At 35.4% G+C, this 72,089-nt stretch overlaps 1 protein-coding gene across 1 annotated transcript; it reads right to left on the bottom strand.

The window, feature by feature from the left end:
• Positions 1–44,194: 44,194 nt before the first annotated feature.
• Positions 44,195–70,723, bottom strand: LOC147068925 (cryptochrome-1-like). The gene is made up of 9 exons (XM_085951563.1): positions 70,551–70,723; positions 65,926–66,177; positions 64,517–64,701; positions 62,676–62,847; positions 61,204–61,429; positions 58,776–58,916; positions 51,060–51,211; positions 49,730–49,932; positions 44,195–45,360 (listed from the first exon to the last, which is right to left on the bottom strand). The coding sequence occupies exons 1-9, from the start codon at positions 70,721–70,723 to the stop codon at positions 44,195–44,197; spliced, it is 2,670 nt and encodes an 889-aa protein (XP_085807689.1).
• Positions 70,724–72,089: the final 1,366 nt, after the last annotated feature.

Below are 72,089 nucleotides of genomic sequence, written 5' to 3'. Positions count from 1 at the left end.
TTCAATTTCATACATTTAGGCTCCATTTATATGGAATAAGAAGAAGTTTTGTTTTAACATATTTTCGTTGTATTTCTACTAAACACTTCAGACACTTTTGATAACGCAAACTGCTACAACGGCCATGTTGATTTTTGCAAATGCTCGATGCTAATTGGCTGTCTACAAGGCAGCATGGACTCATCGGCCTTTGGGACAAACCGCACCGTGGACTTATCGTCGATAGGAATTCATCGTGATTTTGAAACTCTCTTTTCTTATGAATTTATCGCCGTTAAGGACTGATCAACATTTTATTAGTGTGTAGCGCTGCCGGTAGAAAAAAATGTCATCAGTATCTCAATTGTTACTAAAAGTGGACTTATCGTATATAGGAACTATACGACTCATATAGGCGGTTCACAATAATTATGGATCAAGTCCAATTTTCATGAAATTTATTTTTTCTAGTTCAGTAGCTATATAAAACAGATTTCTATATTGTGTGTTAATATCACAATCGTATCTCTACAATTTTCGGCATACATGGCAATACTTGTATTGATAAGACATCAAATTGAATGTGAATCATGTCCATTTTGACAGTTCTTCAGCAGTATAAAGAGGTATTTGCTAACATTGATTTGCTAATATTAATAAAGCCTGAATATACTTACTTTATGTTTCGACTATTTATTTATATCGATCCATATAGTATAAAAATATGGTAAGTATATACAGTGAAAACATTCCTCAATTTTACAAAAGGTTTTCAACTTTAGGTTCAAATATCTCAGGATTCATTTTGATGGACTTGATCCATAATAATTATTGTGAGCCATATTTAAATGCACCAGTATTGCGATGGTTGGTAGACACAAAACGAGTGACCCCTTGAACCTTCGCGCGCCCCCCAGTTTGAGTACCACGGACCGAGACGATAAAACCCAGTTAATGGTGTAATGCGCAAAACTGCTACGCCATAAAACAAAGCGACCTGCATCCATACTTGCGGAGCGGGCGAAATTTAAATTGAATCCGAGTAGGCGCAAGAATGGTGATACGGTGGTGTGGGGGGTGACCCCGACGAACCGAAGACACCTGCAACAACCGGCCACCACCGTAGGGGACCTCAATTATAATGCGCAAAACGGGGTAGCGGAAACAGGCTCCACTGAAACGCAAAGATACGGAGATTCGAGACATATTTATATTCAGTAAAACAAAATATTGTGTTTTACATAATATTTAAGGGCGGACATGCTCAGCGTAGGTCAAAATGGAGCTTTTATTGCATTTTCCGTTTAAAAAAAATCGGTTAGGTACGTGTTCAAACACGCGCGTTAACATCATTTTACTCCCTACTTCAATTATAGTTTGTCAATTTATGGCTACGGCCGTATGTTGTAGCCATTTGCCAAAACAAATGGCGTATTTCAAAAAAACACTACCTTATTCTTAGGTCAATAATTATTATAAAGCAATCATTATTCGTAAGATGTTTATCACACTTGAATGGTCAAAGATATAGCTTATAATTACCATCTTTAAAATTATCTTCAAATGTGTTAATCTTGCCCATTTTTTGAATAATAAAATGCCCAATTCTTGTCAAATTTGGGAACACAGAGATTATCAATATAATTTTTTATCGTGAATATTTTACAAAAATTATCTCGTAATAAATTATACTAATGGTTTTATAAATGCGTTTAAAAATTAATAAATGTAAAAAATCTTAACACCACTGCACATGCATGTACTGAAATATGACTTTATTCTAAAACATTAGAGCGAGAGGTTTAAAAGAATACTATTTTATGTAATAGAAATACTTTGTGCAGTCATCAAATGTTTAAAATAAATATAAAGGATAATAAGGCTTCAAAATTATATAAATAGATTATCTACAACGTTTAAGGAATGTCCAGGATCATGCTGAGCATGATCCCCCTTTATATTTTATATCAATTTCATTTAATAAAATTGGTTGTGCCAAATATGGTTACCGTCATTCCTTCTTTCCCCACCTACCTCACATACTTATTTATTATTGTCACAAGACTAGGCAACCAGCAATTACCGACCATGAGACGACCGTGATTGTGAATAACATTCAGTTAGCTCAAGACAACGGGTGTGTGTAAACCTGTTACCGCTAAACCACCGTTTATTGATTAATTCAATTATACAGAGACTGATTCAAGAGTTAGCTTGAGTGATATCAAGAAAGCGGTCATGTGCGAGCTAGTTATAGCTTTACCGTCGTATCTGTTTGACCTTCGTTGCGCTATATCTGATACGGTTTGAGTAAACGTCGCGTCTATTATCCATCCTGAACTTTTCATCATCATTCATCCCAAAACCAAGTGAAACCGTGAGAGTGACATTCCGAACCGTCTGTTTACCAGTGCGTGAGTGCGTGAACACCGAACCGGCTCTAGCGCGCGCCAGCCCTCTCAACATAATATATATCAGTTTCTGGCATCCTGTGTACCCCTCCCCCTCTAGATCCATAATCTACCAGCATATTCAAATTACAGTCCACTGCAAAAGCGCCACCAATAATGATTTGTTATGAATGTACATTCATAGTTATCTACGCAGGGGTGTCAATAAGGTCGATCGCGAAATGATTTTTGGTCAATCGCCAAAATTATTTATTTATTTTTTCTATAGATACTATTTTAAGCTACATAGATGGTTTAGTTTTATTTATGAATTTTCCATTTGACAACAAAAACGAAGCAGAAGTAATTGCAGGAAACCTTTTCATGCTTTTTCATATGGATATGTTGAAATTTGAAGATGAAATAATTGCTCTGCAAAATGATATTTACATTAAAACAAGAACTTCAGAAAATAAATTTTGGAAATATTTACCAGCAGCTTTAAATCTATTAAAATATGCAGAAAATTTGTACGCCTGTTGAAAATGCAAATGAAAATCATAAAATCTTAGTACAGAACAACTTTAACGGACAAACATTTGAGATCATATTTGAGAAACGGTTTGACTAATTAATACACCCAATTATAAAAAAATTGTAGATACCTTCCAATGCAGGATAAGTAATTCCCGGGTCGATAATACTGCTCCCTGACGGCAAAATTATGCGGGTCATGATCCTCAACCATGAGATTGGCCAAAATCCATTGACATATACATATCATTATATTATATACAATTTGACATATAAGTAATAAATTGTACGTATTCTTTATAAGATTTTAACCACTTATATAGTCTTGCAGCTCTCGTGGTGCAGTGCGTAAGGTGCTGGCATATAATCCGGGAGTTCTGGTTTCGATTCTCGGTGAGATCACAATATAGTTATATGATTTTCTCAAAGCTTGAGTGTTTGTAATTCTTTCACTAATTATTATTAAATACACTACTGTCATTTGGCCTCTTGGCCTGTTGTAGTGTTCTAAATAATATTTAGACATATATATATATATTATTTCTTTATGTAATTCCAGATATTAATTAATATTAAATTAATATCTGGAAATAAACTCTACATTATGTAGAGCAAGTAAACTTGTATGAAATTTCCTAAATAATCAAAATCTTCTTTTTCTTATTAGGACATGTCCACCCCTTAGCTGGAGTAAATGGACACCACACGACGCTTTCAAAAATCCCTATCGTTTACTGTATTCTTGCGTCGTTTCAGATCATACCAGCATCAGGACGTTAGCTTAAAGAACTGGCAAGCCAGATCCAACGACGTCTCACTCCCAGCGTGAGCGTTCGGTTCGCTCTCATATCTCTTGGTTACTCATAAATAGGGAATCCAATCCCGAGCAAAAATTCTGATCCCGGGATTTCGGGATTACAATTTGACAATCCTGGGATCCCGGAACTGGTCCCGGGATTGGCATTTTTTTCCATTGTTAATATAAAAATTTTATATTTACAAATAACATTGATAAAATCGGTCAAAAATAAATCTAGTATAATTTATACTATTTAAGACATTTATTGTTAATATTGTATACGTTCAATCTTGGAAATACACAAGTTTAATGGAGTAAATAATATTGTAATATAAATAATAATGTGAATTTAACATGAGATTGCTGTTTCTGATAGTAAAGACATAATGAATGGATTAGCGAGATTTCAAATAGTAAAGCAAATAATCATGGCGTACTATATCATAAATCTAATTAGTCAGCCAAATATGAAACTGCCGTAAAACGTATGATATCATGGTAGAATTACTTTGTTAAAAGTGCGAAGCATTGTTTTTTCCCAATATTTCTCATTTTTAATAATTCATGTGAAAAAATAAAATGAATCGGCAACCTACACATGGGTATAAATCAAACTTCATTCAAACTCAGTTTATTTCTAATGTAGTTATTTTTTATTAAAAGTATTTTTTCTGTTTTATTTTCGCTTTTATTTTATTTTCCATAAAATTTAAAAAAAAAATCAATCCCGAAATCCCGGGATTATGTTTATCAATCCCGGGATTTATAGGCATCGAAAATAGCTCGGGATCCCTACTCATAAAGCAACACCACCACATATGCAATATCCATCGCAAACATGTGTTCTCTGAGTTTAGTATACAGTTGCTTATAAGTCAATTTATAATAACAATTATTTTTTGTAGTGCATATGATTAATAAGTCATTGTCAGGTCATTCTTATATACATCTTATAGACACACGGTTTTTTTGTATATAGCAGGGATGGCCAGTGCGTCGATCGCGGACATGATAGTATATTGTACTATTTCTTGTTCAAACGAATCAAAACTACCCTCCAGCAATCAAAACAAAGCATCGCTCACGATTGCCTAACGATAATTGACTGCATGCTTACAATACCTACGACAAATTGCTGAAAATATGCAATGTCAAGTTTCGGATGAAAATAAAAAATTAAATTTAAGATTGCTACTATTCGATATATAGGTAAATTATTGTATAACTATGTTGAAATTGCAGTTAATGTGTAGGTGCTTAATTTTTTTTAGAAGTGAAATACATAATAATAATTTTATTGTCGTTAATTTGATTTTTTCGTATCGTTATTTTTTATGTAACAAAATCTCACCCCAAAAGTACACTGGCGTAAGTATGAATTTGGCTGTTTTGTGTTATGAATGCAGTGCAATTAAATTTTTCTTTCTCTATATTAGGAGAACACTGGCGTATTTCCAAAAAAAATATTTAATAAGATATACGCCTAACTTTGGTATTATTTTAAATAAATTGAGTCAAACATCGAGAAGAACACTCCAGTAACTCAGATATTCCATTGTCTTTTCTATAATATCTTTATAGCAAAAGTCCCTAGCCGAAAACTAAGTGTACGTCCTGAGTGGCAGCGTTCGGCGCAGCGTTGAGCGTTTTGCGCAACTCAAACGTATAACCGTGTGTGAAAATGTTCGTAGACAATGTCTTTTTTTGGTTATACATCTATGCGGTTATACGTTTGAGTTGCGCAGAACGTTCAACGCTGCGCCGAACGCTGGCACTGAGGCCTCACACTTAGGTAACTGAGTTGCTCCAGTGTCCTTCTGGGAATTCATTTTTCAGTAAGTGGCAGCACTGAGTTACAATACTGATTTTGACAGTTGAGCGCAGAGTTTATTTTAATTTCATAGAAGAACAAGGAAGTAACTCAAAAATAAATACAAAAAATACTGTCTTTTTAATCTTTAAATTAATGCCAATAGAAAGATATATTTTTTCCCAATTCTAGAAAGAAAATGGATATTGTAAAGCCATTAAACAATAAATAAAGTACTATAAACATGGTTCAAAAAGTTTGTTTCGGCTCTCCTGGAAAATGGCTGATTTTGACATACCTACGACAGTGTATTTCTGGGGGTGCGAAATATCTTTTTCCAAAATACATAGATACATTTTTTAATAATAAAAATTGGGTTTTTATTGTTCTCGCATGATATAATTACAAGCGATATCAGTCGATCGCCATCAATAATTTTATCAACTAGTCGATCCTAGAAAAAAAATGTGTTCACCCCTGGATATAGCTTGTCTCAATTATCAAAAATATACCACGTCTTGATTTGGTTCTATAGTTACGTAAAATTTTACACATCCGGGGAATTCTAACACAAACCAATTAATCACCCGTCCAATGATTTATTGTCTTATATACCTGTCTAAAATACGAATCAAAAATTAAATCACTGTCAGTTTCAAACTATCACCTGTGCAATTCAAATAAAGCAATTGGTGTAAACTAGTCATTATGCAAAGGGCGGCGATAGAGTTGGCAGGCGGATTAGTCGGCAAACGAAAGGGCAGATCCGCCCTTCAGTTGACACCTGGCGCTACATAATTGTTAATTCGAACTTCGTCAAAGGATATCCAGGGCAATTCGATTAGTTTCAATCAAACGCCGTGCGATCGCTGTTGGTTCAAATATTATCAGTTAATCATTTAATATTAATACTATCGACCAGGGTACTTGATGGAATTTAAATTTTAATTATAATTGATTTAAGTTTTGTACCACTTATTCCATTTGAGTCGTTTTTGCAACCCGGGTACTTCATGCAATATGCCCACTTATCAACGATAAATAAATGCACACTGACATTGAAGTTAATCCCTCTAAACCAAAACCCGCCACGCACCACACCCGGTCTTAATCGAGCGTATCACGTGGCCCTACATTGGCGATGTGAAGCATCTAGTTCAGTTTTAGGCCGGGAAAGCCCTAAGAGAAGATACCCAGGACTAAGGTTGCTACGCTCAAAGTGAACTCTGACTGAGTTTAAAGTTACTTTCTAATGCAAAGTGTTGGGGAGAGAAAAGCACAGGGAAATTATAAAAATAAAAATGATTCTAGTGTATATTATATAACAAAAATAATGAAGCCAATCATATGGACAGCAAAAGTTATGTGAAGAGATCTTCACGCCCGCAGTAAGACGCTGCATATTCTATATTCTAAAACATTAGATCGAGAGGTTTAAAAGAATACTATTTTATGTAATAAAAATACTTTATGCAGTCATCAAATCTTTAAAATAAATATAAAAGATAATAAGGCTTCAAAATTATGTAAATAGATTATCTACAACGTTTAAGGAATGTACAGGAGCATGCTTTGAAAATAGCATAAAAGCTCCATTTTGACGTACGCTGAGCATGTACCCCCTTAAATCAGAGTTGAAATTCAAATTCCATCAAATACCGTCAGTCGATAGTATTAATATTATAATTATATTTTAATTTTGGTGCTAAGAACATTTATTAAGATGTGCGAAATAATATAAACAAACATATAATATTATAAAACATTGATAAAACCGCATCAAGTCACATCTGAGGTTTTAACAGCTCAATGACAAAAATTGTTCCACTTGCAACTTGCACGATAATACATGTTTACACAAGCATGACGGTGATAATACGTATCATCAGCAGTAAATTTATGGACGTGTAAATGGGGTATCATGTTTATTATATTGTTTGTTTGATAGGTAAATTTTAATGTAAAATAATTACAAGATAAAAAGTACTTTTTATAATATACAACATTTTTAAATTTACTAGGTTTAAGTAGCTATTTCTATATATACCAAATGATTCCCCTCGATTAGCCGCCCTACAATTCAATTCAATTTCAGTGTATTTCTTAACATATTGTGTTTCTTAACAATATGACCTGAGACATTATAAGAAAGAAGAAAAGTAATAAAAATGAAAATATAAAAAGAGAACATAATATAAACATCCAAAAGCAGTGAAAAAACAATTTTCAACAACAAATTCTCGTGCAAACCTCGTATAAGTCGAAAAAAATTCGTAGCTAAATAAAGATCTCTTCTAAATTGCAGACTGCAGTATGTAAGCATACCTAAGTGCTCGGCCGTAGTGATTTGGTGGGCGCGGCGCGGCGGCGTCTTGCGAAACTCAAACGTATAACCGTGTGTATTATGCCCCAAAAAAGACACTGTCTACGAACATTTTACACACGGTTATACGTTTGAATTTCGCAAGACGCCGCCGCGCGACCACTACGTTCTTGCACTAAGAGAAAGTTCGAGTAACTGCCGCCCCCAAGCGACGCTCAATCTGCCTACCCATACGAGACGTCACTGCATTTAATATACAATTATTTATAAGACTACCTTCTAATCTATTACAACGTCTTATCATGCCATCCGCTAACGGATGTCGGCTACCAGCTACACTCGTACCAATCACAAAGGTTCTCAAGCCACAAAATACGGCGTCGTCCTCTGCTAAGCTTAGGGTTGATCTTGGTTGGATGAAAAATTAAGGAATGCTCTAATTTTCTCCTCTCATAATGTGGCCGATGTACTGCAGTTTCCTGATTTTGATACTACGCATAATTTTTCAATCATTCCCCATTACATTAGAACTTTAAGATATTTTGTCACCCGGCTAGTCCAAGGAATATTTTGAGAATGCGTGTATACAGCCTATATACAGTCTCGAAAGCCTTAACTCTCCGTGGTATTTTATGATTTCCATTAATTCTGGACATCCATTCGATAGGGAATGAGACAATTGGGCGCCAGGACAATTGTACGCCGAACTGTCGAATGAAATAAATATACGTTTATACAGAAGATAGACGAGGAATTGTATACAGTTTCTATCTACTACTTAGTAGTTTTAATATTTTTAATTAACATAATGTTTTTTATTGCGGACCACGCCTGAGGGTTTATATAAAAAAAAGAGCTCTCTTCTCGTTGGAACTTAAATATATGTACAATTAAATGATTATTTACGTGTACATATAAATAATTCTTCTTCTTTCGACCATTTCATGTGTGGAGGTTTGTATTAACAGGTTTTTTTTACGAGGAATGGATGTCAGCCACTTACTCAACATATTAGGTCCATACTCTGGCTCATACACAAATTGAAAAACCATAATGTGTATTAAATTGCCAGACCGAGGATATTGAAAGTGTCAATAGCTTTAAATACCTTGGGGTACACATCACGGAAGATGGCATTTTGCAAATAGAGCTCGCTATCCGAGTGAGAATGAAGACATTCAACTCAATGCGGAGAGTTCTACTCTGTACTCGCGACTACTCTGTAAAACCAAATGCCGCCTATTTGACGTTTGCATTCTAGCGGTGCTCCTTTACTATAGTGAATTATGGCACCTTACGAATCAACCGTATACTGAGATTCAAGAATAGATGTTTGCGACGGAATTATATAATTTAAATATAAACAATAATATTACATATACATTTTAAAAGTACCTATAATACACGAGATAGTATTTCTGTAAGATGCTCGGCTTTTCCAATATATAGTGAGCTTGGAATCCGCATGGGTGTGGCGGGCTCTGCGTTCAACCAACTCGGAGGTTCAACCAACCCGAGTTCGTGAGCAGACAACAGCCTTCGGTGATTGAAGTAATCACGAAGAGACGCTTTACGTGGCTGGGACACGTATTCCGGATGCCACCAAAGAGTGCGGCACTTCGTACCCTTGTGGCACAGCCTCAAGGGTTCCGTAGCCGTGGCCGGCCCTCCCTCACCCTGCAGCTGTGCTACAAGAGCGACCTACGTGCTGCAGGTCTGACATGGCGGGAGGCGCAAGAGTAGGCGATGGACCGAGGGAAGTGACGCCAACTTGTGCTTTCCCTATGCCCCAATGTTGCGACGTGACAGGGTGGAAGAAGAAGAAGATAATTCATGAACGTCTATTTATTTTCGAATATCATTTAATTGCGTGGCGCCCAGTTGTCCCAGCGCCGAATCGTTCTAGACCCCATTCGATAACCCATCTCAACACACGTAAGTATTGACTTATAAAATTATCATCAATTAGATTCAAGCCCACTATTTGATATTTTCACAATCATAATGTAATAATGATGTTAAACACGAACAAATTACGTGTAACTGTCATTTTTGTCAAAATAAAGTTACAGTTATTAAATACAAAAATATTTTATATTGTGTAGCAGTCGAAACCGGTCTTGGTCAATTATTCTTTCTCATTTCCCTTCGACCATGTCCAATCCTAATAGGATCATATGGGCCTCCACAGAGTGGAGGTTTCTATTCACAGATTTTGTTTTTACGACCTCAACCTATCCTATCCTAGTCCATACTTGAAAAATTCTAACCAATTTGAATTTAGGGATTTGGAATTATACCTGGGACCCACGCAGCGCTCGGAATGGAGCGGAACGCACTGGAGCACCGTTCCTTCTCGTGGAATCCTAGAAGATATCAAGACGTCTCATAAAATTCTCGAGCCTCATCAGAATATTTCATGTGGCGTTCCGGTTCAAAATATTTTGAAAACATAATAAAATAATTATCTTTCTTTTAAACAATGATTTTACTGGTCGAAAATCCCTGATTATTGTTCCTACATAATAAATATGTCGATACAAATGGGTGCCACAATTAGCCAAGCTAAAATTTTGTTCTTAGAAATGCATCGAGCTAGGTATATTTTTTTGCCAACAATGCATTTCTAGACAGCCGATGTGCTAATAATAAAAAATAAAAGTTTTTATTGAAGAAACCACCTTTAGATTTATTCCTATCTTCCGTTTACTTAATAAAACGGTATGAGATAATAGTATATCATTAAAACAATGTCTTTTGCGTGCAGAAAAAATCACAAAATACATCATTTATTTAGGGTACCTGGTATTATGGGTATAGATCAGTGCTCCGCAACCGGTGTGCCGTGGCACACTGGTGTGCCGTGGAGCATTGGTTCCAAAAAAACACAAATAATTTTGTATATTGTATAATAGGTACTTGTATATTGTTCAATGACGAAATTCTATAGAAAAGCTTATGCTATTTTCTGGATTTTGGTTAATAAAGAATATCCTCGTATTTCTGACAAGGCTACTAAACTAAGGCTTAAAACTTTTACATTCATTGAAACAAGCTCAGGTATCATATTAATTAGTTATTTTATTGAAAATACAATACATGGGAATATGTACATTCAAACACCATTTGAAAAACGTTATTTTAAAATATCACACTGTCTTTAGCCGTAGCGATAGGTAGGGAGGGCGCCGAAGATTCTGGGCTGGGTCGATGTTTTGGGCTATAAATTGTTTTACGTGTAGTGTGCCGCAGAATTCTGGGAAGACCTTTAACGTGCCGTGGGTGAGAAAAGGTTGTGGAGCACTGGTATAGATTGTAGAAGGACGTAAGGTAGATGATTTGTGAAATACAAGAGTATCATGATGCAATCAACCGACTTTTAGAATATTCACGTCATTCTTATAATCATGATAATATACAATGGAAAATGTATTAGACACTCATAAAACAATTTCAGGTAGGTGTATATTGGTATATTATATTATAATCAATTAATGAAAATAGTTTTTTATAAATTATCATGCCTTCTAAAATTTTCACGTTTTTAATACTAAGCTTAAAATTATATTTCGGGCACTGGACCCACGACGCTATAGGCCGACGCTCATTACGCTCATACAAATCGAAAACTACCCCTACAGGCTTACTGAACGATGATGATTCATCCCAACTTTGAATATACTTACGCAAATATTAACTTAATCTAGGATGCATCCATACAATTGCGGCAAAAACTATTGCATATTTTAAAATAAGGCTGGAAAAAGTTGAATCATTGTCAATACCAAGTATCATAGAAACGTAGCCTTATTCATTTATTTACTTAAATATGAGTATTTTTTATATCAAAACGTTAATATCGATAATCTTATAATCGCCTAAAATATTACACGATTTAAAAAGAACCTATTTCCATAAAATATCATTTTATGCAAACAAAACAGGTACCTACATATTAATTATTGAAAAAATGAATTACCTATAGGTACTACTAGTATATTGTATCACTGCATTAATTCATTAATTATTGCAGTTAAAATATGGCATCTTATTACAACGTTTTTCTTAGCTCGTATTCTTATTATTTATCCGGTACAAATCTTGCAATCAATTTTTAACTAACTTCCCGACTAGCTAGACATTTGAAACTTTTAGAATATATCATAACACGATGCCAATGCATTTTTAAATACTTTTAGCCATCTTTAAGTAGAATTTAATTCATTTTCAGTTAATTCTGTTTTGTACGAAAAGTTATTTCGACACCAATATTGGTTGCTAGGGCTCTGGGGTCCTAGCAACTAAATTATTGATATATACGTGCGTTACTATGGAAATCAATATGACATGTCAAGTAAAAAAAAAATTGATCTTAAGCTAGTCAATATATATGTTATATTGTTCAACAGAAAATTTAAAAACGTTGTGTATACAAAGCTCTTTTTATCTTGTAATTATTTATAATATGTAAAACTTTAGAGATAGTATTTTAATTAACCACTTAACACGTAGCTTAGAAGCGATCTGTTTTAATATAGTAATGTAATAGATTGGGACTACTTTATTTTAATGATAATATCTGTGTTTATTAATAATTTACCGTAATCTTGAGTTGATACTTTCAAAAGTGTACATATAGTTTTACTAACTTTCCTAAAATTTTCCATTCGGTAAAAACAAGATATTCAAAGTATCATAGTATTTGACATATTATTCTATATAATTTATCAGTTTACTGGGAGAATTTAAACAGTTTTTTTACTTAGCATAAATTGACTTGTTTTAAATATATTTATATATATATATATTATATATAGTATAAGCATGCTGTGCGGAAAACTATTATAAAATAATGTACTAACCTTTTTCACTATACCGCAGTAGTAGCAGTCGTTGCAACTCTATAATATAGTATCTACATATATGCAATATATGTAAAATTGGTAATTTTCGTATTGTACTATCTATATTATGTACAATACAATGTTATATGTCACGTTTAATAATATATTTTCATATATGATTATATATTATTATGTATGCATCACAAGCACAAATTTATGATCTATTATTAGGCCTTATGTTAATTAGAGAGTAATTTTTTTAAAAGGATTCGTCTTAATTCATATTATGAAAGCTCGTCACTAACGGTCCCTCGCCACAGTTTTCCGGTATTTTTTTTTTGTTTTTCGTCCGTGATTGTTTCTGTGTTTTAATTCGATATGTGATTTTAAAATCTGTAGGCTCTCCTCCGCTGCGGGGTCTAGGACGAGAGGTTGCGACAAAATCGGCGATTGTTTTAAAAAAATCAGTGTTTTCCCGTTGGCGAACCGACTGACAGTTAGTTGGTGACGTACGACCGACCCGGCCGGCGGCTAACCACGCACTGCCGGGCCTCTGGCGGCGGGCGGCGGAAGCATCTCTCGGATTGGTCGCGGGCTGAGTATTTTCGCGTGTCCGCAATCCGCAGTCGCCGCAATAAACGGGGGAGCGCTGCGCTCACACCACTACGACAGACGCTCCGCTGGTCGCGACCGACGTAGCGGTTCGACGTTGCGACAAGATATCTGTCATCATCATCTATCTTATATCTCAACGTCTGCATCTAAAATTCAAATGTATTTATTAACATAATATAGTGAACTTTACAGACCCATGATGGCCGAGCGATTTACGCGTCGGTTTCCCGACCATGTCCAATCCTAATAGGATCATATGGGCCTCCACAGAGTGGAGGTTCGTATTGACAGATTTTGTTTTTACGAGAAATGAATGTCAGCCACTTGCTCAACCTATTAGGTCCATACTCATACACAAATTGAAAAACAATATGTGTAATTGTCAGACCCAGGATTCGAACCCGAGACCCACGACTCAATAGGCCAACGCTTAAGCCACGCGGCCATCGTGGGTTTAGAGTGGGTGGGGTTTATCGTCCCCATAATAAATACTCCTTCCCTGTGTGGTTTAATTCATTTTCTCAGATACTTAATCTAAAATTATATCAGTGACAGATCTATTATATTATAATATGATACCAGCAATACAGTAATATCTAGGAAATCCGCAATGGGGTGTCCCCAGGGATCAGTTCTTGGACCCAATCTATGGAATATTATCCTCTTTGATGACCTTCTGTCGATCCCGCTTCCAAACGACTGCAGTATTATTGCCTATGCGGATAACGCGCTTCTCCTTGTGAGTATGAACAGCCTCGATGGTCTTGAGCTAGCTGCTAATGAGGCTTTGTAAACCATAATGACCTGGGGTTTTACTAACAAACTTACTTTTGCTCAGCATAAAACAGACTCCATACTCCTCAAAGGTGTACATTAGAAGTACAAATTATCATGTCTGCTCCACGCAGCCTACCATCGTGTCTCCTGGCTTACTGGAAGTAATTGGGGTCTTTAGTTCAGATGTCTTAAAATAGCTTACGATGCAATCTTTATGAGTATCGCTGGATATGCCCCATGTGGTATCATAGATGTATATAAGTTATTGTCCATCCGTAAAACTCTTTTCAGCGGTCAACGCCCAGCATTACTCGCCCTCACTAAGGCTTTTAAGATAACTTCTACCGACGTGTTGCCTGTTCTTGCTGGAGTGCTTCCGTTAGACCGTCAAGTCCGTGGTGTTATGGCCGCCTTGCTGGGGGCGGAGGTTGGCGGTATCTTTATATCGCCGCCTTCAGGTCTTGGATCCATGAGCCGGTGTGCTCGAAAAGTTATTGTACGCAACCTAGCGTATGACACCGCGCTGCGTGCGTGGCAGGGGCGATGGACCACTTCTTCCAAAGGTAGACAGACGCGTTTATTTTTTTCTAATATAAAGTGGCGCATGGAGATAACGAGATTGACTCCAGACCATTAGACTTCTCAGTTCTTAACCGGACACGGCGGTTTTACCTCCAAGCTCTGTCAGCTTGGTCTAATGGAATCTCCGACTTGCTTATGTGGCGAATCGCAGGATGACGACCACATCCTCTGGGAGTGTCCCCATATGTCGGTTAAAAGAGAAAAGCCTCTCAAGTCGGTCCGACCCTCAGTTGGACCGGTTGGCCATTGCAACTTGGTATCTACAAGGGAAAAATTCTCAGATTTTAAAAATTTTGCGCCATTTTACGGCGAGCGAGAAGGTCTTTTCTCAACGAGAATTGACCGTAAGACATTATATTATCATCGAAGTAGGGATTACGCACACTCTAGTGCACGCCAACCAAGATCTTGGGAAGTTGCTCCTGGGACACTTTCGGCAGAAATTTGAAGAGCGTCTAACGTTTGTTACGCCATGGTACACGCCTGCATAACGAGTGTGGTAACGTGGCGGGTGGTAGAGGGAAAAGCAAGTCGTAGACACTTATCATGAAAATGAATAATCATATTTTTTCATACTTAATATATTTATTATTTAATATAAAAATCGTGAATTTTTCCATGTTTTTCTCACACAGGAATAATCCTATAGGCATCTTGTTTTACACGTTGAATCATATATGAACACGGCGTGTTTGAGGAAGCGTCTGCTCATGAAAACCCACAGTTGTCATTTTTTTTATTTTTTCTGGTCCACAGTTCTAATTTTCCGTCGAAATCTTTAAAGTTTCTTCAAATAATATTTTCTATTGCTCTTTGCTTGCTCAAATTGAAAACGTTCAACTTCTCAAAAGTATCATTGAGAAATGTCACTTCTCTCCACCAACAAAAAGGGTGTAAATACACAAAATGGACAAATTCCTGTGGCGAATGGTGGAGGTAGGCTATTAAGATCCGACATAAATAATGTACACTAATGTCAATCAAATGTATTTGTTTTCAATATTAATACTATCGACCGAAGGTACTTGATAGAATTTGAGTTTAAATTCTAATGGATTCAAGCTCTGTACTATTCCTCTTAAATGGAATAGTACAGAGCTTTTCTCTTTCTCTATAAAATATAATATAAAATTATGTCATTAAACCATACATAATTTTAGATATTTTATAGATAAAAGAATATTTTTTATCGATTATGGTTTGATTTAAATAGGGCTTAATGAATTTTAAAAAAACTAACTAATACCATCTGTAACATTCTGTATTCTTAATTCAAAAAAAGACAAATAAGTATGATTAAAAAGTGTAACTAATATAATGTATGGTTTAATAGCATAATTTTAGATATTTTATAGATAAATACATATTTTTATTATCCGCTATATATATCCAATTAATAAAATTGAATCCCAAAAACTAACAAGCATTATATTATACACATTGTAGTCTTAGTTCAATGAAAACAAATTCGTTTGATTGACAAAGTTTAGTGTGCACTACTTATGTCGGATCTTCACAGCCTACCTTCACCCTTCGCCACTGATATGGACGCCACACAACGTCTTCAAGAACTCATATAGCTCGCTTATGTATAATGTTGCGTTCTTGATGAACGAGTTGCGACCTAGCGACTGAATTAAAAATGACTCTCAATTAACTATATCAGCCCAAGATCGCTCTAGATGTAAGAAAAATGATGGATCATCGATCAGCCAAATGAAATGAAGATAATATGTTTACATACTCCATACTGTTGACAGTAAGAAAATGTACGGGTAAACAATAAATGACATTTACTTTGTATTATCCTGCAGTTGGCAAGATTGCGTGCATGAATGAAAAAAGTTTGGAAATTTTCATGCGGCAGTAGAATTTTTCGATCTGCGCCTGCGCAGTAGAACGATTGTGACGAATATAATGTTTGAGGCTTTCACGGTTGTTTTTTTATCGTAGTATATTCTTGGGTTTTCACCGTGTCTCCTTCTTCCTTCTTTACTCGAGGTTTCGGGCTCGTTGCAGAGGCCATTATCAAGAGATATGTTTTATGATGAAATGTAGTGTAGGTATGTGAATGTAAACGTTGCTCTAAGAATGTCAAAATGAATCCGATTATCTAAGAGCAAACGTTGCTCAGAGTAATCTGTCAATCATTACGACCGGGGATACTGGCTCGAATATTAGATTTTCTCGAAGAAGAAGGAGACACGGTGAAAACCCAAAAATATACTACGATTGTGACGAACCTGCCGGAAAAAAAATTAACTACGAAAGAATTTTCAGGTTCGCCGATTTTCACTACCTGTTCAATAGTACCATAAAAAGACAAAATCGCGTCTCGCCCACTCTTATAGAATGAGTTGGAGAGACAGTCAGCACTTTTAAGTGTAAACAGTTATTGTCACGATAGTTTAAAATACGCACTATTGCTGCCAGTAAATCCACGCACGTGAACAGGCGCTATAACCCATTACGTGACAACAGACACCGTCTCGCATAATAAATAAAAAAAACTACAGTATGTATTTGACTACTGTGCCACCACCATGGCTCCCACAAGTGGAGGGCTGACAGGGCTCCAGCCTGGGGGCGCGGCCTTAGTGGGGCCTAGCGTAACGGGTGTCAATATAACTGAGAAAACAAACATGACAATTTCACTGTAATTACAAGATAAAAATCTTTTTTTATATACAACGTTTTTAGATTTTCTATTGAATTATTATGCTCAATATGCTCAAACTTGTACTCGATATGAAGTAAATAAGAAACAAACAAACAAACAAATAATATAGAATACTGAAATGTCATTTTGATTTCCATAGTAACGCGCGTATATATTAATAATTTAGTTGCTAGGATCACCCACTTAGCAACCAATAATATAGTGGATTGGATTACGGATTTCTTCCGAAATAACTTTTCATACAAAACAGAATTAACTGAAAATGAATTAAACTCTACTGAAAGATGGCTAAAAGTATTAAAAGAATGCATTGGCATTGGCAAAGATTTGTACAGGGTAAACAACCACCGGACAAATAAGAATACGAGCTAATAAAAACGTTGTAAAAAAAGTTGCCTGCAGTGCTGCCTTCCTTCAATAACATTAAAATTTTAAAATATTAGATTGTCCAATGCTTTTTTTATTTTTGTGTGTCATTATGTAATACCAACTCAACTTCATAATTTAAGTGTAACATATGTATTAAAATATACAACAAATTACACTGAATAAGTACGCTTAATTTGACCTTGAACACCCTTTGAAAAACGCTAGCGAAGGGTGGAGGTAAGCTGTGGGGATTCGACAAGTGTGCGATATGTTTGTCGGGTTTTCACGACCCACTTCCATTGTTATCTTTTAGTCTCAGCAGGTTTTAATTAAATTTTAAAAACTAACCAATTCAATTTGTATTTTTAGTTCAGTGAAAAACAAATAACAGTGTAGTGTGCTATATTTATATCGAATCTCGACAGCCTACCTACATAACTGCTTTTAACTTTAGTTACAGATAGGGGACCCGTCAAAGGTCCTGGTCTGGGGCCCGCTTTAGGATGTGTTGGCCATGGCTACGACCCAAGAATGGAGCAAACATGAATTAATTAATAATAAAATATATTATTGTGACAGAGAGTAAAAAAGAAAAGCCAATCGCAACGCTGTGGCCTTAGACCTCCCCAACAAAACGAGGTGCGCGGACAGCGTACAATTTTGACAGTTCGCGAGTGGATCTCGTATACTCCGACAACACACAACTTCAGCTATACATTATTACGACATGATAATATTATTATTTATACCTTATACCTTTTCGCCGGCTGCCGTAGACGAGGGGCAGAGTTACGCAATAGCACATAATCCACGGAAGGTCGCGGGTTCAAATCTGATATTTTACAAACATTGAAACATGTTCTTCTTAATACAATATGTCAGTAGCGAAGGATGGTTGTATGCTGTTAAGCATGGCTCCCACAAAGGGGGGGCTGACAGGGCTCTAATCTGGGGGCCCGGCGTGGCAGGTTAACCAGTTAAGCGAGATAAACACATCGTAAATTTATAAGCTCTAATAGTAAAAAAAAAATCGCCTGCGGTGCTATAAGACGAGTGGAATTTTATTTTATAATAATTATTCTTAGTGTGTTTCCTGACTAATAAAAATGACTATTTATCCAACATGGCGAAGGGTCACATGTAACTTGGCTATCACAAAAAAGGGTCGCGATCAGTGCTTCATAATATGGTGCTGAGTGCTGACAATTATTCAAGCTGATTTATTTAAAATACAAAAAATCGCTAAAAAAACATACACGGAATACCCTTTATTTTTATTTTCACATTAAAAAATACACGGAGCTCCGCGGAATATCATTTGGGAGACGCTACTATAGAACATTACACTGCCCTTAACCTTAGCGATAGGTTAAGGAGGCCGTCAAATATCGTGGCATGGGGGCCCGCTTCAGGATGTGGGGGCATGCTGTTAAGATCTGCCATAAATACTGCACATTAAACTTTGTTGGTCATAAGTAGATAGCGGATTATATGCAACATAAAAAGCTTGAAGTATGCATGAAAAGTGTCAAAATATGCAAAAAATGGTAATTTTTAGTTTTTTTATTTCAAAATCAGCATACCTATCAACAATTAGTAAGTAGGTATTGACAATGATTATTTATTAACAATAATTATTATTTAACATTTTGTTACTCTTATAAACATTAACAATCAGGTATCTACTGTTCCAAATGTTCTGTACTAAGATTGTGTCTTTGATCACTCTAAATATTTTTGGGAAATGACGTTCAACATACACTAAGGTAACTGGGCAGTATTTGAATTTGGGTGCATTTGGTGGATTTTAATCATTAACGCAATCACTGCTGAAGTGTTAATTACATTTTAATTACCACATTTAAATAACACGTTAATTATATCTAATGGCCAACTGCTCCAAATGCGCCAGTGGTGGTGTTAGCACTGAATGAGTAAACTGTATAGATTCAGTCTAAAATATAGCGAAAATATGCATCATCACTAGATTTTAGGTAAAATAATATGCAATAACCGGTGAGAATGGGCTAAATATGCAAGTGCATATTATGCCAATATATGTCTACTATTCTAACTCCTTCGAATATTATATACCACCTGTATTTTTAATTTATTTTAATTATTTAAAAAAAACACACATTATGGACATATCAAATGAGATTTCAGGACGTTCACAATAGGAGATTTAAATTTTAAAAAAATCTGATTCTAATCAAACAAATTAAATAAAATACATATTTGTCTAATATATCTAAGAGAAAGTCAGTTGGATAAAGCTACGGATAGTATCCATACAGTCTCAAGAATTCCTTTTAACCCTCTCCACTATACGGCCGTACTTCAACTGATGCGATACCCAAATAAAAGACCTAATCTCAAGCGTACTTCGAAATAAGAACTGATATTATTGAAAATTTTGAACACCGTAGAATTGCGCATAGACAGCCGCGGTTATTAAGTGTAAATTTGCAATTGAGATATCCGCCTTATATACAGAATTGAGCCGAGTGATATTCGTATTATTTCAGCAGGTCTATTCTAACATATTATCACTTAACTTCAAAATCAATAAAAAAAAAGTGATAAATATTATATATTTGGGCAGTTATTAACAACAAAAGTGTGATATTTTTTAACACGGCCGCCCATGGTTAACCGCAAGCTGTCAAATGTCGTTGAGTAACACAGTGAACACGTCTTATTTGATTCCAAATGCATGCCGGTAGAATCTTCAATTGGACTTTTTCATCAATGTCGATAACCGCTTCGTTTATAGAATTACTCCGAGTGATATACCTACGTGATATTTTGGAATAATAAAAATAACACAAAAGTGTTATTGTTTTAACTAGTTAGAATAGTCTATCTAACTGATTCAGAAATACGCAAGAAGTCTGGCGAGTGACCTCGTGACCACACGTTTTAAATACAGAAAAGAAATACCTGTGTAAACGATTATTTAGGGTAGGGTTACATTGCAACTAAAAATAACGGTACATTTCATCACCCCCTTTTCCATACATGAATTGTAGCAAGATTGATACTGCCTCCATGTTAAACACACAATCTTAACCCTATATTATGTATATTAATAGTTTTAAATACAGGAAGAGTTCATATTTCTAAAAATAAATTAATAAAGTACCTAATGAAATATGGGTCATTTTTAATACCATTTTTAATACCATTATAGATTATGATTTGAGTTACCCCATCTGCACCCGTCGTGTATAATATGCAGCCGCAATTTGTGCACGGCCGCTTTCCATGACGCTATAAACGTGTCAATATTTAGCCGGGTCTAACATCAAAACTCGTCTCGCGTAAAACGTGTCGAATTTCGTCGATGTGACGTCATCGTTATTCTCAAAACACACGTTGCCAAATGAAACTCCGCAGATTGGTCGAATGCGACTGTTTCGTTTGAAAAAAACATCTGCTGTTGCAATCAACAAGCTGCATTCTTCTCCAAGCTCCGAGTCGAAGAGTCGAAGTCGCATACAAACACCTACGAATCGGTCATTCCTATACCGGCTCGCCGATCGCCGCATTCAAATATCTATACGTTTTGAAAGCTACGCGCGACTGTCGCTAGGTAGATGTGCGCGGTCTTCACAAACAACATTGGATCTCCGTTCTCGGAAGGTTTTTTATGTATGTGCGGCACACGAGGCGAGTTTAGATGTGAGAGCCGACTTAGTGCCACACTTCCTTCTCTCGAAATGAAGCTGCACCTTGATGGTTAAAGAAAGTGTTTAGAAAATTAAAAAAATCTTGGACTTGCACTGCCATCATTTATCTTTAGTGTTATATAGTGCCTCTGTACCCGTGTACTGAAACTCTGCAGAAACGTAGGAGTCAGGAGTGATTGTAATTATTTCATCCGCCATAATATATCCGTCCGGCGGTCATCCACTTCCCGAGCGATGTGCCCAGCCCGTTTCCATTTCATCTACACCCACCATATGATAGAGGTCGCCAACAATAACAATAAGTCAGGTATTGTAAGAGTTAAGTACATAATATGCAGAGTGTACTCACGTTTTCTTAATGCTGAAAATTTTGGAGTCCAATATCACATGGTTTTCAAAATACTTCCGAAACGACGGCAGTCCAATTATTATACTTTAGAACTGAACGAGTGGATGTCCAATTTATGTCGTTTTTGCTTTAATCTAAGTATAGCAAAAAGATTAATTGCAAAAGTGCATCATACCTACTGAGTTTTAGTCCGAACGCCAGTGAGTATTTTAACTACATTAGATTAACTGTTTTAAAACTGCTCTCCTGCAAAATATTGAATGTGTGACTTTCAAACTTTAAGCTCTAAGGTAATTTATCGTAAATGGCTTAAGAAACTTGCGAGCGAAATGCACATACGCGAGCGGCGCGCATGTGAGGCATATTGTAACGTGAGTGTTATATCGGTGTATATAGAGTTGGGTTTCGGGAATTTCCCGACGGGTATTCTCGATAAACTTTCGAGATATTCCATCCCGAATCTCGAGAATCTTTTCTCGGGATTCGGGATTTCTTTATTATCAAATATTAATTGAAAAAACAATTATCTATATGTAAAAAGTGGACAGAAAACACAAAACGTTCAAGGACTGATCGGGGCATTTAACACAATTAATATTAATACTTTCGACCGAAGGTACTTGATGGAATTTGAATTTAAATTCTAATGGATTCAAGCTCTGTACTATTTCATTTAATTCGTTTTTTGCGACCCGGGTTTCGCCTTTCGGCATCTTCAGGCGTCGTGTACACTCACCAAAGGCAAATACACACTGACAACGAACACCCTTAACTCTACCTTATATAGTAAATCGATACAATAAAGTAGGTAAAAACTCCATTACCTACCTATTTAGTCAGAAATTGCAACAAAAAATACAATAAACAAATTATGAATAGCTGAAGTAAAAAACCTAAATAGTAAAAACCCTCTCTTATTAATAACAATACACTGGACAGCATATTATTATAATAAATCGTCAAACCTAATAATAGGTCAAAATTCTTTATAACAATAAAAATACTACACTCAAGAGGTGTAAATCGTCAATAAATTTACATTAGAAGTTGGTGTTAAGAAAATTAATTTTCTGGACCTAAATATTAACATAGAAAAGAACATACATGAGTTCAACATTTATAGAAAACCGACATATTCGGATTGCATTATACATAGTTCCTCGAATCATCCACCTGCATATAAACTAGCCGCATTTCATTCAGATATACATAGACTTGTAACTGTGACCTTAAGTGAAACAAATTTTCAAAACGAACTTTCAACGATTAAACAAATTGCTATTAACAACGGTTATGAGGAGTCTCTTATAGACAAACTTTTAATAAAAAAGAAAATAAAGTTAGTATCTAAATTATTATATAAAGGTATAGAACCTACCATACCGGTCATTGCTAATCATTGGTGTAGATTAAGTTATATAGGTAAAACCAGTGAAAAAGTTAAAAAACATCTGTCCAAAAATAATGTCAAACCGGCATTTTATTGTAATAACACAGTTGGTAGATTATTAATAAATAATAAGGACTCCATAGAGATTAAAAATAAATCCGGTGTTTACAAATTAGACTGTAACAACTGTCCTAAATTTTACATTGGTAAAACTACGAGGAGCCTAAATATTAGAATTTCAGAACATTTAGTAGCCCAAAGATTGGAGAAGGATACTTCAACGTTTGCTAACCACTTATTAAATGAAAAACACACGTTTGACATTTAAAAGGGTGCAAAACTACTTCACAGTCATACGGGTGATTATAAATTATTCTACCAAGAAATATTAGAAATAAATAGAGCACAGTTGCAAAGCTTACCTATACTGAACGATCAACTTAGCTTTCCTAGTAGCCCTTTGTTATATCCTATATGATGTATTACATATGAGACTATATATGGTCAATTGTATTGACACAAAATTTATATATGTTTGTATGAGAGTCTATGGATGAGAATTTAGGTATGTATATTTGTATAATATATATATATATATAATATGTATATTATATTAGGTGAGTTATATATTATATTAAGCGAGTTTATATGTATAATTTTGTTTTTGTTAAAAAATAATGTTTTAAAAGTAGGTACCTTGTAAGAGTATTATTACAGACTAATATCTCATAGTTAACTCGATTAATTATTTTTTCTTAGAATTGATTTACACCTCTTGAGTGTAGTATTTTTATTGTTATAAAGAATTTTGACCTATTATTAGGTTTGACGATTTATTATAATAATATGCTGTCCAGTGTATTGTTATTAATAAGAGAGGGTTTTTACTAATTAGGTTTTTTACTTCAGCTATTCATAATTTGTTTATTGTATTTTTTGTTGCAATTTCTGACTAAATAGGTAGGTAATGGAGTTTTTACCTACTTTATTGTATCGATTTACTATATAAGGTAGAGTTAAGGGTGTTCGTTGTCAGTGTGTATTTGCCTTTCGTGAGTGTACACGACGCCTGAAGATGCCGAAAGGCGAAACCCACTTAAACGACTTAAATGGAATAGTACAGAGCTTGAATCCATTATAATTTAACACAATTAAGCTAACGTCGACTCAAAATGAGCGCAATTTTTGCAACATCAGGAAATTTAGTGTCTCAAAGGCGTATGCGATTGTCAGACGCAGCGATTGACAGTGTGTTTTTTGAAATTCAGAAGGAGTTTTGAAGTTTCAGTAATGTTTTGAATTATTTTTGTTTTCCTACTTCTATTTTGTTTACATAAATAAAAAAAAATCATATTTTTTGGAATTTGTTTTTAGGAGTTTTACAGGTTTTTTTTTTAATTTCCCGATTTCTCGAGAATTCTCGAGAATTCTTTTATGGAAATCCCGAATCTCGAGATTGAGATATTCTCGGGAAATACCCAACTCTAGTTATATCTATGCAATCCCGCAATAAAGACGCAAACTCTTAAGCTGCGTTACGTTACAGATAGATAAATCAAAACAAACATAATTATAATATATTGATGTTCATTTTATGAGGGCAGTTCTCCAAATTCCAATTCTAATTCTTCGGCCACGTAGTAAGAAGAAATCCAAGCAGTCTGAAGAGAAAAGTGATCTCAAGTAGGGGGGGGATATAAGGGAGGAGGTTTTCAAGGGTCTCGTTTTGGCATTTGAAGGCTCGTGAAGATCTCTTCACATAATTTTTGCTGTCCGTATGATTAGCTTCATTATTTTGTTTTATATACACTAGAATCATTTTTATTTTCAAAATTTCCCTGTCCTCTTCTCTCCCCGGCACTTTGCATTAGAAAGTAACTTTAAACTCAGTCAGAGCTCACTCTGAGCATAGCAACCTTAGTCCTGGGTATCTCCTCCTAGGGCATTCCCGGCCTAAAACTTAACTAGATGCTTCACATCGCCAATGTAGGGCCACGTGATACGCCCGATTAAGACCGGGTGTGGTGCGTGGCTGGTTTTGGTTTGTAGGGATTAACTTCAATGGTCTCGTTTTGGTGCGCTGATACTATTTCGCCACGTGCTCTTTCGTTTTGACTTGTGATAACAGATACTCTATCTATATTTAAAGCTTTCTTTTTCACAATACTATATTTTAAATAATATTCTTCGTGTGGTACCGCAAATATGTTAATAAAACTCCACACGATATCGAACATACACTGAATTATGAGCGCGTGGAATGTACTATCGAGGAAAGTAAATTTTAGTTCCAGAAATTACCGTAATGACACAGAGACTTGATATAGAAGTCGCCATTGTTGAAGGGTTGAGGTAGGCTGTTAAGATCCGCCATAAATAGTGCACATTAAACTTTTTCAGTCATACGTATTTGTTTTCATTTAAATAAGACTACAATTAACAGATGGTGCTGGTTAGTTTTTAAAATTCAAAAACCAAGACATAATATATAATAGTCAAAAAATACTCGTCTACCTATAAAATATATAAAATTATTATGCAATTAAATCATACATAACTTTGAATATTTTATAGATAGAATATTTTTATGTATTATAGTTTGGGCTTAATGAATGACAACATGAATGAAATATGTATTCTTAATCCAACGAAAACAAATAAGTATGAATAAAAAGTGTGCACAATTTTATCGTATCGCCTAAAATAAACCAAAACTATTCAATAAAAACAAATACGTTTGAGTAACAATGTTTAAGACGATAGGTACATCAATGAAACGGCAAATAATTTTCAACTATGGGCGCGAAGAAATTTTGGACTCGCTGGCATTCGGAGAGTGAACGTCGAGGCGTGAACACGTCAATTTGTTTCGTGATGGTGACGGGGGTATTAATTCTTAAATCATGTAAAGATGACTAAAAACGTTACCCATTTACTTGAAAAATAAAACAATGCAATGAATACATTATTATTGTTACTAATAGAACATTAAATGGACGCATGTTGGATTTACATGACCCGCAATCCGCGCATCGCCTAGCCACGATCTTCTTAGACCATGCCTCAACTGAGGTATAGCCTTAATGTACACTATTTATTGCGGATCTTAACAGCCTTCCTCCACCCTTCGCTGCCGGTAGTCAACTTCATTTAGCGCTGTCCCACGGTTCTGTGCGGTGTAAATTCTTGATGAGACACCCCCGGAAGGGTCATGGCGTCAGCCGCGTTGCGTTCTCAAGGTTATTGCGAGTTTTCTGTTTGGTTAACACGTTAGCGCTGCTCAGGAGCGTATCATAAATTTATTACGAACCCCGGAACGATGCAGGGGCTGTAAAAAATACACAGTGCGGCCCCTAAAATATTAACACATATATTTATATTTCTTTTCCAGAGATACAGCGTTCGTATTGGTCGACTATTCATGATAATTTATATACTGTATGCCGCATTATCTTAATACACGTGTCCGGAAATTTGTACGTATGCCGTTGACCGTATCATAGTTCATCTTGAGCTGTAGTATCGAAAATAGATGACCGTATAGTATTGAGATCAAATTAAAGTCAAAATAAAATACTTGCTTAAAAAATATGTTGCAAAAACCACCGGAATACAAATGAAAGACACCTAGCCGAAAAAAAACGTTTTTTCGGTTCGGTACATGTTCAAATACGCGCGTTAACATGATCTTACTCCCTACTTCAGTAATCGTTTGTCAATTTATGGCTACGGCCGTATGTTGTAGCTTAACCACTGGGAAATGCCAATAGAAATGGCGTATTTCAAAAAAAATACTACCTTATTCTTAGGTCAATAACTATTATAAAACAATCATTATTCATATGATGTTTCACAATCGAATGGTCAAAGACATAGATTATAATCAGTATCTTTAGAATTATCTTTAAATGTGTTAATCGTGCCCATTTTTTGAATAATAAAATGCCTAATTCTTATCAAATTTGGGATCACAGAGATTATAAATATATTTTTTTATCGTAAATCACTAAGTATATAATTTTAACATTAATTTTTTATAAATTCGTTTAAAAATTAATAAATCTAAAAAACCTTAACACCACTGCACATGGATGTACAGAAATATAACTATATTCTAAAACATTAGATCGAAAAGTTTCAAAGATTATTATTTTATGTAATAAAAATACTGTATGCAGTCATCAAATGTTTAAAATAAATATAAAGGATAATAAGGCTTCGAAATTATATAAATAGATTATCTAGAACGATTAAGGAATGTCAAGGGTTATGCTCTGAATATACCATAAAATCTCCATTTTGACCTACGTGGTGCACGTGGGTCGTTAAGTCAAAAAAATAGAACAGGCTTTTGGATGTGGAACCGCATCTCAGATTAAAATTAATAACCAGGGAACCAAATTACGATGATCTGTAGTCTCAACATAAACAATTTCATTCTTCTCATTATTATAATTATAAAGAATGTTATTTATAATATAACTTTTAATTACCTACTTATTTATTTATACATATTTTATTATGGATGAATTTTATTTTTCGAGTTTTATTATTTTGTTTATGTAGGTACCTACTAAAAAAGGAAAAAATAAGTATATTTTGAATGTTATTAAAGTATATTCATTTTTTTTTTTTGACGAGGAGTCACGACCGGAGTCAGACAGGGTTGTGTCCTTGCACCGTTTCTCTTCATCATTCTCTTTGACTTCATACTACGGAAGTCAATACCACCCGACCGAGGCATACCTGTTACCCCCACGGTGAAGCTATGCGACCTAGAATACGCCGATGACGCTGTCCTATTCGACAACTCAATCGAGGGCATTCAAGAGACAATCGACAGGTTGCATAACAACTCCTCTCGCGTCGGTTTGAAAATCAACGCGAGGAAAACCAACGTCTTGTTTAATAGCACCTGTCCTGATCCGGATTTCCCTCTAATTAGAGACGGATAAAACATCGAGAGCGTTGATAGCTTCAAGTACCTGGGGGTACACATCATGGGAGATGGCATTTTGCAGAAAGAGCTCGCTATCCGAATGGGAACGGCTGGAGCAACATTCAACGATGCGGAATGTCTGGGACTCACGATTGTAGTCGGTCAAAACCAAATGCCGTCTATTCGATGCTTGCATTCGACGGTGCTGCTTTACGGTAGCGAATCATGGCACCTTACGAAGGCTCAGAGCAACCGTATACTGAGCTTCGAAAACAGATGTTTGCGACGAATACTGGGTGTGCGGCGGGTATGACTTTAGGAGCAACAAGGAGGTAAGAGAACGCACCAAGCAGCCTCTTATCACGCTGAAAGTGAAGAGGCGACGTTGGACCTGGCTCGGCCACGTGCTGCGGATGCCAGAAGAGAACTTCAACCTGGCTTGCCTGTTTTTCAAGCCAACCGGATTCCGGCGTCCTGGAAGGCCGCTAAATACAATATACAGAGTGTATACGGCGGAGCTACGGGATGCTGGTTTGACCTGGAACGAAGCAAGAAGACTGGCGAGCGACAAGGATTCTTGGAGGCGCCGCGTGGTGTCCATATGCTCCAGTTAAGGGGCGGATATGGCAAAAGAAGAAGACTCAGTGAGAAAATTATAGAAGGGGTACACAGATTACGAAATTTTGAGAAACACTGCTCTAGACCAAAGGTTACCGACCGGTTACGATTGTGAATTTTAAAAAGAATAATGATTTCCATATTTAAAATTTGCTAATAAATGTGTTCCAGTGATAACGACTGATTTAAAAAAATATTACGTCTTATTAAGTTTTACGATCTCGTTATATACGCGACAAACTATAATTACAAAGATTATATCACGATATTAGATGACATATTGGATTATTTAACAAGAGATTTAATGACTTTAATGAGCTTCATAAAATTTCTAGCATCTTATCGTTGACCTTGAAATATGAATGAAAATAATTTCCTAAGTATAACTGAAAACATCGCAATGATTTTTCCAGTATATGTGGGAAATTTCGAATTGCAAAATAACGTTACGTAGACACAGTTGAAATCTTCTGTTATATGGAAAATACTGAATCCAAAAAAATACTCATATTTAAAGGACGTCTAGCTTAGAATTGTATCATGTTTTGGACGTACATGTTTATACGTATCCTCATTTTCTTATATGAAATATATATAATCGAAATATCGAACGCATTTCAGTCTAGACCAGCGGTCGGCAAACCGCGGCTCGCGAGCCATATGCGGCTCTTTGGGTATTGGCGTGCGGCTCTTTGCCAAATTCTCAATTCCCAATTTTTACAAAGTCTTTTGCAAAATTTACAATTTTTATTTTTTATCATTGATTTGTACACTTATTATATTATATAATGACATTATTGCGATCCTAATTTTTCCTCCGTTATGGTTGATGCAAAAAGGTATGATTGTTATCGTTTTAAATCCGCCCATTGCAAAATTCAACAAATTAAATGCCACCAAAATTGAGGATTTGGAGAGAGAAATGTGCAATTAATTTCACAACACAAGTGGAGCGCTCTAAAAGATCTACATAAGGTAGATACTGCGATTTTTAATACATGGAATAGTCGAGTCTACATAATGTATGTGAACAATCATTTTCAAACATGAACAATATAAATAGCATTTAGAGAAGCCAAATAACCGATGAGAATCTGGAGTCGCGCCTGAAATTAAAACTACAAGTTACATACCTAACATACAGAAACTCTCCAAAGAAATGCAAGGAAGATCATTGTTCACATTTATAGATGATTGTGTATCAAGATTTGAGGCTATATTTATATAAGTATTATTTATGAGTAAAATTATATATCAATTTATAAATAAATTTTGTGAATGTTGAGTTGGTAAAGGATTCAAAAAATATATTAAAATTAGATTTTTTTATTAATCCATCATGGGCACTGCTTTATAACCGCTGTATGGCAAAGATGAGATTTGGTCCAGTACAATAATTAAATTACAATTATCATGTGCTATAATATAGCTCATATTATGAGACACACATGAATCGCGTACGTTTTCATCAACCAAATCCACTGTAATATTAATAGACTCAGGTAATTGTTTTGTTATTTTTTTGTTTTGTTACGCCAAAGAAGTATAACTCCTAACGCGCGTACATAAGTACACACACCGATTTTTTTATTCGAAACCGATGATTTAAAGTAAATATATAAAAAAAAATCGGACATGATTGAAGGCACCTGTCAGTACATTCTGTCAGTACGTTTCTCTGAAAGATGTGAAAGATTAATTCTGTATACATCCCCATCTCGGGCCGTGAACTTATTGGCTCAACTTTTGCTGCGTTCGCAAATAAGTATATAGTACCTATAACGAAATATTCCAAAGTAGAAAAGTTTCGTCTGCCTCATCGCACGCCCGAGATTTACAAATTCACTCTAAAAGTATTACCTGCGAGACAGTGACAGAGATTTCAAACGCGGAGGTACGTATCTGGTTTTCTGTAGCTTTTAGAAGAAAAAATCTCTTCAGTTTTACTTCGTGAAATTCAAAATGTTTGAACTATAACTAGACAAGAGGTCGGGGAGAGGAGCGAATTATCTAAATGGGGTAAACGTTAGCATTTTAAGGGCACTGATTTTAGGTTCCCCATCTCTACCCGTGATACAGTGACGTCCCGTTAGGGTAGGCAGATTGAGCGTCGCTTGGGGGCGGCAATAGAATAGAAATAGGCACATAATATTAGTTATAACAAATAAAAAATATCAGCTCACTGTTTAGAAACAAAATGTATTAATAAACATAAAAGGTTTAACAGGGCTGTAATTTTAATGTCAGTTTCGCGATGTCTAGTTTACTTCCGTTATCCTTGGAGGTCACGTCTTTGATGACCAGCAATGACACATGCAGATTTGCGAATTATATTTGAATTAGGTTATAGGTAGGTAGGTATATACTCACCTAATTAATGTATCCAAATATTTTTGCCAGTGACTCGTGAGTTTTGACAGTTGTCAGGTATATTTTTAAATGTATCTGAAACCGTGGACTCGCCATATTGTAAATTAGATTTAGTGGTATATATTTTGACAGTAATGTATCCATTCAACACATTTCTTAGATATTTGAGTCATGAAAGGATGATAAAAAAAATACTGTATAAAAAGGGGCGGCATTTTGGCGCTGCCTAGGGACGGAATTTTGACTAGGGACGTCACTGCCCATGGGAGTATTCAATTTCAATTTAATATATTTTTTTAACATATTGTGGACATTACAAATTATAAGTTTAAGACGTTCACAACATGACATTTAGAAAAGATAAAAGAGATAGATCAGTAGATAAATTAGATAGGTACAAGGAAGTACACCGGATGAGTTAAGCAGACCCTATTTTAAGAATTTATAAAACAGCTTCCACTTAAACTCATTCTCACGTAGGTGGAATATATCAACACCCGAAGCAATTTCGTTGAACATAGTTATCGCCCTCCCAATTGACATTACCAGTGGCAGGTTGGTTCTGCACCTTGGGAGAATAAACAACTGATGGTCGCTATTTCTTAGAGTAGAGTAGTTAGATAGATAGTAGGCAGATTTAGAGTCGCTTGGGGGTGGCAGTTACTTGAAGGGTGGCAAATCGAGGAGAATTATTTAGTATGCATTAGAAATAGTTACTTAATTTAATTAATAACGAAAATATCTTTCTATTAAAAAATTCAATTCACTTGTTAGAAACTATATTTTTTTTGTTGGGTTCGCGATGTCTAGTTTACTTCCGTTGTCCTTTGACGTCATTGATGACCAGAAACGATACGTGCAGATTTACGAATAATTACAGTCTGGCTTTATTGAACGGTTCGCACGGAAGTTGCGTTGGCCATCGAAACTAACCCTCCCCTCTTACAGACCGTCCCACCTATCGCTTCTGGTCCATTATGTTAGTCTGTATGGAAGCGTCACGCCGTCGTTATATCGATTATCGATTTAATAATCAATAAATATTCGTGATCTCAGTCTAAAAATATCATAACATATCAATAACTTCCACGTCAAGCTCCATTTTGTTCAATCTCCATTGTGAATTTAATCATTGAATGTAGATTGTTTAAATGGGCCAAAAACTCATTTAAAGCTTCTATACCGTGAGGCCATATTAAGAAGCTATCATCAACATACCGTAATCAGCACGAACGTTTTAGAAGCACGAAGGAATAAAGGATATTTCGCACGATTGATAAAGGAGGCCATTGAAATCCATAATAGAAACCCTGAAAATATTAATAGGGATGATGGATTACAGTTAAAACCGTTATGGCTTCCGGCACTATCAGCAAAATCCAATATTCGAGCCGGTATCTCTGGTCATAACGATTGACATATTACTCTGAGCAACGTTTGCTCTTAGCTAATCAGATTCCTTTTGACATTCTTAGAGCAACGTTTACATTCATATACATACACTACATTTTCATCATAAAACATTTATCATCTCTTGATAATGGGCTATGCAACGAGCCCGAAACGTCGAGTAAAGAAGGACACATGGTGGAAACCCAAAAATCTACTACGATAAAAAAAAAACAACCGTGAAAGCCTCAAACATTATAAAATGTAACCAAGTTTTATGAAGAAAAAAAGCGATACGAATCGCTCTTTATTCCTCAAGACACAGCAAATTAATATATTGCAAAAATGACATGTAAGAAGTCACTGTATTACCATTTACCAATGTCAAAAAATCCCCACATTTGGGGGGGAAATATTTATAAATTTAATTTTGTATGTTTTAGTGCCATGTACCAATACGAGGGGAGCTCAACCACATACACTCAGGGTCTCAGTCCTTGCACTGTGCAACTCGGTGGCCGAGTACGCCTGTCCGGTATGGCACAAGTCTGCGCACACTAGAAAAGAAATATTTAGTTATGACAGCAAAGTGGGAACTTCATCCTGCAGTTTATCAAGAATGCCTGCAATGATAATGTTGATTATATTTATGTGTAAATAAAACATGTTACTAAGGCTAATGAATAAATTTTGTGCTTAATTTTCAATAACTACATTGAGAGGAAACCACCTTGCATTAGTGTCACTTTGTATCATGATCAACCAGGTCGATTTACTGTTGGATGAACACTTACTGTAGCTCCTTCCACTCTTCTCTGTACCTAGTTCTTCGCCGTCACATACATCTGCCAAACTTGTTGAGTTTCAATCCAGCTGGTTTTAGGACGCTTTCCCTGTGGGGAATTTCCATTTAATCTGCTTAGTGTATTCTGTCAGATCGCGCACTCTTATCTGTTTCCTTATCCATTGGTTTATTTTGTGATCAATACGCCTTATACCCAACATGCACCTTTTCATGCCATGTTGCGCTACTCGTATTTTTCGGATTTCCATGTATCACAAGCATATTACGTGACCGTTGGTAGCACACATATATTTCAATTTATTTATTTTTTTAACGTATTGTGGACATTAAAAATTATAAGTATCAGACGTTCACAACATGACATTTAGAAACAAAGATATATAAATATAACAGTATTAAGGGGCGGCATTTTGGCGCTGCCTAGGGACGGAATTTTGACTAGGGATGTCACTGCCCATGGGAGTATTCAATTTCAATTTTATATATTTTTTTAACATATTGTGGACATTACAAATTATAAGTTTAAGACGTTCACAACATGACATTTAGAAAAGATAAAAGAGATAGATCAGTAGATAAATTAGATATGTACAAGGAAGTACACCGGATGAGTTAAGCAGACCCTATTTTAAGAATTTATAAAACAACGTCCACCTAAACTCATTCTCACGTAGGTGGAATATATCAACACCCGAAGCAATTTCGTTGAACATCGTTATCGCCCTCCCAATTGGCATTACCAGTGGCAGGTTGGTTCTGCACCTTGGGAGAATAAACAACTGATGGTCTCTATTTCTAAGATTGTTATCAGAGACACACAGGTCAACACTGCCCAGAAGGGCAGAGTTCTCATTTATACCTCGTATAAGTCGAAAAAAATACGTAGCTAAATAAAGATTCCTTCTAAATTGCATACTGCAGTATGTAAGCATGCCTAAGAGAAAGTCAGTTGGATAAAGCCACGGATGGTATCCATACAACCTCAAGTAAAGGAGTCTCAAGAATTTCATCTGTACCCTCTCCACCATAAGGCCATACTTCAACTGATGCGGTGCCCAAACAATAGACCCACTCTCAAGTCTGCTTCGAACTAAAGAATTAAATAAAAGTTTTAATACCGTAACATCTGAAAAGACCCGGGAAGTACGCATGACGAAGCCCAACATTTTAAGCGCTTTGTTACAAATGGTAACTATATGGCTAATGAATGTCGGTTTACTCTCAAACGTAATGCCAAGATCCCTTACAGATGATATTGAGGTATTGAGATAACACTTTACGCTTAAGACACAATAGGAAGTCACTTTTGAAGATACTTTTCAGACGCCCATATGTATCTCCTCCATGCCATAATCCAAAATCTTTAGAACTCACCACACTAGTTTTTTTTAAGCCTGCTAATGTTTGTGTTTATTATTGCATCTATTTTGATACAGAAATATTAAATACATCATCAAAAAGCTTCGAAATTCAAATATCTTTATAATGTTATATTTTTAATTCTAAAACAAAAAATAAATGCTCTTCTATCGGGCATTTTCCAAACTATTATTACTATATTATTATGAGCTAGTTTTGAAACAAAAGCACTTTTCTTTAGTCAGGTTTCAATCCATTTTTACCATTATTTTATTTAGTGCACACTTATATAATACAAACACAGATGTCATGGTAAACATTTTGATAAAAAAAACGTAAAATAATAACTACCAATCAGTGTTGGCAACCGTACTATAATTATAGTATTTGTACTATAATTTTGATCCGCTTACTATGTACGATATAAAACAGGTATAGTACGCCCAAAATACTATAATTTTGAATATCGGAAAAATGCTCAAAAAGTAGTAAAATTTCGATATTTCCGTCGTATAAATTGATGCAAAGTACTATAATTTCCAAAACAAAATGCGTGCTACCTGTGCTCCTGTATGGCTGTGAGACATGGCATCTTACTAAGCTTCAAGAGTCTCGGCTTATTAGCTTTGAGAATCGATGTCTCCGCCGAATCTTAGGGGTACATTGGTACGACCGCGTTACAAACACCCGAGCTCGCGAGCAGACACAACAGCATTCGGTGATTGAAGTTATCACGAAGAGACGATTTACGTGGCTGGGACATGTATTCCGGATGCCGCCAAAGAGTGCAGCATTTCGTGCCCTTGTGGCACAGCCTCAAGGGTTCCGTCGCCGTGGCCGGCCCTCCCTCACCCTGCAGCGGTGCTACAAAAGCGACCTACGTGCTGCAGGTCTGACATGGCGGTAGGCGCATGAGTTGGCGATGGACCGAGGGAAATGGCGCCAACTTGTGCTTGCCCCAATGTTGGGACGTGACAGGGTGAAAGAAAAAGAAGAAGAAGATGACTATAATTTCGTCAAATAAGAAAATTTGGAGAACCTAGATTTTTTTTTCGAAAAACGTAAAAAAGCCTTTGACTTTGGTTTGAAATAAAATTTATTGAATTCGTATGTAAGCGTTTTTGGTAGGAAAAGGTTTCCAAATAAAAACGTATCTCGGAATTTTTCAAATTCTACGTTATTTTTTTAGTGAGAATCAAAAAACCTATACATTTCCAACATAATATGACAATGCGTACTATATTTTTTCCCGAAATACTATAATTTCTTGGACCGCCTACTATAATTCGGTGACAAAAAGATGGCAACACTGCTACCAATATTACTTAGGAAATTATATATAACCTTATTCATGGCCCCCACATCCTAAAACGGGCCAGGATCTTTGGCGGCCCCCCTACCTATCGCTAAGTTTAATGGCATGTGCGACGCACAACAGAAGCGTTTCCAAAATTGTGTTAGAGGTAAAAGTAAGGGCCTTCGGTTTATTTTTGGGATTTTTGTAGTATTAATACATTTACTTGAATTATGTAGTTGTCAAGTATCAACACAAAACGATCACAGTGCATCTAACGGCCTCTTTTTAAAATGTAAAATTCTCTCTTGTGAAATAGCCCGCAGGCGACTTTTTTACCTACTATTAGAGCAAATTTGTGATGTGTGTTTATCTTAAATATCTGATTGACCAGCCACGCCGGGCCCCCCCCCAGAGCCCGGGCCCCTAGGCTAGAGCCCTGTCAGCCCCCCTTTATGGGGGCCATGACCTCATTGGTCGCCAATATTCCAGGCATACTTGCATAAAAACTGTTTTGTTCGACCCTTGGGGTTAGGGGTTTCGGACACAAGAACCCCTGTGTGCAACTGTTTTTACCCTTCATCTATTATTCTATTACCAGGTCTACGACATTTTCTGGTGTCCCCCAGAGCTCAAACTTAGGGCCATTGCTGTTCACGATTTTTATAAATGACATAGCATTGGTAATTAAAAATGCTATGTTTTTGTTGTTTGCTGACGACTTGAAACTCTTCATGGAACCTGGACGATTGTCGTCAACTCCAACTTGATATAGATAATATATTAGATTAGGGCAGGCGTAACAAACTGGATTTCAATATTGATAAATGCAATGTTTTATCGTTTACTAAAGCCTCGCGAGTATTGTTTTTCCAGTACTCGACGCATGGCAGTATTCTCTCGCGAATATCATCTGCAAGAGATCTTGGAATTACGTCTGACGGTAAACTGACGTTTAGTGGTCATATAGATACCATTTGTAAAAAGGCGCTAAAGATGTTGGGCTTTGTCTTGCGTACTTCCCGGGTCTTTTCGGATGTTACGGTACTAAAAAATCTCTATAACTCCTTAGTTAGAAGCAGACTTGAGAGTGGGTCTATCGTTTGGGCCCCGCATCAGTTGAAGTACGGCGTTATGGTGGAGAGAGTCCAAAAGAAATTTTTAAGACTCCTTCACTTTCGGCTGTATGGATATTATTCGTGGCTCTGTCCGACTGATTTTCTCTTAGGGATGCTTACATATTACTGTAGCTTAAAATTTAGAAGGGATCTTTATTTAGCTACATAATTTTTCAGACTTATACGCGGCGTAAATGTGAACTCTGCCATTCTTGGTGGTGTTGGCTTGTGTGTCTCTAATAATTACCTTAGGAATCGAGGGCATCCGTTGTTTGTTCTCCCACGGTGCAGAACTAACCGGCCATTAGTAATGCCAATTGGGAGGGCAGTAACCATGTTTAATGAAATCGCTTCGGATATTGATATATTCCACTTACGTGAGGGTGAATTTAGGTGGACATTGTTTTATAAGTTTTTAAGATAGGGTCTATCAAAGTTCACTCTGTGTGCTTCCATCTACTTTTATTTTGTTACTTATCCCCTGTATTTTTATTTTTAAATTTATTAACATTTATTTTATGTCATGTCGTGAACGCTTTGAATTTATAATTTACTATGTTCATTATGTGTAAAATAAATAAATTTGATTTGATTTGATTTGATCACTGTGAACATTTTCAGGAAATACTCACATCTGAAATACTGGAAGAAGATTTTAGGTAGGATATGTGTAGGTATATAATATTATTTTGTGATTGGTAAAAAACAATTAATATTTTTGCACCTCGGGGATGCACCGTTTATTTTAATCTTTTTCTTAACAAGTATCCACATACATAACATACTGCAATTTCTCATTTAAAATGTTACAAAGAATATGCAAATGATACATTATTAACAATACATTCACATTGATGTCTGTAGTACAATTGCAATTAAATTCTGTAGATACGACAGTGGCGAAAGGTGGAGGTAATTAATTTGTAAATTCAATTAAACCCTGGCCATATTGGATCTCCACAACCTTCCTCCATCATTCGCCACTGATATACGGTATGCTGTACAGCGATAGGATAATCTGCAGGCGTTGTAAAGTAGGTATACTGTGTCACAGAAAGGTGGGAAACATAGTTATATGCATACATAATTTTGAAAAACATTTTCTGAGAAAATATATTATAACCAATAGAAAAAAAATGAAAAAAATAAGCCACCCCGGCAGGGAATCGAACCCTGCATCTTCCGGGTTTACGCCTCATCCGCGCAATTTCGCTATGCTACGCCGTGAAATACTAACTGCGACAAATTTTAACTATTGGCCACTTTTAATACCCACTCATCACCGCTCTTCTAAATCAAGCTACTTTGGCAATCGAAAGTGTTTTTCAAAATTATGTATGTTCAATAATTAAAATGGTACATTCTTAAATCTTGTGAATTATTTGTTGAATAAAAGGAATAGTTAATAGTTCTATGCTATTAAACTTTCCAGCTCACATTGCTAGTGGACTACTGACACGTTTTTTTGTCACATTTTCATATAACAACTGTGTATCTCCGAGGTACTGATTTAGCTCCCTTCTAACAAAAGATGGCGCTAGGTCGTTTATCTAGAACAACATTTATAGAATAGCCTATACATTTAAACAAATCATACAATAAAATGCTGTTATTACATCTAAATAATGGGGCTTTATGTAAAATAAAATATGTATTCAGTAATTAATTGACCAATGTCATATATTGACTGTTCCAAAAAAAGAATATGCTGAGCATATTGTGTGTGCCGTGTGATATGTATCTACAATATTGAGGCATCTAATAGGTTGAGCAAGTAGCTGTCATCCATTTCTCGTAAAAACAAAATCTGTTAATACAAATCTCCACTCAGTGTAGGCCCATATTATGATCTTATTAGGATCGGACATGGGCGGAGAGATTTCCAAAAACCGATATTCAATATTCGTGTTAAACGATGTATTTATAATATTATTGTATGTAAACAAGCTCGCACATCAAAACTTGTCTCATCTGCAACGTGTCAAATACGTCAATGCAACGTCACCGTTATTCACAAAACACACATTGCCACATGGAGCTCCGCACATTGGTCGAATTCGACTTTTTGGTTTGAAAAAAATATCTAGTGCTGCTAGCAACAAGTCGCATGCATTTTGGACTGCGAGTCAAAGACGGCAGAACGCATACGCACACCTACGAATTGGTCATTCCTACACAGGCTCTCCGGTCACCGCAATCAAATACATATAGGTTTCGAGAGGATACGTGCGACTGTCGCCAGGTAGATGTGCGCGGTCTGCATATGCAACATCGGAGCGACGTTACTAGAAGGTTTGATTTATGGTTGTGCGGCAGACGAGGCGAGTTTAGATGTGAGAACCGCCTAATGATTGGTTTCAGCCACAGAACAGATTAGGAAATATAAATATAAAAGCTAAGCCCGTGGATCAAGGTTTTGAAACAGGATATTTTAGGACGGTCATGCCATAAAACCCAAATATATCAAAGCGTGCAAGTTGCACTCAATATTGAATGCTTGTTACATTTATGTGACAAACTTTAATATTTTATTATCATACATAGGTATGGAAAATAAGATATTCGTTAACAAAATATGTTTAAAGTTTATTGTTATTTATTATTTAATGTTAGTTTAAATTTGTTGCCTGATTTCAGCATTACTTATTTTTTTTTACATAGTAATGTATTTTGAAATCAGAATAATATTATGATTTTTATTAGATAGGTGATAAATTATAATTTCCTAACTCCAATAAATAAAATTGATTAATAAAATGGGTGCTGGTTTAAGAATGGCATTTAAATAATTTATCGTTTTTATTAGACTTTATTATCGATTTTTGGAAATAAATTTACTTCAGCCCTAAATTCAACCGTAATATAGCATTGTGGTTATTTATTTAGAGTTTCAAATGTCAATCGGCTCAAGCTCCAAATTTGTATTTTAACTAAATTCAAACAAAACAATTATTTTTCTGCCAGACAGTTGTTGTTTGAATCGTGTATTTCAGAATGTCTATTGTATAGATAAACTATAAAATATTTAATATGGGTTGTTTTATTTCACTTTGAATATTTAATTCGGCAATTATTAAAATTTAAAAGTTGGTTTAGAATATTTTTCAATTTATGAAATGATTTTCTAATATATCTTATTCAAAAAGAAATCAATCTAACCTGTACCAATGATTATTGTCCTTTGGAACTCTCACTGGTTATAAATTAAATAAACCTCGAAATTGACAGCAACGGTCGGTCATTTTTGGCTTTTAATCATATTTTCTATTACTGAATATATAACCAAAAAAAAAAACAATTAAAAAATTACAAAGGTTTATCATTTATAAATTTCAATGAGGGAGCATCGGCTTCTAAATTATAATGTCATTCGTATCTGGAAAGAATATTTTTTAACAAATAAAGAATATTGTCTTAAAAATTAATTTGCACTGTTACATTAAAACGTTTTTTATCTAATTATATAATATTTTAACACATATAAGTCATTCTCTGTTTAAATTAATACCAGTATAATAAAGTCAATGTATTATACTGATTTAAAAATATTATCTGCTTATATCAATACACATTAACATAAAATGTATTTTAAACATTAAAATACTATAATTCTAATAAATAAATAATATCTATAATTCATGAAATTTATCTAATACCATACATTCAGAATTATTATTATTTCTTTTTTCTATATATAGATGCGGAAAATGCAATTGTTTCTTTGGGTTACACTGGGTGGTACAAAAATATACCTATCGATAATTTTACACATTAATTTTCTATTTGAGAAGTAATGTTTCAAGCTTGCGGATACATTATTATATATATATATATATATATATCAACAAAACGGCTGTCATATTATGGTATTCAGTTATACCAGTGGTCTCCAAACTGTGTTCCACGGAACCCCGGGGTTCTGCGGCACGTCTCTGGGGATTCCGCGAGTCAAAATAAAAATTCACGAGTCATGAAAATTTTCGACAAATAGACCTAAGACTTCGACAAATTGTGTAAAAAAATGTAATTATTTTAAGATATATTTTTCTAATGGTAGGGATGGGTTCCCCGAAAAAAATAATTCTAAGGTTTCCGTGTGTCGACAAAGTTTGAAGACCACTGGGTTATACTGACTGTGGTTTGTTCGGCTCACACGGTTCCATGAATAAACAGGACAAGAATAAACAGAACGGTGACAAAACAGAACTATGACATTTCAGGAAAAATATAACATTTCATATTGAAATTATCGTATCTTTATAATTATGTTGTGTAGATTTTTAATAACACATGTTTTCAATACGCCGTAAAAAATCAAATTATATAATTTTTGCATTCCTAATCGCTGGAAAGCCTCAATTAAACGGGATTGTTGCCGGCAAGCTACGTATATCTTGTTTTAATCAATCAAATATGTTCAAAATGCTTGGGTGACTAGGTACAACAAAATAATGAGTTTAATAATTCTGTGGAGTTATGCATGATGATATTAGAGGATGATTTGAGAATTTTGTAGTCGATTTGAAGGGTAAGGGAAAAGATAGATCATTGTCCAAAGAAGTTAAATATTATAATAATTGTCATCTGGCATTTTTACTGTCGACCGCTATCCTCGCTGTGAGCGTTTAAAGAATACATCGAAATACAAAAGAGATAATTCAATAAATGCGTATAAGGGAAAATAACTACAGCAGCTCTTATGATTCTTATGTTTGTATAAAAATGAACCCAGAACCAATGATCCTGAAATTTCGGATTTCCTACCCATTAATAAAGCAAAATTCATAATTTACAGGACATTGATCTTTCTTTGGCTTTTTTATTTGTAAGTTTATTTTCTTTAAAAGTAATTATTAAATTCCCATGTTATTTTATGGTAATGATGTCAAAATGTATGAATAATACTAGTTTTAAGTTTGAATACAATACACATTTTAACAAAATTGATAAAAAGTTTTATTCGATTATCTCAAAACTTACTTTCACTGACATTGATCTTTCTTTCCACTTACCTACCCTTCAATACGAGTTGAAGGTGTTAATTCAACCCTTAAGTACTTCAATGTCCTCACTATTGTACCTCATGGAAACCAGGTAGCAAATACCGTTTACCATCATTGTGTACATATGTTTTAAATTCGAGCTTTAATTTGGCCACTGTCTAAAACATAATTTAGGGTCTTAAATCTAATTATTAAACCTAAGAGGTGCAAAGTTGAACAACATTATTGGCTTTCACACTATGCAGCCAGATCATTTCTCCATTTATGTTTACAATCCATCAGAGACAATACGTACAATATCTTATTGACCGATATACAACATTTCATAGACATAGTTAAGTACAAAATAGATGGTATAGTGTCGTTTTTAAGTTTACAAATATAGTCCATATTTATTTTTGTTGATATAATGTATTGCAGGCACAAAACCATAATTATTATGGTTACCTACATGTAAATTGTATGAAAAAACTTACAAATATATTATAATCGAAAACGTTTATACCCATCACAGATGACAGAAGAGCAATGACAACGAATATCTAGTCTTCATCTATAAGCATTTAGTTGAGACGATTTTACGAGTCATTTAATTGAGATGCAATATTCAGGTACACACAAGGGGGGGTTCGGATCCGGACCTCCCCCCAGGAATGATAAAAAATATATTAATATCAATGGAATAATATTTGAACGACATTTTCAAAAGGTTGGCTCCACTCCACACGGCATTCTACGACACGCAAAGCCTGTGTCAATAGGAGACCCATGGCATTCATTAAAATTATTGGTGCATTCGACTACGGTTTCTAATGTTTGTTTTTTGTGAAATGCTATTTGTTCTCAACGTAGGTATTTGGCTATCTGTAATGCGTACAAATGTTTTTCTGCCATAGTGTTTTCGTATAATTTACTGAACATGACAAAATATTACAATAATAAATATTATATTAGAGGGTGTTTCGTAGATAACCACACACATTTACACACCACACACAGATCATTGCCAGAGCCGAGTTAACTTGCCAACGCATGCATATCGCGTCAGGCCATGGACGAGTTAACTCGTGCGTTCTTGCAAACATCGTAACTTCTGTATATTTTCTAAACAATGTTTATCATTTTAGTGTGAAAATATTCACGATAAACTTAAAACTAAAAGTTTTCACAAAAATTTATCATTGTGTTCCTAAGTGTCCACCTAGTAAAATTGGCTGGCATTGATAAGGTTAAATTGCTTCGTAGCTAATTTTTATACACATGGATTGAACAACTCGATAGTTTTAATGGTTTTGGGTATTTCCAATCGAAGGATTTGGCTGATTTATATTTAGATACCCACTGAGGGACGAGCTCAATTTTGTTAAAAATATGGATGCTTCCACGCCTGACCATTCAAGTTTTTAAACGTATTAGTATACGAAGACAATTGTTAGGTTAAAGGTACCAATAAAATTATTTAATTTAAAGAAAATTAGAGAATTGTTCTTTTGTGCTTTTTTTAACTAGGAAAAATTGCCTTCTTCACCGAAAAGAGATTTACAGAATATGTATGAGCATTAATAATTGTTATAATCAATTCATTTGTTTCGAATGTTACCAATTGTTCAAATTTCTAATAGATCCGAATTCCTCGCATTAATTCTTCACGAACTCTGATCTCAGCAGGGTTATTCTAACTAGTAAACACTGTAACACCTGTTACTTTTCTTGATTCAAAATAACACGGATATCACTCGGGACAATTCCGTCTTATTATCTACAATAATAATTATTGACAACACCCGACACTGCGTCTTATTGGATTCCAGATGTTTCCCAGTAGAATCAGTTAGTATAACGTGTTAAAAAAATATGCTGCAGTACTATTAAACGACATTATTGACAGCTCCGGCTGATGCGGTTATGAGCGGCCGTGTTAAAAAAGACCACAGTTAACTTCCCGGGATAACTAACTGCCTGAATACGACATATCATTATTTATCACGATATGTTAGAATAGCCTTGCATGATATAAGTAAGTTAATTAAATTGCTTTTGTACAAAAGCAGTACAAAACTGTTGAGTGAACAGTTGAGAAGTTTTTCTTTACCTACACTAAATCCCCACATGTTACTGGCGTATCGATTTTATTTGAAGCATCCTTAATTATTGTCTGTGGAGTACTCAAGCTTGGCTAAGGGAGTCAATAGACTGAGATAGGGAGTCAAAATCTGTCCGTTCGTCATCAGGCCGAGTACAGCCTTGCATGACCACCATCTTGCCTTGCTGAAAACGAACGTTCTCCTCGGCCAAGCTGCACTCGTGACGGCTATGCCCAGATGACCCATATTGGCGACTATCCATACTACCGCCGGAGCTGTCAGGGCTCTCTTTCATGGGAGAACTGTAATTAAAATCTGGACTTGGAACGTTATCATAATTCTGCGTCTGACCGTAGTTCATCGATTTCGGCGAACCGTATGTCGAATGAGAAGTTCTGAAACTATAGTTCTTTCTCATTTTGTGACAGGCGTTGTCGAACATCCTGTCGTCGATCACTTTACTGTCGTAATTCTGGTCCTGGTAACTGTCCGAAGAATCACTTTCGCTCTTTCTACGTATATCTGCGTTGTATTTCTGATGCTCATTCGCGAACGGCTGCTTCGAACGTCCTTTCTCCGCCAGATCGTACCGCTTCTTCGTAACTTCGAATGATCCCTCGTTGAGATTAACAGCGCTGTATCCATTCTCGTTGGCCATTACGTATCTATTGGTATCGGCACCAGTTTTATAATAGTAACCACTGAGAATTGTGTTGTCGTCTTGAGAGGTAGCGTTGGAATAGTGTGACTTTGAAAAGGAGTTGTCTACAATATCGCTATATGAACTCTGCGAAACATTGTTCGGTCGTTCGTGGTAGCGATTGTTTATTACGTACCCTTCGTTGATGTTGTCGAAAGGGTGACGCATGCAACATTCACTCTCCTGCGTGCGGGAAACGTAACTCTCGATAGTTCTGTCAATTTCAGCTTCCAGGCGTCGATTGTTGCGAGACTGCATCGTTTCATACTCCCGATCCACAATAACAATCTGCTTAAAAGGCATGTTGTTCCTCTGACGCTCGTTTTGGAAGATTCCCGCCATAGTCTTGTTGCAGTTCTCGTAATCATCTTGGAGGGACTTCCTGTTGTCAGGGTACTGTTTGTGTCTTTCTCCGTTGTTGTTGTCATAGTGGATGTTGGTGGTTGGCGGGGACGTGCTGCACAGGTACTTGGAGGGGTTGACGGTCGTGATCACCGACGTTGGGCTGGGAGATGACATGACTGTGCTCGGACGACTCAACTGTTGCACTGCATCAAAGAAATCATTATGAGATTTATTGCTAATTAAGGGATTTGGAACCACTTGAGTAACATGTCAATACAGGAAGCTTTCTGTAGTGGAACTAACCTAATAAAACCTGTTTTAATATAATTTTAAATGGAATGGTCAAGTATATTTTAATTTCATATTACGGGGAACCTCAACTGATTGGACCTTGAATCAGGATTTGATTCTAAAGGCGGTCTATATAGGTAATTTAGGTTGGTTTTGTAAACAACCCAGAAGACCTTTAGAACAGGGTGCAGGAGCTTGCAAATGAAAGCCGCACAGCAGGTTTAAAGATAGATGTATCAAAGACAAAAGTAATGATAAACTGCTTTACTGAACCAAAGGCGATCGTCATCAATGGCACTCAAAGTGAGCGGGTTAACAATAATTTTACCTCTATCTTAGACAACAAATATCAATTGGAGGTATGTATGACGAGATTTCTCGCAGAATCAAACTGGAATGGAGTGCATTAAGGTGAAGCCTTTACTGAGCCATTTTTAAAGAGGCACCTAGCGGAAAAATACGAAACTTGCAATTTGAGATTTTTTTTAATAATTTACAATTTCAACTGTATTAATCAATAAATATGTATCTGAAAACATTAAAAAGAAAAAAAAAATATTTTAAGTCATGATAAACTTAGGTACAATTATAAAAAATGTAATAAAATGTGACTTTGTTGAATCGGACCGCATCTTATTATTACATATATTTTATGGTCATATTTATTATTAAAATTTAGTTTATTAAGTTTTCTAAGCATCGCTTAAGAGATTTTTGACTAATTCATAGTTTTAATATTTTTTATATCTATTTGTATAAAAAATATAAATGTGTATAACTTGAAATCCTTTTTATTTATATCAAATAAAGCTTCAATATTGTGACCATACATAAATAAAATTTGATATAAACAAAAAGGATTTCAAGCTATACACATTTATATTTTTTTATAAAAATCGATGTTCTTTAAAATAGATATAAAAAATATTAAAACTATGAATTATTCAAAAATCTCTTAAGCGATGCTTAGAAAACTTAATAAACTACATTTTAATAATAAATATGACCTTAAAATATATGTAATAATAAGATGCGATCCGATTCAACAAATTCACATTTTATTACATTTTTTACAATATTGTAAGTTTATCTTTGACCTAAAATAAAAAATATTTTTCTTTTTAATGTTTTCAGATACATATTTATTAATTAATACAGTTGAAATTGTAAATTATCAAAAAAAAATCTCAAATTGCAAGCTTCGTATTTTTCCGCTAGGTGCCTCTTTAAAAAAAAGACTCAGTAAAGGCTTCACCTTAAGGCGCAGGAATAGTATCTTCAAAAGTGACATCCCACTGTGTGTCTCAAGCGTAGTGTTCAATCAACGCGCACGTATGCAATTGAGACCTTTGATGTAAGTGATATCCAAAAACTACGATTAAGGAAACGTGGCATAAAATGGCGAGTGTTAGGCATAACGCGGAAAGACCATAGTAACCAACTGATAGAGAGGTAGATAAGAGTACACGATGTGATGGAAATTGCAAAGCTGATGAAATGGCAATGATCCGACTATAACTGCTGGAAAAATGCAGTCGTACAGTGTTGTACCCAAGGGGCGTTAAACGACGACGGGGGCGTTAGAAAACATACTGAATTGACAAACTCATACAGTTTGGCAGATGTTCATGTCAGCAAATAACTAGTGGCATAGAACAGTGGAAAGAGCTAAAGGAGGCCTTCATTCAGCACGGATCCTTGATGATGTTACTCAATAACTTTTAGTTAATAATGGATGGACGTCTCAAGTATTGCCATTCGGTGAGTAAAAAAATATTAAATCAGGAAACTTACCGACTAGGTTTCCATTTCTGCAAGTTTCCTCAGCTGTAAAAGAAGAAGAATTCATAATTATAAGTTTGTTATGGATACATTGGAAATAGGTATCGATAATTGTTATTTATACTGTTGTAATAAACAGGACCGGATTTACACACGAGGGGTCCCTGAGCACTTGGAAAACTCTAACATAATATCGTCTCGTTCTGGCAGAACACACTAACTGTATAATACTAGTTTTGAGTAATTTGACTTTGAAGTTGTTAAAATGTTTGAAATGGTCTATCATGTGAGTTTATTAAGTAATCGCAAAAAGGATGACTTTAAAATAATGACTGTTTATTTATTAAGACGGTTTCCAGACGGTAAAGTTTGAAACAAGGAACATTTTGGTAAAACTAACTCAATATGTCATTTTTTCGAATTAGTGTCTTCTGCCAGAACAGTGACGATATAATATTATAAACAAAAAAAAATCTTTTTGAAAAAAGTAAGACACCCCGCAAGAATCTAACCTGTATCTCTCGGGTATCGCGTCCATGCTTCAGTGAGTATTGAAAAGCCAATAGTTAAAATGAAGTATGACTCCTTTAGTATAGTGGACTATGTGCGTGGGCGCGATACCCGAGAGATGCAGGTTCGGTTCCTGCGGGGTGTCTGATATTGGTTATAATATATTTTCTCAGAAATGTTTTCAAAATTATGTATGTTCAATAATTAGACTGTTACATTTTTAAATTTTATGAATTATTCGTTGAATAAAAAAAATGGTTAATTAATAATAATTATAATGCCCTGGAAATAAAGTTATTGGATATAGACACTGGACTGGGATTCAATAATTTCCCTTGGGAGTTGGCTGGTCATACGTTACTTAGGGGTGGCAAATGAATGAACGATTATGATCATTACAACTTTTGAAAGCAGTGGCAGTTTTCCATGAAGAAACCGATCAGCGCTCGAAATGGAAAATTTTACGAACCGGAACGCTCGATAATTTTATGAAAATATTAACGTTGTTATCTAATTGTATATGTATTTTATAAAAATAAGTCTGTTAGATTTTTTTATTATATGAGATATCTAGCTCAGGCGGTCAAATTTATACTTCCACGAGACGGAGCGATAATTTTGGAGATTTTATGAACCGGAACGGCGCTCCGGTGCGTTCCGGTCCACTTCGAGCCCTGAGACCGATGCGGTTGCTTAGTTAGACAGTAATGACATCTGAGTTTAAAAAAAATACATGGGGGTTCCACGTATTTAAAACAACTGCTGTTTGAGAGTAGGTTTTGTGAAAATGCTCTAAATCATCTGTAGATGATTTGTAGGTAACATTTTTTTTTAATTTATGGTATTTGTATGTTTAAAGTAATTTAGCATACATTTTGAGACGAAAAGTGAAATGGGACGCCATGCAAAGTCTGCCTATGGGCAGCACTTTACCTAGGTACGTCATTGCTGGGATTAGTTTGGTTGATGGCATGTTCCACGTGGCATCTACAGTCCTAAAAACTTATCTAAAGAACGGTCAAAAATGGAACTACGGACTATTGAAGTTAATCCCTCCAAACCAAACACGCCCCGCACCACACTCGGTCTTAATCGAGCGTATCACGGGACACTATAGTGGCGTGTGAAGCATCTATTTAATGTATGGCTGGGAATGTCCTGGGAGCAGATACCCAAGACTAAGGTTGCTACGCTCTTTTAATTTTATTTTATTTTACTTTAATGCATAGTGCCAGGGAGAGAAGAGCACATGGAAATTACAAAATTAAAAAAAGGATTTAAGGTGTATGTAACAAATAAGTTAATCATACGAAGCTAATCATACGGACAGCAAAATTTGTGTGAATAGATCTTCACGTCTGCAGTAAGACGCCGCAATTTTTTTTAAATCAAGATAATTGGCATTTGTAGCAACCAAGTCGGATGGCCCGATGGCCATTCCCAGAGGATGTGGTTGGCATCCTGTATTTCCCCTCCGCGTGGACATACGAACTATCATGTGGACGCCATTTTAAAAACGTCATTTGAATGTCAGATTCTGTCTTGATTGGGTAGTTTTCGACCGGGGTCCGACCCCATTCGGGCCCAATAGGACACGCGGACATGGTGGCAACCGAGGCCAATTTTGCGGCCTTTACTAAATTCGCCAGAGCGTACGGGGGGCGGGACACTCTCGACTCCCCTTGCGATTCTTCAAATTAAAGTCACTGATAGTTGCCATATAAATTAACATCATGCATTCGCACTTCGGTGCAAGGTTGCATCACCAGTCCCGTGCGGCTCTGCTCGGGACAAAATGAGGGCTTAAATTCTTTGATCTGGCACACGTAAGGGTTATGTTAGCCGGCCGCGTATGACGGGCTGCATATACATAACGGGAGCGGAGGTGGGAATTTACACACCATGTGGCTCCCCCGTCCATTCTTTAGATAAGTTTGTAGGTCTATAAATAGGGCAAGCTACGAAAGAAGAAGATTTAGTGAAACTTACAGTTGCTCTTATTTTTGGCAAGCTGACGGTAGACCTGCTTGATCCTGTTGACGTTGCACTTGGAAGCCACGTCGTGGTCCAGCATGGCGCGCGGATAGTCTCTGCCGACCATGCAGCCAGCTGACGCTTGGATTTCGTCGGGCGCCATCCACGGCGAATGGATGTAGCGCGTAGGGAAATCCTTCAGAGCCGGAATGTACTTTCTGAGGACATGAAACAAACATAACAGTTCAATAACAATACACTTTAAAATGTTGTTTTCATTTGCAGTTCCAATACAAGAAAATATGAGTAGTGTGACGCGGCATGGAAACGCAAACATAGACTCCTCTAACCCGCAGTCATACAGTCAGCGGCATTAGCGAAGGGTGGAGGTAGGCTGTTAAGATCCAATGTAAATAGTGCACGTTAAACTTTGTTGGTCATTTAGTCATGTTAGTGTTTGTTAGTTTTTAAAATTCAATCAGACCCTGCCTAATCAAAACCATTGTGCATAATAGTCAAAAAATATTCGTTTGTCCATAAAATATCTACAATTATGCAATTAAATCATACATAAATTTGGATATTTTTTAGATAGAATACTATTTTTAATCTATTATAGTTAAGTTTAGGCAGGGCTTAATGAATTTAAAAAAAATAACAAACAATATGCATTTTTAATCCAACGAAAACAAATAAGTATGAATGAAAAAGTGTGCACAATTTTGTCGTATCGCCCAAAGTATACCAAAACTAGTATGGTTTGGTTTAGGAAGGGATATATTGATTTTTAAAACTAACCAACTCCATCTGTAAATTATAGTGTTAGTTCTATAAAACATATGCATACGAATGACTGACAACGTTTAATGTACATTATTTATGTCGGATTCTTAACAGCCTACCTACACCCCTCACCACTGCCGCATACAGTAGTATCCAAGAGGCAGTGTCAAGTGTGTCATTTTAGTAGAAAGGTGAAAAATACTTAAATACTAATTTTATTTGTAAAATTCTGTACAGTCCACTGAGTATCTATACCTTATTATAGCTCATATCATAACCAAGTCTAAAAGCGGTGTCCACATTGGCAACAAGTTGCTAGCAACCTCGTTAAATTTCGATTAAAATAATTTATGGTCGTATAAATTATGACAATTATCGTGAAATTTAATGAGGTTGCCTGTAACTTGTTGCCAATGTGGACAAGGCATTCGTCTCCTATTCACTATTGACAATATTGTCATGATGAGAGGTCATACTTCTCTAATGACCTCATACTATTGAACAAGTAGTGCTCGCCGTACCAAATATAGAGTAATGGCTCGAGAAATAGATAATTATGTACCTTATATAGTCTCCGTTGGGATCAGCCTTCCTGCCGAAGCGGATGGGACAGTAGCAGTGGAAGAAGTGCTGGAAGAAGGAGGAGGAGCTCAGCCACATCCACGTCCCCGCGTTCACCGACCAATCGGCGTCCAATAACAACTCTTCGAAGACCTGATAATAACAAATAATTAACATTTAGAATTATAATGTATTTTGTTGAAAAAAGTTTTTTTACTTAGATAGAACTTACGAATGAGTTAATTGTCAAACCGGGCTGTATACTGGGCTCATTGTTAACATTTATGGTTAGTATAGTCTTGAAAATCATCATGAATCACGATCCATTTACTGTACTTTATGCCGTGTCCACACTGGCAACAAGTTGCTGGCAACCTCATTGAATTTCGATTAAATTAATTTTTGGCCCAACAAATTTTGATAATTATCGTGCAATTAATGAGGTTGCCAGCAACTTGTTGTCGGTGTAGACACGGCATTAGAGCTTAAAGTGCATTTCACATTTTTATCATTTTACAACGTTTTTCTTAGCTCGTATTCTTATTTGTCAGGTGGTTCTTTGTCCGGTACAAATCTTGCAATCGATTTTTAACTAACTTCCCGACTAGCTACTTTTAGAATATATCAGAACACGATGCGAATGCATTTTTAAATTCTTTTAGCCATCTTTAAGTAGAATTGAATTCATTTTCAGTTCATTCTGTTTTGTATGAAAAGTTATTTCGACAACAATATCGGTTGCTAGGGGTCTGGGGTCCTAGCAACTGAAATATTAATATATACGTGCGTTACTATGGAAATCAATATGACATGTCAAATACAAATTTTTTGATCGTTTAAGCTAGTCAAGTCAGGTTTATATGGTTCAACAGAATTTAAAAACGTTGTATATAAAAAGTTCTTTATTTACTTCTAAAACGACGGTAGTCTAATTATAATACTTTAGAGCTAAAAGAGTGGATGTCCAATTTAAGCCATTCTTTCTTCAATGTATAGATAGCAAAAAGATTAATTGCAAAAGTGCGGAAGTCCAACATACGGAGTTTTAATCGGAACGCGAGTGAGTGGCGAGTGTAACTAGATTAGATTAACTATATTAAAACTGCTCTCCTGAACAATATTGAATATGTGACTTTCAGCTCTAGTACAGCTTACTTTGAAAATCAGTTATTGAAACTTTGGAAACTGACCCATTGTTTTATCGGAAAATTGCGTTCAACGTTGAGACTTATTTTCGGCTTAACATATGGAGTGAGACCAATCCAGAAGAGACCCTACCGTTTCCATTACATCCACAAAAATGCACCGTTTAGTGTTATTTACACGTTGGTGGCATCATCAGACCTAATTTATTAAAAAATGAACTCTGAGCTCGCGGTACGGTCAATGGAGATCATTACCGGACCATGATCAATGATTATCTTTTTGAAAAAAATCGATGATATTGATCTGCGTGAGATGTGGTTTCAACAGGATGGCACAACGTACTAAAAGTAAAATATGGCGATAAATTGATTTCTAGAAATGGACCAGTCAATTGATCTCCAACGTCATGCGATTTGACACCTTTGGATTATTTCCTGTGGGGCTAAATAAAGTAAGTGGTTTATACTGATAAACAATTGACCTTGGAAGGCAACATTGTTAGTATTATCTATGATATACGGCCAGCAGTGCTCAAAAAAGTGGCCAAAAATTGGTCCGTCCAGAGTTATAGCCTGGCAATCTGAGCTTATATTTATATTATTTTATCCAATCGACTGTAGAATGGAAAAGGGACGTAATCCACACAAATAAAATTTTACAGGAAACACACAAATGTTTTGTAAAGGTTTTAGGTCAAAGTTAAAATACAAAATATACATAACCGTAAAATTATGATAATTAATAATTTGGTTTTTATATTCTTAATCTGATATTAATTATTGAGTTAATTAAAGAAAAAACCAACAAAAATGATGCTTAAGTCGTTATTCCCATTTCATTTCGTTCTTTGTTATTAAATGGTCAGCTAAATTTAGATAATAAATCGGCATTTGCAGCCTACTTCCTTTGGACACAACGTGAATTTAGTCGTTTACACTGTACAACGTTATTATCCAATAAAACCTATTTTGAAAAAACTGAGAGTTACGTCCTTTTCCCTTTCTACAGTCGAAATGTTAATTAGCAGTAAGTACAATGAATGTCTCGCAATTCGTTTGATAACGATTCGATTTATCGCTTATTGTTTCAAACTTCCCTCCAACGGATATTGTTGTCTAAGAATGTCAATATTTGTTTTTTAATATACTTAAGGGGGGACATGCTCAGCGTAGGTCGAAATGGAGCTTTTGTTCTATTTTCAAAGCATGATCCTGGACATACCTTAAACGTTGTAGATAATCTATTTATATAATTTTGAAGCCTTATTATCCTTTATATTTATTTTAAACATTTGATGACTGCATAAAGTATTTTAATTTTAGTTTGTCAATTTATGGCTACGGCCGTATGTTGTAGCTTAACTACTGGGGGATGACAAAAGAAATGGCGTATTTCAAAAAAACACTACCTTATTCTTAGGTCAATAATTATTATAAAGCAATCATTATTCGTAGGATGTTTATCACACTTGAATGGTCAAAGACATAGCTTATAATTATTAGTTTCTTTATAATTATCTTCAAATGTGTTAATATTGCCCATTTTTTGAATAACAAAATGCCTAATTCTTATCAAATTTGGGATCACAGAGATTATCAATATATTTTTTTATCGTAAACATTTTACTAAAATTATCTCGTCATAAATTATACTAACGGTTTTATAAATGCGTTTAAAAATTAATAAATGTAAAAAAATCTTAACACCACTGCACAGTTATGTACCGAAATATGACTATATTCTAAAACATTAGAGCGAGAGGTTTAAAAGAATACTATTTTATGTAATAAAAATACTTTATGCAGTCATCAAATGTTTAAAATAAATATAAAGGATAATAAGGCTTCAAAATTATACAAATAAATTATCTACAACATTTAAGGTATGTCCAGGATCATGCTTTGAAAATAGAAAAAAAGCTCCATTTTGACCCACGCTGAGCACGTCCGCCCTTAATATCTTCACAATAATTCTTTATTCAGTTTAAATTCAACCTTAGAGAAAGACGCATCGACTGCTGATTCACTGTATCAAACCATACTGTAACAAGTTATTGCCTAAAATGTAATCTGCTTTATATACTCGTATTATTATATTATAATAATTCGCTTCTAATAAAATCAGTTTAAATACAAAAAGTGTTTATTTGAAAATGATCCCACCGTTCCATAACACCAGAAAAAGAAAAAGTTGACATCCAGAATGTTGATGTAATAACTAGGGAGCGGATTTATATGCAACAAAAAACATGATTGTATGCATGCACGTATGCACTTAAAATCATTAAAATATGCACTAAAACCGAAGAAATATGTAGTTAAAAATTTTCATTTTTTGTGGGAAAAATATGTAAATACCCACTTTACTCAATATTACTTACAAAAAATCGAATAACTAGTTAATATTTTTTCAACATATTACGATAACAGAACAAAAAAACACAAACAATGAATATAAAGTTAATCAATTACAATTTTCAAAATAGTTTTTTTACAAGTACAAATAATTGAAAAACCAAACATAACTTAGAAAACAAAAACGACACACTTAACTATTCCTATCCTAAATACTATTTTCTGTTTTTCGCCCGAAAAAAAATATTTTTAAGTACAATAATATTTTTTTCAATATTATGATGCTCTGGAATTAAATTTTTCCGCATAGGTATCTGTCAGTATTTTGTTTATAAGCGGAAAACGACCTCTCAATGTCCACATAGGTGATTGGGCAAACTTTAAATAAAAGTGCCTGAGTTTAATTCACTTTTTCTGATAAATCCACAGCTCAGAGATGGCATTAAAAATGCAAGTGCATCTAAACTATCCACCTTCCTAACTTAGTTATATTTCGATAAAATAATTTAAAAAAACTAAAATTAAAATTCAAAAGCTCTAAAATATGCATTTATTTATGAAATATGTACTAATGTCTCAAATGTGCATAATTTATGCCGTTTATAATTGATAAACAAATTTTGTTCAACATTACACAACATTTTACTTACTATGCATCTCGCAATAACAAAAAAGCTATAATGATTGACAGTAAGAAATTGGTAAATAATTAAAAAAATAAATTGAGTTGTTACGTAAACTTGACATTCAGTATAAGTATTGAACGAAATAATTTCAGACTTGACGACATTTTAAACAGAGGGTTGAAAGTTTACGCAATCAACATAATATTGCATAATAGCGACTGACTCACAATAAACCGGGCAGGGGCGCATCGTAAAATTACACATCATACAATATTGTCAGGAAAAGAGAAAAGAATATATTGACACGTTATTAACATTACAGTTGGGAGTGGATATAGGGCCTAACTCAGTCTATCACATTTCTGCGTAGAATGCTTCAAATACATCATGTTATACGCTGTCACGGCGACAAATTTGGTCTATGGTTTCGTCATTCCGCAGAATATTTTGATGATTTATAATGATCATTATCTCTATAAATTCATTGATTATGAATGCCAACTCTAATGTATTATTATTCATTATTGTGTTAAGTGTGTGTAGGTTAAAATAATTTGCAATATTACATCCATAGATAATATTTTGAACAGAAGCCAACCTGTATACCATTGATAATTGACGTAAACAGCAGACATAGATAATAATTTAATAGAAAATCCACAGAGAAAACTACTAAAAACGAAAATGTGTAAGCCTGCAGATGATATAAAAAAAATATTCACTGACTAGTGCGGTTCATGATGTAGCGCAATACGCGTGAGGTGACCTAATTGTTGCTTACTGACAATGTTTATTTAAAGGTCAAAAATGTGCTACGGGAATGGGAGCATCAGTCTGATAACATTATTTTAAGTACCGACCAAGAAAAACGACATTACATATTTTTCCTGTAGAGGCAGCTTACTGTGACAGCACGTGATAGCACATAACGTGATGATAATGTGTTTGATGCATAAATGACGTAAACTGTAAATAGAATGAGCCTTTCTTATACATCATAATTGTCATAACAATTTCAATTATTTACCAAACTCATGAAGCATAGTCAAGTTGGTAACTCCATAAATATCAACATCGCTAAATTGCCTTTCCGATTTTATTACTCACGCAATGGCTGCTAGGGGATAGAATCGACCCATGCTGATGATGCTATAGGTAACTAATTTTATCGTCAGCTATTAATAACATTCGTATTTTATTACAACGTTTTTCTTGGCGCGTATTCTTATTTGTCCGGTGGTTCTTTGTCCGGTACAAATCTTGCGATCGATTTTAAACTAACTTCCCGACTAGCTATACATTTTTAACTTTAAGAATATATCAGAACACGATGCCATTGCGTTTTTTTTAATACCTTTAGCCATCTTTAAGTAGAATCGAATTCATTTTCAGTTAATTCTGTTTTGTATGAAAAGTTATTTCGACACCATTATTGGTTGCTAAGCGGATTGTCCTAGCAACTAAATTATTGATATATACGTGCGGTACTATGGAAATCAAAATGAAATGTCAATATGACATTTCAGTATTCTATGATCGTTTAAGTTAGTCAAGTAAAGTTTATATGATTCAACAGAAAATTTAAAAACGTTGTATATAAAAGGTTCTTTTTATCTTGTAATTATTTTTTCTTTTGGTCGGATTAACAAGAACAAAAAGAGTATTTTTCCGCGAGAATGAGTGATGTTATCAATGATTTCATGAAGTGGTCTAGGGTCTGATTAATTTCGAGCCCTGCTACATTAAACATCTGACCGAATTAAAAGTCTAAGTCTAATCCGGCCCTATTCTCAATGCGGCCGTGATTTTAAATTTGGGCGGCTTTATTTAAGTGCACATGTCGCAAAATGTGCTCCGGCATTGCGTTGTCAACACAATCATTGGTCGACGGTGGCGAGGGTGCCATCTTTCATAACAAATTGCTGACTACGCAATTGACAACGTGATGAAATATTAATAATAGATCTTATACAAAATAAAACGTTGCAAGCGACGTACATAGCAACCGATTCTTAAAATTGGATATATTTTAAGCTACAAAGGGAAACCAACGTCCATCACGTTTATGTAACAAATTAATTAAAATAAATCACATTATAATACGTAATATTATATTTTATTTTAATTAATACAATTTATTTCCACCAGACATAACCAGACGCGCAAACAAAACAATTGTTGGAGGAGTCAATTTTGAAAAAATATCTACAGTATTTTTTTAAATTATTTTTTTCAGACGGCGGGAGGAGGTGGGATTAACAGAATCTAACCAACATTTACCCCGTCCACCGAATACAGGTACATTCCCTATACTCAGACACTCCTCACTTTTAGTCTAGAGAAAAACACCTGGCATGCAGGCGTAACTAATTTATTGCGTTTTATCGCATCTAAGTGATTATATAATGCGCGTGACTTAACGGCTAGAATTATTATTAGTGTCCGTTTGTATCGTCCGTGCTGTCTTGTCTTATAGACAAAATACACTAAACAACACTGGGTTTCCTAACACCCGCTGGTTAGTGGTACCCATACAGTTCAGTGGGTTTCCGTAGCAGCGAAGAAGTAGAGACCGAGAAGAGTGGAAGGATATAAAAGAGATCTTTGCTAGCAGTGGATCGACCACGAATGATGATAATTTTGACTTTGTTTAAAATTAAGTCAACAGGTCTTTATGTTACAATTTTTCAAGAATATTAATTTGCCAACGGTTAAAAATTCACTCGACTAAAAAATATGAAATCGCCATTAACAATGGTACATATTTAATCTATGAGTACCAATACAAGAAAATTAGATGATAACTTTTGTGCCATATTTTGGGCCATATCCGGTCCTAAGAAGAACATATGGGCCTCCACAGAGTGTAGGTTTATATTAACAGATTTTTTTAAACTAGAAAATGGGTGTTAGCCACTTGCTCAACATATTAGGTCCATACTTGTCTCCAAACGCACATTGGAAAACAATATGTGTATTTGCCAGACCCAAAATTCGAATCTGTTACCCACGAAATTATAAGCAGACGCGTAAGCCACTCGACCGTCGTGGGTCTCAAAAAATGATACTTGCACATCTATTTATTGTGCTTTGTCTGCTTATTTTAAATAATTACAAGATAAAAAGAACTTTTTATATACCACGTTTTTAAATTTTCTGTTGAATCATATAAACTTGACAATTCTATATATTAATAAATACTTTTTTTGTACTTGATAGAAATACTGAATAAATATAGAATACTGAAATGTCATTTCGACATTTCACATTGATTTCCATAGTAACGCACGTATATATTAATAATTTAGTTGCTAGGACTGGACACACAAGAAAAAATGTGTACTGGACAAACAAGAACACGAGCTAATAAAAACGTGGTAGAATAAAATTTTAAATTTAAATTTAAAATTGAGTCTGAAAATAGCGAAAGGTTATCCTTCAGTCTGTCTTGATTTTTTTAAATTTTAAAAGTGTGCCATGACGTGAAAAAAGTTCGGAATCACTGGTATACATATTTACATTCAAGAAATGCCTTCGCAAAGTTCACAAGTAGCAGTAAACATAGGTAGGTATTTATAGACTGATGATTACCTTCATGCCTTCTTCCCAGGAGATCCAGAGGTCGCCCCTGGTGAGGAAGCAGGCGACCGCATGCCTCGCGAGATGGTGGATCCATCCCTCCTCGCGCAGCTGGATCATGATTGCGTCGATCCACGGGAATCCCGTCTGACCCTACAATAAACAACAGAACACATTTACACAATTGCAATGACTTTCCGTGGTCAGGACATTATTTATTACTTACTAATTCCTGTTGGGATTGGGCCATACTTCTCTCGGTCCTGCAGCACGTAGATTGCTTTTATTGCACTACTGCAGGGTGAAGGAAGGTCGGACACGGCAACGGAATCTGGTGATATCAGTAACACATGTCCTGTCCCGTGAAGCCATTCTCACGAACTCGATTGTTTGTAACGCGGTCGTATCAATGTCACCCTAAAACTGGGTATAATGCCTGTGCTCCACTGGTACGCAAGTCAGGCGATTTAGACAGTGACGTCCCTAGACAAAATGCCGCCCCTGGGCAGCGCCAAAATGTCACCCGATTTCTGTATACAGTATTTTGTATCATTAGTGCACGTGTCGTTTCTGGTTACCATGGACATCGAAAGGCAACGGAAGTAAACTAGACATCGCGAACTCGACAACAAAATTACAATCATGTTAAACCTTTTATGTTAATTAATACATTTTGTTTCCAACCAGTGAGCTGAATTTTTTAATGGAAAAATATTTTCGTTATTACTAAGTTTAGGTTGTTATTTCTATATATTATACCAAATGATTCTCTTAGATTTTCCGCCTTTCAAGTAACTGCCGCTCAATCTGCCTACCCCCACCGGACGTCACTGGATTTAGAATCTTTGGACTTTTTGTCGCGTGGAGCACCCCAAATATGTGACTTTTAAACCCGCAGACCAGATTCATTGGATTTCAAACATGTTTGATATTAATTTACTCGCCTAGTTGCCAGAATTCGTCCGTTATATTTCACATTAATACCCAATCATTCGGACCTAAAAAAAACCTGTAATTGTCCTAATCTTTTTATTGATTAATTTGTTAATTTAAATATTAGAATTTTTTTTATTTCTTCTTATTCTTAAAAGAAAACGTTAAACTTGTATTGTTTTCACTGCTATATTATTTTATGCAAATTTACAATATCGAAATGGACCGGAACGCACCGGAGCGCCGTTCCTGTTCGTGAAATCTGTAAATTTATCGCTCCGTCTCGTGGACTAAATAATTTGACCGTCTGAGCTGGATAGGCCATATAATAGAAAATCTAACACACTTATTTTTATGAAAAAAAAAAACACATAAACTTTGATAAAAATCTTCAGAAAACTGTCGAGCGCTCCGGTTCGTAAATTTTTCCATTTCGAGCGCTGACAATTTGTATATAATACAAAAAAATCAGGATTATTTACGGATACCTCGCATTTACTATCGAGGTTTCTTAAGGACTTTGGCACGCAAACTATTCTACTTGATGCTAGTCAAATGAAAATTGTGCCGGCTGAGAGAATATGCCTTATTGAAAACTATTCTTATACCCACATCGGGTATTGCTAATTTGAATTCGGCCAGGGCCTATGAAACCGTCTTGCAAAAACCCTGGAAAATTATTTGTAGCGCAAGGCGGTGGTGATTCTGATGAATATTTTGTCGTATTTATTGGGAACTGAGGACTGCGATTTGTAGCCGAGTTTTTTCCCGTGGTAAAAGAAATGTCGCATAGGACTGATATTCTGAGCATATACTTATCCTATCTTATATGACTCCAGTCACTGGATCTTACGATAATCAAAACTTTTTACAGCTTGACGTTTTTACTCGTTGGTTGATCTACGTTGATCAGTAGCAGATAATAGACAAAACGACAAAACCCAGTATTAATTAACCTAACTATCATAATACTAATAATTTCGAGGTGAAATTATTTTAATATATTTTTCTATTGTTAATTATCGAATAATAATTTGACTTCTAAATGAATTACTGAGAATAGAGTTGTTATACGCAAATTAGAAACTTAATTTGGCCGGATTGGTTTTCTCAAAAAATAACAACACAAAAAATCTCCTACATGCGACTAAAGCGACTTTCTGTTATCACCGAGATCTTGTTGTGGACAATAATTTATTCATATTAAAAATAACTTTGACGATTTTATACGTGTAATACGGTCTGTTTCCTTCTTAGACGCTCGTGTACTGGCCGAAAAGAGCCGAACACAACCGAACATCAAAAGATTCACTTTTATGTTGTCGGACTATAATAATAATTGAGTATCGCTATTGCAGCGCCTGCATAAGAGGCGATGGGCGATGGACCTGCCTGGGTGAATTATTTAAGAAATATCGATGTTTAATAATACTAATTATTTACTTTTCAAAAATCGTTTTTGTCACTTGATAAGAACTTATAAAACTTCCAAGAAAATGCCACTCACATTGGCCCACTTAGATAGGGCGTCTGCGTTCTTATCCCATGGGATCTGCACGCAGATGGGGTTTCCAGCCATCCTGTCGAAGTTGGGGTTGTTAGTGGCAGCGCAGTAGAAGAACTCCCGCCACAGCAGTTGCCCGTGCAGCGAGAGAGGAGGTCGCGCCTTTTTGATCTTCTTGTACAAGTCCGTTAGCTGGTAGTAGAAAAGACGCGTCGACAAACATCCGAACCTAGAGAGGTTTAATTTCATAATATAATATATCCATAATCATAGTGAATACCTAAGTGTATTAATTTTATTAAGGCGCTAAGTACCAAAAAAATAAAAACTGTAATAAATATTCTACGTACCAACGCCAATAACGTCAACTATGGTCTAAGTGCCTCAAGCAAGTCAAAAAAATACAGCAAAATATTTAAATCTGGCGACGTTGTAAGTCCGTTGGCGCGTTATGGATTGAATGGCTGACGACGGTGTGTTGACACTTCCAAGTTTTTAATTCCTAAAATTATGGAAGCTGCCGAGATTGCTTCACACTGTAAAACTACATTTTTCAAAATGTCTGCTTCGTGCAATTTTACTGCAATGACTAATAACCACAGGCAATACTACTTTTTGGTACTTAGCGCCTCAATCAATATGCGTATTCAATGGCAACGGCAAGGGTAGAAAAATAAAACGTTATAAAATAAAATCACAAGGATAATAATATTACAACCACAGTGCAAACGGCCAGGCAGCGAACAGTGTCTGGTTTAGCCCAGGTGGATCTATTCAATACACAAGACGGCTATCGGCGACTATCGAGGATAGTTAATCATAAATGTAATTCGACCGTGTTTAGGAAAAAGGGCGTAACCCACACAGATCAATTTTTACAGGAGAAGCAAAAAAGTTTTTTGAATGATTTTGGTTCAATATTAATAAAAAAAATAGGCACAAACATTGGGTGCATGATGATTGATGATTTGGTGTAATATCTTTTTGATCTACTGATAATTAAAAGTTATTATAGAAAAAATCATTAAAATTGAGAGTAAATGCTTTTTTACTTAAATTAAAACTTAATTAAAGCTCAATTAAAACCTGAATTTAGATAATAAATCGGCATTAGTGGCTTACTTTTTTTTACAGAACGTGTATTTAGTTGTTACATTGTTAATATCTAATAAAAGCACTTTTAGAAAAATCGAGGGTTACGCACTTTTTCCTAAACACACTCGGTATGTATTGAGTCTCTCAAAACTGTATGTTACAATAAGCACTAATACTTCGATACAAACCTAACCTAGATATCTGCCGTAGCGGCCGAAAGCAGTCTTGTGTAGGTATATAATAGATGCGCACACATTTTTGAAAATACTTTTATTACTTACCTAGTTATTAAATCTATATTATTTAGTTCTGACGATGCTGAAGAATAACGAACTAAGAAGAGTGGATTGAAACAGGTTGATGATGATAAGTTGACATACCTGAGGTACGGTGAAAGTCCAGTTTTGCTCGGCAGGAGTGATTGAGGTGTCATTTTGGGCCTGCCGAAAGAAGCGACCCACGCCTTCCTCTCCAAATGTTTGTCTAGCCGCGAGAGAGCCTCTTGTTCTCCGCCGACCCACGTCGGAGGTGTAAGAGTGTCAGTGTCGAAGCCTGCCAACAAATCGACACAATGATTATATTATTATCTTAAGTTTGTTACGTGAACGACACGCGCATTAAATATTGGTAATATTTGACGATTTTCTGGATACTTCGTATTGTTCGGGCTTTATAACTAGGCCGCCATTAAGTCATAAAGCAAATGTCACTTCAAATTCTTGATAAAAATGATAACTGGCTTCACATTTATATTTTTAGTTCACACACATTGGTTGAACCTTAGACTATAGATACATACATCTAGACGCCACCCGTTGCATTGATAAATGAAGATGCGTGCCGTGCGTTTGGTTTGTGGGCGAGCGAACGCATTCGTACGCAAATGTTTGAGACCATAGACCATTTCGCTAGTGCTCGCTCAAAGTGCTCGCACTAGACGCTCAGAATTAAAATATAATTTTCTATTTTTTTACGTTATATGGTATTTTTAAGCGGTCAAAATGCAACCATTAGGTAAAGATATCCATAATTTAAGTTATTTTAAAGAAACACTAGGTCACTGATATTAAAATATATAATAATATACAAATAAATTATCACTAACATGTATCAACTTACATATGAAATGTAATACCATCTTCTTCCTTATCAGTACGGCTACCACATTTTAATACAACACACATAACCATCTTTTCTACTTAATTAATTAAAAATATTTACCACTGACTATATGTTTAACACAAAAAAATATCAATTTTAGCAACACGTGCTCGCAGGTTATCGACGCTTAGTTAAGCAACAAACTAAAATTTGGCGGCGACACCACAGCAAATCATCTCGCTCATCTGTAAACCTTTTATCTTACTCTAGCGCGTGTCGCAGAGATCATAAGGGTGCCGAATACTTTCTCACTCGCACTTTTCGCATCGTTTTTGTTCAGGCCTTGGGTTGAACACTTTATGCACAAGTGGAGGTTACTTTTAAAGGTACTACTCAGGTGCCCAAATGCGCTTCATGGCATTTTGGTACTGTGAGCGATCACAAGAGGTAAGGGAGGGTTTCGGGTACGCACCCATAGGAACGGAAAAATTAGGTGCAAATTAATTAGGAAAATGAAATATTACTTTTTATTCTCCGTCAGGCTTCGTCAGGACCTCGTGACTAAGGATCATGACAGGACAATTTGGCTGTCGAACAGTTTTCTCAGCGGGCTAGCTTCTCTCAGCATTCTACAACATGCGAGGTCTGTGACCAGTGGAATACCCGTGGAACTCATAAATCGGCCCAACTATCTGGGGCTTCAAATTTTTGCTTTGATATTCTGCATGTCTAAAAGACAAGATAGCGTGGACTATGCAAATGGACAGTAGTAATAATTATTTACGCGCATTCGATAACCATTTATGGATGAGACAACTCGCAATAACTTTGTTATGGCTGCAGGCTAGGTGTTTATCGGATGACTAAAAGTGATGACTGATGAGTGTCTGGATGTCGGGGAATGTCAGTCAGTGGCACCAGTTAGATAATGTTAACCCCACCCCACCTTCTCCAATCGTCTTAAAAATTAATTAAAAAATATTGTGGATATTTTTTTTCAAAATGTAACCCGCTCCAAACATTTTTTTCTGTGAGCGCGCCTGATCTTCGACACAGTGAGTTACGTGATATTGAAGATTATACAATAATAAGATCAAAACCATTAGCGATAATAGCTCACCTAATTCCTCTAAGGTAGGCACCCCGTACTTGTCGTCGTGGTCGTGACTGACGGGGGTGGTGGCGTCTCCGAGGGTGGTCGAGGTGACCACGGGCTCAGCCCCCGAAGGCGCGTCCATGTCCGCAATGACCGACTGGAACTGGTGATATGTTACTGGCGCTTTTCCACCGTTCTTCTCAATTATTCTGGTGGAAGAAGAAAAATATGGCTGTAACCAAACATATCTTCCCCCTCAAAAACCTTCTTCTATACCTACATACCAGTTGTTAATTCAGTTTACACGTAGGGAACATTACAAATTATAAGTCCGGCGACATATTTTGTCTAATGGGTAATATGTATGTTTATGAGGTTTACCAAATTATGTAAATCAATAAACTATGTTTTTTTACTATTCAACGAATATGACTCAAGATTTGAGAATGTAATATTCTATATCATAATATTGAAGGTACATAATTTAAAAAGATCTCGTTAATATACCCACTAGAAAGAAATGTCATTTTAAAAATACGACGCGCTTGAAGCTGTAACTGCTGGATTCTCGGCAGTGTGCTTTCCAATTAAGCTACGGACATCCTACTTAATTACGACAATCTCTCCCAACTCGATTGGGGTGTTACAAAAAATGTTTACAAATACAAGCACGAGAAGTTATTTTTTTAATGAGACCGAATGTTTAAAAGTGATGGAAAAACAGTACGATTTGAAAATATAATATTATTAAATCGGCAAACGAAGCAACTGGCGTAAGTACCTATTTGGACCATTTGGAAGGTAAAGAATCGAAAATATGACATAACATACATTTTTTGATTTGTTATTCCTTAATAATTACACTCGGAATAAATGGAAAAAATGTTGTGAGCACGATATAAAAATCGAATATTTTTACAAGGTAAGTGATTTAGGAATAGTCAGACATATTATTATGGAAAACTTGATAATAAACATTGGTGCTAAGTCGGATTACAGCGATAATTATTATTTTCAGAACAGAACAGTGAATCAGATGAGATGTCATAGTAATGCGCGATTTATATTGTAAGTAATTTAATAATTCATATTGAAAGTCATTTTAGCGATTTGCTACGTGTAAGACGGGCCGCCGTTTTCGAATCTGACCGAAAACTTTCGAACCCAACCAAATTTCAAAAACGGCACGCTTATGTTGTCTAGTTATAAGACCGTTCGTTGTAAGTAGGTGTTATGATAGTCTATTTTGAACAATTTGAACTATTTTGACAAACCGATAAGCCAGGCTAATACAATACTTTTCATACAAATCAGTCACATGTTTCACACACAAATAGCTAGTTGAATTGTTTGTGGTGACGTTTATACTGGTCCTAGTAATAATTAGTATAATAATATAAACCTTGGTACTTCAACTAGTACCTAATACTCACTCGTCCAGCTTGTAGAGAGTGTGCGATCCCCTGGAGACGACGCTGACGCCGCTTTCCCGGCACATGGCCTTGATGTTGTGGTCGCGCACCCTTCCGAAGGGCTCTGGGTCCTCCTCAAATGTGAGACTGGTGGTGCCCCACTCGCGGAAGAGCTTGGGGAGGGCATCGGCCGGCTGGCCGCGGATAACAAACAGCCGAGAGTTCAGCGCCCGCAGACTCCGGTCCAAGTCTTCGAGGCACTGCAGCAGGAACCTGACCGAACGAATTGTAAAATGTAAATAATGTCAAAGGGAAACATTCGTATATTCGGATTATATTATATTATATAAAATGAGTTTTATAGTAAAGTTTTGGTTATTTATTTTATTTTACCATTTATGATTTATTAATAAATAAAAATGCTAGATAATATTAGATAATATAATATTACTAGCGCGCTTGGCTCCGTTCCAATTGTCGTTGTTGATTTCGTTCAGCTCGTGCCTCTTGTGATTGAGATGCACGCAATTGCGACATGCTTACACGCAAGTTTTTGTTATCTTGTTGGATTTGTTCGTCTGTTCTTTCTGCTCTACTATTTTGCATGTTTGTTGCTTTATTAGTTCGACGGCCCAAATGGCCCCCTTGCTTCTTGCTGGCATTGTGCACTGTAATACACGCACATAAAAATAGATAAATTAAAATAAATCGTACAAAATTTTGCACGCACTGCGTTGTGATATGCCGAATGAAATGTCAAAATGACGCGACGCTTCTCTTGAATTCTTCTCGGACGTAGCGCTATCTGTCATTCAACAACATAAATAATTTCGTTTTGTTTGAAATACGGTTAAATTTGTTCATACAAAAATAATAAAATCGCGATTTAAAAATGGGAGGGTGGGAGTAGGAGGGTGAAAATTTGGGGTTATAGGTATTTTTTTTGCCAAATTATAAAAAAAAATACAAAAAAAAGATTGTCAAAAAAATAAAAGAAAAATTTTCTGAATAGAGATACCCTAATCACCTAGCGATATGAAATATACTTGTTGACCTATTCTCATACCTAAAAAACATACATAAAAAAAATCATAAAAATCGGTCCAGCCATTTCGGAGGAGTTCGACCACAAACATCGTGACACGAGATTTTTATATATATAGCTGAGATATACGTAAATTCTCATTACATTAACCAGTGGCGAAGGGAACTGTTAAAGGTAGGTAGGCTTGCAGCGCTCGAAATGGAAAAGTTTATGAACCGGAGCGCAATTATAATTGCTTAATATTAACATAGTTATCGAATTGTATGTGTATTTTATAAAAATAAGTGTGTTATATTTTTTGTTTTGTGGTATATCTAGCTACCGATTTCACGAACAGGAACGACGCTTCGGTCCATTTCGAGCCCTGCGGCCGTGGTATTTAATTGAAAGAAGGTCTTAGGATGGTCATATTATTTACAGGACTTGAATTGTTGAAGTTTGTTAATCTTCAGTATTTTACTGAACAAAAAATATTGGGGAATACTAGACGCCAGGATTTTATACAGAAAATGTTTAACCAGTTTCTCTATACCACTTAATAGTTTTAATTCATTTTGCTCTTAATATAATGTTTTTTTTATTTTGGATTGAGAATTATGATGTTTAGGGCTTTATATAAAAATAAAAGAACCCTCTTCTCGTTGGAACTTAAACATATGCACAATTAAAACATTATTTACGTGTGCATATTTAAATTCTCACCAAGTATTAAATAATAATAATAATATAATAATTTAAATATAAATAATAATATTAAATATATATTTTAAAAGTACCTATAATTCACGAACATCTATTTATTTTCGAAATTTTATTCGATTGCGTGGCGCCCAGTTTTCCCGGCGCCGAATCGTCCAGGCCCAAAATATTGTATTTTACGTTTTTATAATAGATATTTTACGAAAAAAAAGATTATAAGCACTAAAAAAGATATTAAAATAGTCATGCCCAACCGTGCTACGAACTCGGTTAGAAATGCCCGTAGGTATTTTTTTTTTATTATTTGGGTACCTACATATGCATGAGATGTTTTCAAATTATGTACGTTTATATGATGGATATTATTTTGTAGTGGCTAAGGGTGGAGGTAGGCTGTTAAGATCCGCCATAAATAGTGCACACTAAACTTTGTCAGTCATACGTATTTGCTTTCATTGAAATATTACTTCAATTTACAGATGGTGTTGGTTAGTTTTTACAATTCAATTAAACCCTGCAAAAACCAAGCAATAATATATACCTAATAGTAAAAAAAACTACCCGTCTATCTATAAAATATCTAAAATTATGCAATTAAATCATACATAACTTTGCATTTTTTTATAGATATAATAATATTTTTTATCTATTATACTATTATAAGATGGTTTATGCAGGGATTAATGAATTTTAAAAATGAATCAACAATATATGACAATACCTATGTATTTTAATCCAACGAAAACAAATAAGTATAAATGAAAACGTGTGCACAATTTTGTCGTATCGTCCAAAGTAAGTATACCAAAACTATTATGATTTGGTTTAGGCAGGGCTTAATTGATTTTTAAAAACTAATCAACACCATATGTAAGTTGAATATTATGTAATCATATTTCAATAAAAACAAATACATATGACTAACAAAGTTTAATGTGCACTATTTATGGCGGATCTTAACAGCCCACCTCCACCCTTCGCTACTGTCATTTTTAAATGGACTCGCATACCATATTTCTGTGCGCGCAACGCGCTTGTGATGGGTTAAAAAAATCCCCCGTTTATAAAATAAACACCCTAGCTAAACGCCAGTGATACAAAATTAATACCAGAAATCAAATGCTAGACGCTTTTAACAACGTGACTTTCGAAATCACGCGCCGTAAAATGTGCCTTTCTATAACATCTTATAATCACGTCTATATTCAAACAGCTTGTTATTAATACATAAGGTGTCGCTAAAAATTGACAATACGGTGGTTACAAAGTCGCGGCCATTTTTTTTTTAATTTCGATTTTTTCCTTTAGTAACATTGTGTATACAAAATATTATATTAACACTATCGACCGAAGGTACTTGTTGGAATTTTAATTTTAATTCTAATGAATTTAAGTTTTGTACTATTCTTTTGAGTTTTTTTTTGCGACCCGAGTTTCGCATTTCGGCATCTTGCGCCGCATTTAAAAAAAAATACATTTTTGGACCAACGGTACACATACAGAACTGATTAATAAGATAATAATTACAAGATAAAAAGAACTTTTTATATACAACGTTTTTAAATTTTCTGTTGAATTATTATGCTCAATATGCTCAAACTTGTACTCGATATGAAGTAAATAAAAAAAATAAACAAACAAGAAATATAGAATACTGAAATGTCATTTTGATTTCCATAGTAACGCACGTATATATTAATAATTTAATTGCTAGGACCACCCCCTTAGCAACCAATGATAGTGGATTGGATTACGGATTTTTTCCGAAATAACTTTTCATACAAAACAGAATTAACTGAAAATGAATTCAATTCTGCCTAAAGATGGCTAAAAGTATTGAAAGAATTGGCATCGTGTTCTGATATATTCTAAAAGTTTCAAATGTCTAGGTAGTCGGGAAGTTAGTTAAAAATCGATTGCAAGATTTGTACTGGACAAACAACCACCGGAAATACAAGAATACGAGCTAATAGAAACGTTGTAAAAAATGTAAAAGCCATCGCCATGGAACGAGGTTTTGAAGCAAACTACTTTATGACTGTCAGGCCATAAAACGCAAAGTCTGTCATTAAAATATTGAAATCGCGTTTCATAATAATGATACAGACGTAGTCATTGAAAATAAATTATTGTTGTATTAACGTGTTCAAGCCAGTGTCGTCCCTAGATAAAATGCCGCCCCTATACAGCGCCAAAATGCCGCCTCATTTTCTATACATTATTTTTATCATCAATGTGTTGTATGTACACATTACTAACAAAATATCAGACTAATTATTCGCAAATCTGCACGTGTCGTTTCTGGTCACCAAGAACGTCGAAGAGCAACGGAAGTAAACTAGATATCGCGAACCCGACAAAACCAGTGAGCTGATTTTTTTAATGGAAAGATATTTTTGTTATTACTAAGTTTAGATAGCTATTTCTATATATTCCAAATGATTGTCCTCGGTCTGCCGCCCTTTGAGTAACTGCCGCCCCCAAGCGACGCTCAATATGCCTACCCCCACGGGACGTCACTGGTTCAACTCGAGGGAAATACCACAACCAACAGAGTAAGCCAGTTCCCATTAATTTTGTATTTCTTGGTTTGTATTTATTCGATACTGAAAAATTTTAAGAGATTTACAATTAAAATTGTACCTAAATAATTGTGATTTAGTGATATTTAGGGCTCGAAATGACTGGAGCGCCGTTCCGGTTCATGAAATCCCCAAAATTATCGCTCCGTCTCGTGGAAAAAAATAATTTCACCATCTGAGCTAGACGGACCATATAATAAAAAAAATTAAGATCTAACACAAGCAATGCTATTAGAGAATGAGACTATTTCGCGCCACAATCCGGACGACAGCAAAGTCGAGAGCATTAATTATTGTAGTATGCTGCGGTGATCACTCACCTCCATTTGTTGATCCCAACGTTGGAGGACCCCGCGAACCATGGATCGATGATGAAGACACACCGAAAAGTTGTGGCAGACCTCAGGCCCTCCCTCAGGGCGGGGTTGTCGTGCAGCCTCAGTCCCTTGCGGAACCAATGCACAGTATGCTTGTCGCGAGATGGCGTCCCCATCGCCGGCGTCCCAAGGAAGACGATGCAACAAAGATAAACCGACTCGGTTAGTGCTCGGTTGGCGACTACTCTGGTTTTGCTGTGGCCAGCATAGCCACAGTGGCCAAACTTAGTCTGGCCGTGGCCAGGTCACAGTTGACAAGTTCTAGAAGTGGTTAGTTCTAGTCGCGGCCAAGCGGTGTGGCCAAGTCTCGAGTCGAATGACGTCAAGACCTGTCGTGGAAAAAATGCAACTATCTGTTTATTAACTGGATTATTTTGCAACTAACTACACGAGTAACTGTGGAGATTTGGGATGATTATACTAATACTAGAAAAAATACCAGGTGGCAGCGCTATCTTCCAACATTTTTAACGGCATTATGGTGCAGACACACGGCATTGCAGTGGACGTGCGTCGACCCAGGGTCTTATTAATTGATTCCAATTCCATCCGATTAGAATCACCAATTGGATAAAAACAAATCCAATCAAATAAAACCTGCATCGACTACAATACCGTGTGTATGAGCCCTATAATGTGTTCAGTGCGCAGACACAGAGGGAGTGTGTGCGCGTGTGCTGTATTGCGCTGCGTTACAGATAGATTAATCAAGAAAAATATATAATGTAATTCGATAGAAAACAAGTTGTTTTTAAACAGATACAACGTTCTTAGAATATTTATTTACTGTTTATATCTTTGTTAATATTGTATATCTATGCTGTACTTTAATATTCCAGCAAAGCGAAAGAAACCGGTCATGTTAATACAATGTCTTTCCATCAAAAATACCAACAGTTACCACCAACAAAGTGTGAACAATTAACACAAATTTATATAGTAAGTAGGTGAATTGTGTCAGATTCTTCTGGCATCACTTTGGAACGGTGTTAGTGTCATTTGAAACAGACGATACCAGCTCCTGGATGATTCACCTGCACTGCCACAAGAATCTGACACAATTCACCTACTTACTATTATATACCGCAAGTTGCCGGAAAAACGTAGCAGGTTGCCGCAGTTTGCTGCACGCTGCCGCGTAAATGCGGAAACTTGCTGTGCATATGTGGCTCACTTCTAATACAGAGTTTATAAAATTGATATTATAAAAAAAATCCAATCCCAAATTTTCAGATAAACTGTTTTGTAAATCAAGCTTACCTACTTGTTCGATTTTTAAATCACAATGAACATATAATAAAAAATATATATAAGAACAGTGTTACAAGTAAAAAATATACCAATACATTTATAATTACAATAATGTTATGTTCCTTTGGAAAGTAATGAATATAATACAGGATACAGGATTTGGAAAATTATCAATAGAGAATCCCTCAAATATGTCGTCTTTACAGGGGTGTCACAGTGGCGAGGGGTGGA

This window comes from Rhyacophila brunnea, unplaced genomic scaffold (assembly GCF_057557595.1).
Source record: "Rhyacophila brunnea isolate RB1 unplaced genomic scaffold, BYU_Rbru_1.0 scaffold_24, whole genome shotgun sequence".
Classification (NCBI taxonomy): Eukaryota; Metazoa; Arthropoda; class Insecta; order Trichoptera; family Rhyacophilidae; genus Rhyacophila; species Rhyacophila brunnea.
The sequence above is the reverse complement of the archived record's forward strand: the minus strand, read 5'-3'. Positions and strand labels throughout refer to the sequence as shown.

Excerpts from the sequence above, each read along its gene's own strand:
- LOC147068925 (XM_085951563.1), bottom strand. The coding sequence starts at position 70,723 with ATGGGGACGCCATCTCGCGACAAGCATACTGTGCATTGGTTCCGCAAG. Across the intron at positions 66,178-70,550 it reads GTTGGGATCAACAAATGGAG|GTTCCTGCTGCAGTGCCTCG; the intron begins GTGAGTGATCAC and ends TCGTTCGGTCAG. Across the intron at positions 51,212-58,775 it reads CCTGGGAAGAAGGCATGAAG|GTCTTCGAAGAGTTGTTATT; the intron begins GTAATCATCAGT and ends TGTTATTATCAG.